The 62,699-nt window shown below is 44.5% G+C and overlaps 1 protein-coding gene across 3 annotated transcripts; it reads right to left on the bottom strand.

Annotated features, from left to right (window-relative positions):
- Positions 1-3,128: 3,128 nt before the first annotated feature.
- adcy8 (adenylate cyclase 8 (brain)) lies at positions 3,129-51,518 on the bottom strand. 3 transcript variants are annotated; one of them, XM_062481192.1, is made up of 18 exons: positions 49,488-51,518; positions 35,931-36,080; positions 31,138-31,268; positions 30,556-30,667; positions 29,567-29,694; positions 28,050-28,208; positions 26,700-26,970; positions 20,728-20,925; positions 19,164-19,264; positions 18,731-18,932; positions 17,649-17,738; positions 15,594-15,766; positions 14,694-14,772; positions 11,124-11,282; positions 7,916-8,062; positions 6,468-6,560; positions 5,079-5,193; positions 3,129-4,019 (listed from the first exon to the last, which is right to left on the bottom strand). In XM_062481192.1, exons 1-18 carry the CDS (start codon positions 50,355-50,357, stop codon positions 3,517-3,519), a joined length of 3,681 nt encoding a protein of 1,226 aa, XP_062337176.1. In that variant the 5' UTR covers positions 50,358-51,518; the 3' UTR covers positions 3,129-3,516. The 3 variants fall into 3 exon arrangements, with proteins under 3 accessions (XP_062337176.1, XP_062337177.1, XP_062337178.1); XM_062481194.1 differs by lacking the exon at positions 49,488-51,518 and adding an exon at positions 39,397-39,514 and having other exon boundaries at positions 3,132-4,019; XM_062481193.1 differs by lacking the exon at positions 20,728-20,925 and having other exon boundaries at positions 3,131-4,019; positions 49,488-51,513.
- Positions 51,519-62,699: the final 11,181 nt, after the last annotated feature.

Here is a 62,699-nt window from a genome sequence, read left to right as displayed (position 1 = left end):
TTTTTGCAGGGGGTAAGGAGGATGGGGGGGGGGGGGAGGGGGGGGGGAGAAAGAGCGATAGAGGGAGGGAGACAGAGAGAGAAAATAAGAGAAGAAAATAGATAGTGATGGAGAGAGAGAAAAATAGTTGGAAGAGGGAGAGCGAAAGAGAGAAGGCGAGAGAGATGGAGGAGAGAGCGATGGGAAGACAGAACGCGGTGAACGGAGTTGCCTTGGAAACCACTTGCATGCTCGTGAAAAGGGGGAAATGGGCCGAGGGAGGGATGAAGGGAGAGCTTTTTCTGTGAGAGAGGGAATGAGGAAAAAAGAGAGAGAGCAAGAGAGCGAGAGAGAAAGAGCAAGAGAGTGAGAGAGAGAGTCACTCAACACACCATTAGTTTCTGACCTTTTGAGAGCCTTCTTAGGGTCGAACTCAGCCTCAGTGTGACTAGACAGTCTGAAAACCTGGATACACTCAAAAACGAATGGCCAAAAGCATCTTTAGTGCTGTCAGTATGACTGTCCCATCATAACAGCTTTCATGTCTATTCATTCTATTTCATGTTTATTCAGTAGGCCTATTGCACATCTTTCATTCAACATATTAATTCCACACTGATTGAAGCTACAAAACAACAGCCACTGTGTTGACAATTCCAATACCTGTCAGTGTGTCTTTGTCACAACGACGACATGAATAGGAATCGGACAAACACATCAGCATTTAACGGGTTTGTGTTTTACGGCTTCCTTGGGGTTTTGTAGTGTTTGTCGAGGTGTATGGGTCAGAGAGCGTAGGGGTCAAAGGGCGTAGGGGTCAGAGGGCGTGGATGAAGCCAGCTCCCTCACCTGCCTCCACCTCCCTGTTTGCTCTCTGACCCCCAGCAATCACCAACCCATCGCTTCCAACAACGCCGCTTTACGACTTGAATTCAGCTGGGGGCATTTAACATTTACATTTACATTTAGTCATTTAGCAGACGCTCTTATCCAGAGCGACTTACAGTAAGTACAGGGACATTCTCCCCGAGGCAAGTAGGGTGAAGTGCCTTGCCCAAGGACACAACGTCATTTTGCACAGCCAGGAATCGAACCGGCAACCTTCTGATTACTAGCCCAATTCCCTAACCGCTCAGCCACCTGACTCCGACATCATTTAACGACATCCTCGCCCAGCCACGCGTGGTGCGGATGGTCAGGATACGGACAGTGTTTTTCATTTCCAACAAGGATGTCTAGACGAGGTAAAGTATATTGTTTGTTTGCTGGGGTGTAGCGAGCAAATGACAGTTAGGTTCAAAACAAGAGTTATTTTTTTCTGTCATTCATGGTTTGAAGAATACACTGAGGTTCTCCTTAGCAGACGGTGATTCACTAAACTGTTATGACTCAAAGTGTTTTTGTAGTGTGGGTCATTGTAAATTTTATAATTGTTATTTGAAAGTTATCCAAATCAGTTTGGTACAGATGTTTCATTGTGATTCACTTCATTGTAAATGATGGAAGACCAATCACTCTTTGATACCAAGGTAATACTGATAACTGGGCATTTCCTGTGCTTATCTGATGGACTACATAGCCTACAGTGCACTTTCTTTAAGTCACTGTAGATAAAAGTATCTGATAAATGACTAAACATAATGTAGCATTTAAAGCCAACAGCGTTAAAGAATAGTCTGTAGAGGCAATACTCTCGTTGAACACAAACATAATCCCCCTGTTTGTGTTTACATGAACAGAATAAGCAACAGGATTATTTCAAATTGACAGCTCTGTGGTCAAATGGGATTATAATTCATACATCTAGAGACTGAGTGCCATTCACTCATTGTCTTAAACAACAACAGACAACCATTAGAAGACTATGGACGTCATAATCATTATCTCTGGGGTCTATTGCTTCTGTTGATGTAGCATGTGTGCCTACCTCTGTGTTTGAGTGTGTGAATGACTAAATACTGCACCAAATGGAACAAGTGGGGAAACACTGTAATACGTTTAACGTTATTTTTAGGTCCCATATATCAGTTTGGCTGCCAGTTATGTAGTAAACTGTCAAAAGTGTAAAGAAGAGTTTTTACTCTAGGAATGGAGTGTTTAATGGTCATGAATGGGTTTGAGTTCAAAATGGTGGTCTCTGGGAAGTTAATTTCCACTTTCGACAGCTCATTACAGACCGCCGTACAGAGCTGGAACCCAGACACTCAAACAGGAGTTTGCTGCGTTTTTTTTCCTGTCCCATTTGTTATGAGAAACCCTCACATTTTTTTATAAGCAAAAAGACTCTTCTTCTCTTACCTTGAAACAGTTTCCTGTATCCGAGCCTTGGAATGGGTGTGTGGACTTGAATCCAATGTGTGTTATGGACTCATGAGATACAACTGAATCAAATGATTTGGAGATAGACTTAGCCTGTCTAAGGTTCAGGAGAATACCACACAACCTTGGTCTGACATATCATGAGCACACCTGAGGCCCCTCAGCCAATCACAGTTACACACCTGATTCAGTCTAGTTCCCTTCTCAGTGCTGCTGGACTGGATGTGCAACAAAATAGATCATTTGGTTTGGAATCTGACGATACTGTACTGCCATCTAGTGGACGGTAAAAGGCCAGGCTTCGAAAGAAAACAAATGCTCATCAATGATGATTTGACATCACAATTTGCACGCAGAGTTGCATAAAATCCTGCCATTTCATCCTTTTTCACATTCAAGTTCTTTGGACATTGAACAGTCTGTTTTGGACATTGAATGTATTTTTATAATCTGAATTAGGGCAGATTGATGTAGTAAAATAGTCAAAGGAATTAAGATGTTTTGCCCATGCCATAACTTAAAGGTTCACTCATGTTTTGGTCTAGTGACCATTCTCAGAGAACCATGCAAAAAAATACCTGTGCCTTCATAGTTTGAGATATTTTTTTGATCATTTAAGATAAAATCTAGTATTAACTGAACAAGCTTGAATCAAGGCCTCACAGTGAACTCTGCAGGCAGGTGTGTGAGACAAACCAGGCTGTAGGGCCAGAATACATATTTAATTTTGTTTAATTATAATAATGTATAATTATATTCTGTATGGTTAAGTAATTGTGTATGAATAATTTACTGATTAAGTCAACCAGACTGTGATACAGATTTGAAATACTGCTTGATTTAATCTCCCTCAATCAGTCATTCTTAACAAACGAATCATATAACGACATAAAAAAACAAAAGCAACTGTACACGCAACCATCTATAAAAAATTAAACCCCTTTTATTGTGTTCTCTTATACAAAAAGAAATACAAAAAAGAAACATTGACACCAGGCGAATGTACGGGGGACGGGGTGGGGCGGAGGACGGGAGGCAGGACGAGGGGCACACACGACAGGCAGGACGGTGGAGAGCCGGACGGATGGATCTGACCAACCAATGGACGTCGCGATGGATGAGGGTGGAGGAAAACCGAACGCAGAACGCCCCTCCCTCCTTGCCCTGTTGGAGGGAGAGAGGCAGGGAGGAAGAGAGGGAGGGAGGGGGGGAGGGAGGCTACTTCAGGGCTTCAGTCTTGTCCGCCACTTCGGCGAGGTGGCCCCCCACCGCCTCGGACCCCCCGGGGGCCAGCAACGTCCTCCTGTTGTAGGGGTGGTGCCCCTTCATGATGCCCGAGTTGTTGTTGTCGTTCAGGATCTGCTTCTGCTTCTGCCGGTTGAGCGACTGGACCAGGCCCAGCACCACAGCGGCCAGCGAGTACTGGCCCGTGAGCTTGCGCGGCTGCATGATGAGCGGGTTGGGCTGCACGCGTCCCAGCAGGTAGTGGGTGCGGATCTTGCCCTCCTGCTCGCTGATGCCTTTGACGTAGATCTCGCCGCGGTACTCGAAGGCGAAGCCGCGCTCCTTCAGGATCAGGTAGGTGTCCTCGGGCACCTGGATCTTGCCGCTCACGCCCGTGCTGTCCATGCGGCTCGACAAGTTCACCGTCTTCCCCCAGATGTCGTACTGCGGCTTCTTGGCGCCGATCACCCCGGCAACCACCGAGCCGTGGGCCATGCCTGTGGACAGGGAGGCAGGAGAGGGGTCAAAGGGTGAGCCGTGGGCCATGCCTGTGGACAGGGAGGCAGGAGAGGGGTCAAAGGGTGAGCCGTGGGCCATGCCTGTGGACAGGGAGGCAGGAGAGGGGTCAAAGGGTGAGCCGTGGGCCATGCCTGTGGACAGGGAGGCAGGAGAGGGGTCAAAGGGTGAGCCGTGGGCCATGCCTGTGGACAGGGAGGCAGGAGAGGGGTCAAAGGGTGAGCCGTGGGCCATGCCTGTGGACAGGGAGGCAGGAGAGGGGTCAAAGGGTGAGCCGTGGGCCATGCCTGTGGACAGGGAGGCAGGAGAGGGGTCAAAGGGTGAGCCGTGGGCCATGCCTGTGGACAGGGAGGCAGGAGAGGGGTCAAGGGTGAGCCGTGGGCCATGCCTGTGGACAGGGAGGCAGGAGAGGGGTCAAAGGGTGTGTTGTGATGACGGGAGTCTGATGGCTGAGCGGTTAGGGAATCAGGCTATTAATGAGAAGGAAATCAACCCCTGGTTGAATCAACATGACGTTGTGTCCTTGGGCAAGGCACTTCACCCTACTTGCCTCGGGGGGAATGTCCCTGTACTTACTGTAAGTCACTCTGGATAAGAGCGTCTGCTAAATGTAAATGTACATTTTTGTTCTGTTATCAGACTTAAGTCAGGAAGTAGTTGTGATGTTTTTGTTGCGCTGTCTGGTGCAGACTGCTACTTGGCTCTAACCATGGAAAAACTCTTAAAACTCTTAAAACTGTGCCCTTCTGATCCTTGATGTTATTTCTGTATTATCTGCGTGCATGTTGCTTTGGATGAAGGCACCTGCTAAATGAATCGAATGTAAATGTGAAGTGTTTCACGGAGGGAAAGGGTATGACCGGCACGGAGGGATTTCTGTGGCTCCACCTAGTGGTGAACTAGGTTCCCTGTACTTACTGTAAGTCGCTCTGGATAAGAGCGTCTGCGAAATGACTAAATGTAAATGTAAAAGCAGCTGGAATGCATGTGGTTTTGAAGTATCAGTTTCTCGATGAGGCCTGAGGGTGGAGAGGTCTTACCGATCCGTAGTTCAAAGTTGTTGAAGGAGTGCTTGTTGATCTCCTGGATGCTCTCGTTGAGGGCGATGGCGAAGTCAGCCAGGGCACACAGGTGTCCCCATTTGTCCTCACACTGCTGTGGGACGAGAGGACGAGAGGATGACAGTTATAAGCCACCACCACAGAGGACTAAACCAGGTTGACGTCAACGAGCAACATGGAATCAAGTCCCCCAGAACGACAACAGGATGCGAGGGCCGTTGTCATGGCAACCCCTAGCTACTACACCATCTGAGGGTACGGAGATGATGGACGCCTGCGAAATAATACAGTCAAACAGTGATTGCTTGCCAGACTGCATGCAGGACTTTACTTTCAATATCGATGTATTCAGATGAGTCGGAAATCTGTTACGGGTTGTATTATGTTATATGGTTGTGATGGCATTTTTTTATATAGTTAATAAGAATGTATTTTTAATAGACTGAGGTTGTGTTTAAACAAATGGATGTTGCAGTTGGTCTTAAGGTATTTATGGTGTTGGGTTATGATGCCTGATTGAGAAGCTAGGGGCACGGAGGTTGGGGGATGTTTGAGTTCTGTGGCCTAAAGGGAGATGGGTCAGTTGATCTAGCAGCCCTGACCTTTTGGCCGAGGAGATTGTGTCCTGTGTCCTGTTTGTGTTTCATTAAGGGTATCTTTACTGTCCTCATTTAGAGAAAGAGCCGTGACATCAAAAGACTTTGGTCACTTGACCTGGGGGGTTATATTGTCTTAACTGTCACTGAGCAGTGCTGACCAATCACAGAGTTCAGAAAAACCATTTGATCTAAAGTTTATATAAGGCAGGGTTTTGGGGTTGTTCTGTATCACTCTGGCGAACGACCTGTGGCTAGCACCTCCTTCGTTATGACTGATCACAAAGTACTTTGTTAAATCATGATCTGTATAAGCAAAATAAATTTATTGTAACCGCCATCTCTTGACTATTCAAATCTACACAGTGCCGCTTGAATTTCTGCCATTACAATGGTCACGCTTGGCTTTTTATTAAACAAATGTAAATTGCATCAATTATTAAGATATTGACTAATAAAAAATAAAAAAAGCTTTTTAAATATATATTTTCTGACGTTTGGTGCTTCACTGGACAGGGATAATTAAGCGTGACAGGAAAGGCAGGAGAGAGAGAGGGGAAGACATGGCCCAGGGTGGATTCAAACCCAGGCAGCAGAGGTAAGGTCTCAGCCTGTGCAGTATGAGTGGTTATCCAGTGAGCTACCGGGGTGGCGTGCCGCCTGCCTACCTGTTTCTCTGGTGACAGGCCAGACACTGCCATGTACCTGCCGCCTGCCTACCTGTTTCTCTGGTGACAGGCCGGACACTGCCATGTACCTGCTGCCTGCCTACCTGTTTCTCCGGGGACAGGCCGGACACTGCCATATAGGTGCTGCCGATGGTCTTGATCTTCTCAATGTCCTGGAAGCGTTCCTCTCCAAGCAGCTTCAGAGAGAGAAGGAAACACAAAACACAGCTTTGTTACCTCAACATACCAGGAAATACTTTATTATTAATAATTAATATTACATTAATTATTTAATTTAATTAAATAATTAATATTCAATAATAGTGTGGGGTTCCACATAATTAATTGTATATAGCCTGTGCTAATCAAAAGCAGTTGTAACAAAGTAATAGAAGTAAATATTTAAACAGGCACATTTTTGGGTGAACAGAAAATCCAGTCTCAACCACATTTACTGTCCTATCAAAGTGTAGCCCTTCATACAAAGCACAAGGTCATGGTGTGCTTTGCTACAGTATCAGTCTAGACGACCACAAATATAGCCATACGTGTCGACAAGCCTTTTCCAGGACAGGAAAAGGCATGTCTATTCCTATCCAGAAGAAGCGTTTGAGGAAAGTGAGCCGTTCTGCCCACAGCCACTATCTCAAAGCCCATCTGCAGTGTGTCTGGGTCTGGCCTGCTTTGGTGACATTGACAATGTCTCTGAATAACACTATTCCAGGAACATAGACCACAGATTACTCTCTCTACCCACACAAAGGTAATGTGGTTACTATCTTGAGAACATAATTGTTTGCCGTCTGGTTCTTTGTGAGAAGGTCAAATTCAAATTTGAATATTTTAATCAAATATTTATCACTCTCGTGGGGCCATTTTTCTTTCTTTTTTTATGTTAAAGAAGAGATAAATTGGCAAAAACGGATCCATGGCCATGTTGTATGGGAGTACGAACACGTAATATAAGAGGGATATCAGACTGTGTCCTGCTAAGCACCGTCATCAATCACAGATGATTTGATATCCATTCCAGTGCAAAAGATAAAGTGTTTGTTGGAGAAGATGTGACAATGCACATCTGTCATGATTCACAGGAACTCCTAAAGCATTCACTGAGCTACGACAAACAGCTACACAAGCACTGATATTAATACTTCAATAATAATAATAGCATCTAAATGACCAGAATTTGTTTTGTGGTTGAAAACAATGTCCCTTCAGACGCTTTCTACATTTGACATTTCACAACACTTTACAACATCTGCACTTTGTATTTGCTGCACAGTTTGTAAATATGCAGAATGTGTGTCAAATAAGTGTTTTAGGTGTGTCAGAATTTGCAAAAGCAGGAAGCCAATGGTCGCCATTGGTACGGATGTCATCATTGTCATGTAATCATTGAGCAGGAACTTCTATCGGAAGCAACACAAAGGCGGGGGGAAGGGGATTGGAACCTGGCACCTCTAGATGAAATGCATGAAAATGCTTAACCGCCGAGCTACTCCCATCACACCGGTAACAGTGATCGGCAGTAGAATACGGTGCTTCTCACCTCGTCAAAGTCTGCGATGATCTCGTTCAGGAGCCTGAGACACTCCACCCCCTGGTTGTTCATCTCCGTCTGAGAGTAGAAGTCAGCGAACCCCGGGATGGATGCGAACATCACGCCCACGGCGTCGTACGACTGAGAGTACAGCTCCTGGAGGAACAAGGAACACGGCGCTGAGCTCGGAGATACACACTCAAACATCTGAACGACATCAAACATCTGAACGACATCAAACATCTGAACGACATCAAACATCTGAACGACATCAAACATCTGAACGACATCAAACATCTGAACGACATCAAACATCTGAACGACATCAAACATCTGAACGACATCAAACATCTGAACGACATCAAACATCTGAACGACATCAAACATCTGAACGACATCAATCATCTGAACGACATCAAACATCTGAACGACATCAATCATCTGAACGACATCAATCATCTGAACGACATCAAACATCTGAACGACATCAATCATCTGAACGACATCAATCATCTGAACGACATCAATCATCTGAACGACATCAATCATCTGAACGACATCAAACATCTGAACGACATCAAACATCTGAACGACATCAATCATCTGAACGACATCAAACATCTGAACGACATCAAACATCTGAACGACATCAATCATCTGAACGACATCAAACATCTGAACGACATCAATCATCTGAACGACATCAAACATCTGAACGACATCAATCATCTGAACGACATCAAACATCTGAACGACATCAATCATCTGAACGACATCAAACATCTGAACGACATCAATCATCTGAACGACATCAATCATCTGAACGACATCAAACATCTGAACGACATCAATCATCTGAACGACATCAATCATCTGAACGACATCAATCATCTGAACGACATCAATCATCTGAACGACATCAATCATCTGAACGACATCAATCATCTGAACGACATCAATCATCTGAACGACATCAGAAGACGGTTTTCTTTGGGGGGGGGGGGGGTTGTGCAGCATTAAGCAGACGATGTATCCTAGCGCCGTTTTGGTTGATTTATGTTGCGTAGGGGTTTATGCAGTGTGTGTAGGGTGCATTCCACTGACGTGAGTTGTGTTAAGTTAGTGACTGTAGAGGGGGGGGACATCCAGTTAAGGGTGCTAAGGGCTTGTTGATCACAGCTTCACACCTCCCCGTCCTAACTGTCCCCATGGCAGAACAGCGACTAGCAGAGAGAGAGAGTGCTGCAGTTTCATTAGAAACATCTTTACCACTAGGGGGCAGTGTTGTCTTGTGCTCGTGGGCAGAAGCAGCCTCTCAGGTCTGGAGAGAGCTGATTAAAACAGCAGCTTGGAATTCACAGTGGCTTAAGTAACGCTACCTTCATTGGTTATTCATGTGTTAGGCGATGGTTCAAACTTCCAAACTTGTTTAATAATTCAACAGAAGTAACGGATGTATATCTGGGAAAAGGCTTGTTGGCAGCCTGGCAACAATCATTCAGTTGCTGCCCTTTGCTCTTGTGAACAGATTTTCCAAACTTCTGATTAATTGATCTACATGCAAACCGTTCAACCACTTTCTTTGTGGTTTCTCTGTAGCAATCTTCCTATTGAGCTCTTCATCACTACTCAATCAATACTAACAAATTAACTCATTATGCCAAATGGCTGAAATAGATATATAACCCAGATGTATTATCATGCTGTAGGTACTTAATCATCAGCTAAGTACAGTAAAAACACAAAGCTACAGTACAAGAGCCCTTTTGAACGATCACTCGAGTGAAAAGCGAAAAGGTCCGTACCAGAGTCAGTTACGTACTGGCCTTATCTCAGGCACCTTTCACCAAAATCCCTGTCTCTAAACCCCGTTGGTTCACTCTGAATCGACGTCTTCCTGGGACCCAGTGAATGAGACATGGCCTGAGCTGGCAGTGGACAGTCACTGCGGAGGGTCAACGACAAGCCTTTTGTCCACGACTGTCCTCGTGCGACTCCTCATTATCGACTCCTTGAGTCTTCCAGCGCCCCTCGAACAATGGTGACTAACCTATGAATTATGGATGTTATGAGCCCGGCATAGATATCAGTCTGCTCCCATGCCTTTTCCTAATTAAAATGGCGCGATTAAAAATGCATCCATTAGGATTGCCTAAGCCCTAATCACTGTCTCCATTATTAATCAGTGGGTTTATTTTCCCACACTTTGGATGTCAAACATGCCCAGAGGCTAGGGGAGTCAAGAGTTTGGCATTAACACTTTCAACAGCACAGAAGCATCGGGAAATTAATGAATGGCTGGATGGATGAATAAAGGGTGGCTGAAATGGATGGGTGAAATGCGAGTCCAATGGATACATCATTGGGTTCAACACTGGGTTGTATAAAAGCAAGTACTTGGGAAAAGATTGCGAGGGATGAAGAAAAAAAAGATAAAAAGTTCCTAGCAAAGTTTCATTTCGTTCACAACATTTAAAGTGACTAATAGACAGTGACAGAAAGTCGACTGACGTGTTCAGTTCTTCTGTCTGACAACATGTTATTATAATCAAATTAAACCGCATGCATGCAAAGTAAATACAAAAAGATTACTAAAACTCATCCTGTTTTACAAAGTTTTCCATATGACTGGTTTTCCTCTCTCTGCACACCATGAATGCAGATGGTTATGTTCTACCCTCTCTTCCTGGTTTCTCTTTGAAATTGTTGGAAAAGCAATTACAGATCCCTTTGTGGCTGGAACACAGAGCTTTATGAAACAGGGGGGTAATTGTGGTTCTTTTCCAGTCAAAAGGGCATCTAACACATCGTTTTGAGTGGATGAAGCGCATGTATGAAGAACAGTGTGTCTTTGACAAAACAAACAACGAATCCAGCAAAATAGTACGTTGAATGCGTTTGTGTCCCCCCCCCCCTCCCCAACAACAACAGTTCGATGTCAATAAGTAAATAAATACTACAGCTTTATCTGAGGGGCTTCAAGAAATCAACAGACACACACGTCTCTTAAGAGCTCACTGTCAAGGTCACGGTCTTCTTATGAGCACAGACGGCAAGTTTCTGTATACTCCTCGACCACCACATGGCTTGAGCGCTTGACTTATACGGTCGCTGTTTACATTTCAAAACAGAGCAGCTCTCAGGAGGCATGGAAAGTACAGCACATGTAGTAGGAAACATTTTCAGACTCTGCCAAAGGAAAAAAGGCATCTCAAACCTCGTTATCCCGATCCTTTTCCAGGAAGTGTCGGGCAACGTGACTGGGCAGAATGTTCCGGAGCATGTTCTCGTTGTGTTCCCTCAGCTCCTTCATCTCGTTGATCTCCTCCTTGGCCTGGACGCGCCACAGGAAGTCCAGTCGAGCCGTGTACTCCAGCTGGGGGGACACGGAGACAGCACACTGTGATTGGCTGAGGGATGCACAGAGACAGCAGACACGCTGTGATTGGCTGAGGGACGCACCTCAAAGAGTTACAGCAGTTAATACGGCTTAGCTTAAAACATTACAGCTTAGCGCTTTGAGTGCTAGAAAGGCGCATTTACAAATAAAACACATTATTATTTTTGTCTCCGCCCCTTTTGAAATGGCATTAGGTCAACCAGGAATTCCATCGTTAACCAGGTGCTTATATGTCTAATGAACTGAAAACTTTGAGAATCATTTGATTTGTTGAGGGGGAATAAACAACAGTATGAAAAAACAGAGTTCTGACGAGGAACACTAATTGCTTTTCTGGATGAACAATTAACACAGTGTAATTTGCATACATGTGTGACAAACATAAATCTAAGCTATTAAATTGGATGGAAAAACTTTTTATTATTCAGAACGCGGATATTGAAAATTAATTTCCAAGCACTCAATTTGGCTTCCAAACCATCAGAGGCCATAACCGCTGAGCAATAGTTTCACCATTAATCTTGGTATCAATTAGGCCCAAATAATGCTAGTGAATATGGCACTTCAATCTAATTTGCTAGTTTCCTAATTAAGAATGCAAATCCCAGAGGCTGAATCAGCATTAAGATGATGAGATGCTGGCCACTGGAATACAAGGCCCCAAAGTAATGTAGAAACCCCCATTAGGAATAAACAATCATCTCAGGAGGCTTTCACTAATGGCTGCTAATTCGTTTCTTTCTTTCTTTCTTTTTTTAACTACTTTTAATCCTTTGAGCTGGAAATTACGGCAGAGACAATGATTACATATAAAATCTTTTTACACCTACATCACTGCAGAGCAAACTTGACATCTTTGTTCGATTACTTTCTATAGCCGCGAAGAAACAAGTTGGTTTTTTGAAAACATGCGTGAATCCAGATGTGAAAAATGTTCTCTCTGTGTCCAACTGTCATTGCATCTAAATGCTACCTCAGGCAGATAAACCGGAATTCTCTCAGTTCATTGTGCACCCATGTTACTAAGAATCAATAGAGTGTCTTAGACAAACAGTTGAACCACCCAAGTCCAGAAAAGCTGTACTTCAAACCAGTGCTAGTATCAACAGCACTCTAATTTGGCGTTCAACGTCTATGGAATTGACTTACCAGTAACTGGCACATTAACAACACAATGATAGTCAAGCAAAGGGGAATCTGGCATGAATGCCAATTAATCTTGCAGAAACAGTACAGCCTATTAATAATGTTGTTTTTTTCTCGCTCCAAAATACAAGTTTAAGTTGCAAGACAACACACAACAAAATACACAAACACCCGCACATTCAACCACACACACAGACAAGATTTACTCCCTTCCATGGCGCGCACACGCACACACACAACCTGACAGCAGGCAAAATGTCAAGGTTGTTGGTTGACGCACTCAAAGCAAGAACACTCTCACGAGCATGGTCAGTCACGATCATACACATCAAATGCATTATTGTCATAAATAAGAGGCCTTGTTGCTATGGTGATGAGAAAAAGAAAACCTGTGGCTCTGAAAGGCGGCAAATCCAGAGAAATCGTGCACAGAATCTCCTTCACTACACTACAGTACACTACAGTACACTACACTACAGTACACTACAGTACACTACACTACACTACACCACACTACAGTACAGTACAGTACAGTACACTACACTACACTACACCACAGTACAGTACACTACAATACAATACAGTACAGTACAGTACAGTACAGTACACTACACTACACTTCACTACAGTACACTACACTACAGTACACTACAGTACACTACAGTACGGCTATGATGGGCACATGGATTCTTTTTGCGTGAGAGATTTACGACAAAAACACAACAATTGTTTTGTCTACTGACTAGATGTTTAATGAATCAAAACCAGACTCCAGAACCGAGACATTATAAAGAGTGTCTTGCCTTTGCCGAACCGCCAAAATTGTATTCCTTATAGACAATTTGATAAAAAAAGAACGCCTAAATAAAAAAATATTTAATTTTAAAAGTCATTTTTGTAAAGGCGTGATTGGAATACAGAAGAGAGCGGATTTTTTGCGTGGAAAAATGGAGCGTTGATGAACCACACAGATGTGAAATAGTTAATCAGCTCTGGCATTGTGGACATGCTTATTATGCTTTGGTCTGAGGTCTTTGTGCATACGATATCAAGCTAGCTAATTACAGTGGCTTAACGAAGCCGGTCCATTTAAAAACACTTCTCTCACATGCACCAATGATTTTGTGGCATTTCCTATTCAACTGTGAAACCCTTTTCGGTATTGAAAGATATTTAATTAGCATGTGTCCTGTGATAAAACTGTACTGCTCTGAAAACCGAAAAGAAACTGATTCTTAGTCACAGAAATGAAATCTGTAGAAACTTTTCAATGCAGACTTTTGAAAGGTAACTGCAATCACACAGTATAAATTGTCCATTACATATTTTTTCTATCCTTTTGACAATGGTTTCCCTGTACAGAGAACAGCGTGTCTCCACATCCTCTAAACGGCAAGAGTCCCTGAAGCTTTGACATAAAGACAAAAAAAACGACAAAAAAACCCCACTAAGAAACCCCTACTACACAACCATTCAGTCTCGGATGCAACTGAATGACTTCAAATGAGATATTTTTATATCGGCTACAAAGGACGTTCAATTACACCTTTCTCCCCTCTGTCTCCGGCCAGGGGCGGACCTTGTGAACCCCATGATCAAAGGTAGCCATTCAGGAGAGAAACAGCTTGAAATCCCATTTTGTCCTCGATCACAGCCAACCACTCTAGATACCCCGGGAGAGACCAGCCTCTGAGTCACAAGGGACTACCCCTTTACCTCAGGATGTACTTATACCTACAGTTTTCATATTAAATTATTAAATTGCTACCCGCAATAAAACCACGGTAGCTACTATATATAACAGCCTCTTTCAAAAGCTCTTCTGAGCTTGACAATAACCCATTTATCCATCGTCCACATCTAGAACATGCAGGGCAGGGGGTTCTGAGGATCAGGATCGAGAGAGATTGATATTTATAGCAGGTTCTGTAGATACGCACTACTGTGGGATCGTGTGAAGCGAACAGATGATGAGGCAGAGGGACAGAAGGGATGGAGAGAGCAGCTAGCAGACTGTCGGCCCGTCTGCCTCTAAAACCACGAGCCAGATGTTTGAGGCGGGCACTCTGATGGCAGTAGGTCATTCCAGGAAGTGGTCGTTAGCGGAGGAAGAAGGGTCGAGACAGAGGGGGTCGTCCTTGGGGCGAGTGGATGTCTTCACCCGTAGGTAGGGATGTAACCCTGGTAGGCAAAGCAAGGTTTTGTGTCCCTGAGATGACTAAAAGCACTAAAAGTTCTCACCTGCTGTCCATGGTAGAACACAGCCAGAAGAAACATAGCCATCAGCAGCAACGACGTCTCTTTAGTCCCCAGGAAGTTTCTGTAGAAATAAAATAAAAAGTCTGTTAGAGACATACTACTGCTAGTCTTCTTTATTTATGGAATCAAATACGCAGCACACATGACTTAATCTGTTCTCCAGCGGTGTGTAATATTTTACTGTTATTCAGAGGTGTATAGTAGCTCAGGCCAGGGGAGGTTTTTCTTCCGTATAGCTGCCTGTTTTTTCCATATGGCCTTTATCTAACTCCTGTGTGGGTATACTGTGTGTATTACACATGAATTAGATATGATCACTCTCTGGCACATGATTGCTCAAAAGGTATATATATACTTATTTTCCCAAGGCCCTTGGATTTTCTGTAGGTTCCTCCATACACTAAAAGGCTAAAGGTCAAAGTGTTCCCCACCATCGCTCTCATGACCTCCATTACAAGAAAATGGAGTCTCCAACATTTCTAGAACAAATAGAAAAGGTCATCTTGGCTTCCGGACGTTTCTAAAGCCCCTTAAGATGAGAGCAACAAGCTTGTGAGGACTGAAAACATTCAGCTGTTACTCTGACCTTGCCACAGAATAAACAGAGACCATGCCAACAGTATGCATATTTGGGTGTGTCTACTGTGTGTGTGTGTGTACTACACACACATTAGACATATATATATTGTATATATACAGACGTGTGTGTGCTGTAGTTTTATGTGTATCCGTACAGTATCCACATGTGAGTCTGTGTGTGAGCATGTGTTTTGGTACTGTATATGTGTACGTGTGTGTGTGTGTGTACGTGTGTGTACGCGTGTGTGTGTGTACGTGTGTGTGTGTGTGTGTGTGTAAGGGTCACCGTTGTGTCCCACTCACTCTGTGTTGTGACGGAAGGTGTCGTAGCGAACAAACAGCGAGGTGTAGAAGGCCTCCGTGAGCAGGGAGTAGATGGCGATCATGACCAACAACACGGCCAGCTTCAAAACAGAGTTGAGCCGCAGGAACACGGCACATGTCACCATGGCCAGCACTCCCGTGAAGACGAAATACTGCAAGACAGGAAGAGGCAGAGCTGGTCAGAGGCCACGGAAGAGGCAGTCTGGGTCAGAGGCCACGGAAGAGGCAGTCTGGGTCAGAGGCCACGGAAGAGGCAGTCTGGGTCAGAGGCCACGGAAGAGTTGGTAACCAACTGAGACACATTTTGACGGAAATCTTTCCTTTTCTATTTTGCGAAGTAATTTGTGTAGTTTAAATGGAGCTTGTCCCCCATCCTGGTGCTCAGCTGGTTAGTGGTTCATCAGAAAACCCGAAGCACATAACTGCTTTGGGGGCATAAGAGGATGTCACAATGACAAACCTCATTACGTAGAAACTTCATCAAATATTCCTCAGTCGATGTCTCTCCACACTCCCAGTAATCTCTCTGGTTGCGTTGAAATGACTCTGGTAAATCTCAACCACTACGCCGCAACGGTGCTTTCAAACAGGCACTGTACAACATTTTCATTTGATGTCGAAGTCGCCAGAGAGGGAAACCTGCACCCTCCTTCTCCGTAGTCCTGCTCACAGTCGTGTGCGTGCGATGTCACTCTGATCTCCTCTGGATTGTAAGGATAAACTGAATGCACAGTGGCCTGATTACAGTCCATTGAAGACAGTGGAGAAATAGGAGAGATGTAACTGGAGTGTGCTGTTGTAGGGGAGGGAGAAATTTGACTCTTGACCTATTAGATACTAATGTCATAAACGGGTATGGGTAATCCACCTGACTCGTGTTTCCAGGTGGGTGATATGACTTGAGGATCAGAGAGCAGCAGAATGAGTTGACACTATTAAAACAAGCATAGAAATACACCTTGTTGGCTTGGCTTTTACCTAAGGCATCTCTTTCTCTCTCTTTTCTTTTGAAAATGTTACTTTAATTTCAATCTCAATTCAATTTGGAACTTTACTTAATTATATCTTGTTTTAAAAGTGTTTTTTTGCGACCGTATCTTTAGTTTTTATTTCACTCCATGTATGGTAAAACCCCATGAACTGTGTGAACTTAACATGAATACAATTAAATTAGATTTGGATTATGAAAGAAGGTCTCCAATTTGAAAGGTGACTGACAAGCATGGGTCTAGTCTATCTACCGCAAACAACAAAGCATGCCTTTGATTCTGAATCCTGTTCACTTTTCTAAGGGGTCCGTTTTACTCTCTGTAATACTCATTTTGAAAGATGTCAGGTACACATTATATTACATGCCAAACACATACAGCAGTAATGGTGACAGGGTGAAAGAGAGAGATAGAGAAAAAGAGAGAGAACGAAAAAGAGAGAGAGAGAGAAAGAGACAGAGTATAAAAAATAAAACATTTAAGGCCAGCTAAAAAGTATGGCCAATCCCTGTGGTCCCCGGAGAGAGAGAAGGGGGAGAGAGAAGGGGGGGGATAGAGAGTGAAGGAGAGAAAATGGGAGAGAGAGAGAGAGAGAGAGAGAGAGAGAGAATGGGGAAAAGAAAGACAAGGATGGAAAAAGAAAAAAGCAGAGAGAGAAAGAGAAAAAAGGGATGTATTCTGTAGACAAAAATGAGAAGGATGGAGTTCAAGAGAAAATCGGTGTGGGCTAATGAACATGTTGGGTTCCATGGGTCACCATCTGTGTGTGTGTGTGAGCGTGTGTGAGTGTGTGCGTGTAGTGTGTGTTTTTCCTTCCGGTTTTAAGTCGTTACGATGTGACATGATAAAAAACACAGAATTGTATATAGCAACACTGCGGATAAACATTTAATTATAAATATAGTTAAAGTGAACTGTGCCTCATTCAGCATCACTGGAAGGTATTGAAAATAAAACATTTAAGGCCAGCTATAAAGTATGTCCAACTCTGGGGTAAAACTGTTTCATTAAAAGGACTTATCAATCCAGGAAGTAACTCCGATACCTCTGGGTAAAAACAGATGTCAGGGATGGAGGTGGAAGCGTTGAACGTCTGGTTCCTCAGGGTACTGGGTTTGTCAAAATCGCACCAAAGCTGGGGAGGAGAAACAAGGAGATTCTCATTTATTTTATTATCACATAAAATCATAGGATCAGGACATGAATAACCATGTACTCTCTATATTTCATAGGATGTCAACTATATTTTTCACAAGTTGGTTGAAGTCAGACACCAAAATGTAAGGGCTATGTACTGAATGCTTAAAGAGATCCACATTTCTTCATTTAATTCACAGACCATAAAAGACTAATCTTATCAGACAGACCATATCTGACATTAAATCAAAAAGTCTCACTTTTCTAACTAAAATTGCACTTTTGCTCACAAAGCAAAAGAACAAAAAGCGCAGCACAGTACTAATGTACTAGTTATGTCATTAGTGAGGTCATTCGTTATGATGACCTCAATCTTTCCACCACCACCTTCATGTTCTTATCTGTAAGTAAATGAGCAAATTTCATATACAGATAATGTTTTTTCTCATTGTAAAAGCATCTCTCGGTTATAAAAGGCTCAATGCAATCAATTATCTTTGCAAGACAACAAGCGTGTAATGAACATTTTTCCTGTGCTTTGATGGAAATAATGACTCGCTGTACAAGCAGTGTACTCAGATAAAAAGGGCACTGGTTCGGAAAAGCAAATTGGGTGTGTGAAATCAGGAGTTTCTTATGTGCTTCTGTTAATCACAATCAGTAGATCTGCTGCTGCCTTATAATATGTTCATGTATTTTGTCTTATTATTCATTCACATATATATGTGCATCTACTGTTATCCTTCATTGTTCTGATGACTTTCACGGGTGTAGGATGTCGTTTACGCCTGAGTGTGTAACAAACATCTGTTGGCCGTTTGGTTTCTGCGTTTTCCCCCATTCATTATATATTCCGTCCTCTGACCTTCACGCGTCAGGGAGAGACTTTGCTACCAATCCCCGAGGCCCAGTTTCCCTAGACATGGACTAAGCCTAGTCCTTAAGTAAGAGGAGCATTTCATCCAAAAGCCCTCCGAGCTGCACACTCACGATGTTGATCATGGCTGCCAAGAAGTTGATGAGGATGGATACGAAGATGATGGCGTTGCGTGCCATGTAGGTCTCGTTGATCCAGCAGCAGGTCTTACGCAGGACTAAAGGCAGACACTTGTAGTCCTCCGCTGTAGTGACCAGGACAAGGCAGCTGTGCAGCACGATGAGCACAGAGAACTGGATCACCATGGTCACCATCCTACAGACCAGAGCAATGGACGACAGAGAAAGTGGATGTACTGAAAAGACTGAATTGTTCAATACAGTTTTTTACATTTATATTTTTCAAAATGTTTGATCTGTTTTTACTTTGTGATGGTCTGATTTAATGTCATTAGGGCGATGACCTTTTTAAACAAAACGTTTAGTCATGGCGCATTTGAACCCTTCGTAAATAATGTAGTGTTTACACCAGGTGGTCTTTCGTTACCTGGCGGAGGGAAGAAGCCCCTGGATGATCGTGATGAAGATGAGGACGATGAAGGCGCACACCAGGTTTGACTTGAACACCTCGTCCCTCATCTGCGAGTACTGCAAGGTTAGGGGGAAGGGAGGATGAGGAGGAGGAAGAGGAGAAGAGAGAGAGCGGTTTAAAGACACACGTGAGGCGGGAAGGGACAGGTGCAGCAGTCCACGTCACACAGAGTCACAACCACCACAGTCACATGCTACAGTTCCACCACAAGCGTTAGAGAGAGAGAGGAGAGCCGGTGAGCGAGCTAGGGGTTTTGGGGATGAGAAAAGCTGAAGAGTGGGCGAAAGAATAGATGCAGACTTTAACACAAAGTGTCAGCTAGTCAACCAAAGTTGTGGTTGTGATAGAAAAGCGTTTTTAACGTCATTGGTTGTTAGCCATCTCAATCTCAATCTGCTTGAAAATGACAAAGCAACGAATACGTGTGTGGTTAGCACAATTAGTGATTTGGTTAGCATTTACAAAGTTAGCATTAGCTTAGCACTGCTCTAGCCCTGTGACTCTAGTTGATGAGTTACTAATGTCAACAAACATTTGACGAATCTTAAGTCGTCAACAAATCAATAAAGCTCTTTGACCTTTCACCCTGTGACCCCTGCTGCCCTCTCGCTCTGTCTCTTTCTCAAAGGGTGCTGGGAAATTAGCAAGAGGATGCTTCATGTTTGTCATGACTATGACAAAAAATAAGAGAGGTCAACAGCAACTGCACTGGACATTGGGCTTTAAAAGTGAACTGAAACGGGTCTTGTTTGAGATGGGCGCACAATCAAAGGGAAACAAAGGAAAGGGGGGGAGGGCAAAGGTCAACTCAAAGGTCAACTCAAAAGGTCAACTCAAAAGGTATAGAAAAGTGGCTTTACTTATGGAACAAAAGGAACGGAGTGGGGAAAGAACAAAAACAGCAAAAAAGCTGAACATGTCAACTTTTTCCACAAGACTTTAAAGGATAACGTCCATAACATGGACATGTGGTCATGAGTAAACTGAAGGGGCTTCTGCATTCTTGGCAAAGCCAATCAGCATTGCCAAAGACCAACTTATCAACTAACTAGCCTAGAAACACTACTCATACAGTTACATCAGAGGGTTATTTAGTTATCAATCTCGAATGCTGTTGCCACCCTCACGTGGTCTACAGTCCCTGAAACTATCGGTGCTCTTACTAACTGAAAATTTTATTTTCTTACTGAATAATTATTCAGTGTTTATACTTCATGAGATACTTTCAAAGGTCCATCTTTATATCTGTTCAAGTCTGCAAAATAAATCGGATTATTGGTCTTTTTAAAACGTTTACTCAAACATCACAGTGATGAGACTCATGCAGGGGTTGAGAATATCATTCATTTGGGGGGGGGGGGGGGGGATAACATGCTTCTATTTTAGTGTGGGAGTTGGTATGTGAAGTACCTTCAGCTTACTCATGATAAAAAATATATATTTGTAATGAATTCTTCGGAAGTTGATATCTCAGAGAGAAGATACGGGAAACAAAAGAATCTGTCTAATCTCCAGCTACCTTTTCGTCCAGGCTGGAGTCTTTAAACGTCAGAGAGAAAGGCTTGATATGCTCTCTTCTCAATTTATCGCCACTCCGTAAGTCGATGTCACTCTCTATTCGCTTGTTAATTTCCTCAGGACCAGAGTAGACATGCAAAGCTTGTGCGAGATGGTTTGGAAGCAGATTTATTGAATTTCTCGTTAGGACAGCCAGAGTCTAAGGGAAAGCACATGCAGAGTATAAACCTGCTTGTCCCCTCTTCATTCAGAAACTAAAACTATTACATACAGTACACACACAAATTAAAAGACAGTAAATCAAATAAAAAAAAATGCAATTTTCGACCCAACAGACAGCTGAGCCCTCCATGTGTTTACTCCTCACTCTCTCCCAACACTCAGTGCAGACATTAAGGGTGACCAAGACTACTTGCGCACATCTAAAAAAACAAAAACAAACATGTAATGAGTCTCAAGAGACATGATAACCAATTACATACAGAAGCGAATAGAAATAAACATTAAAAACCGAAACATTGGCAATGACAAAACGAACAGACACAAAACAGAAATTGGAATGAGACAAGAGAGGCAACCAGTCGGCAGCAGAAGCCACAATCAAAACACCCATAAACACCTTTTGATAATCCTCCGAAACATAAACCATGGGGGAATTTCCAATGCTACTTGACACCGTGGTGGAACAGTAAACAAGTTGTTTTAATCTAGTCACAGGACAATGTAGTACATCATCTAAGCCTATTCATTAGCCATGTTGCTGTGATGTTATGTGGGGGTGTGCATAATGACTGCTGTCTGTGACAGCTTGCGGCATGCTGATGGGACTTGGTGCTGTCAGGCCAAATAGTGTCCAAGGGCCAAATACTGTCCTACCTGACGTCACAATGCCGTTCCGATGCAAGGACGCGTCCGTCGCTATGCAGACCTTAAATTCCTGAGATACTTACGCGTGCTAGCAGGAAACTGTCATGGTTGCTATACTGGTTACTACGTAGGACGTTTTGTATTTAGGCTTATTTAAACCAGTTTATTCTACTCTACGATTTAAAGTTTTCACTCGTTCGACATTCCCGAGACAGCAACGCGCGCAAGTAGAATCCTATACGTGTTGCCTTCCCGGTCTGTTAAAATTGATGCTTAATAGCTAGTTGTTTTCTCTTCGAAAACAACTAGCTATTAAGCATCAATTTTAACATGTGCGCAAGTAGTCTTGGTCACCCCTTAATGTCTGCACTGATAGCTAGCTATCGAAGGAGTAAAAACTTTAAATCTTAAGAGTAAAATAAACTGGTTGGCATAGCGACGGACGCGTCCTTGCATCGGAACGGCATTGTGACGTCAGGTAGGACAGTATTTGGCCCTTGGACACTATTTGGCCTGACAGTGCCTCTAGCACATGACGTGTCTCGCTCTCCTTCTAAACTGATTTAGGAAGTAAGACACGTCAAGTGAAAAGGTCACTGAGACATAATAGTATCATTTCACCAAACGGTTTACGCTAGCCATTCGTGATTAGCTGTTAGATTTCTTGTAAACCTGAAAAATGAAGAAATTACAATACCTGCAGTGTGTGAAGCCGTAATTTTGACTGACATGTGCAGTCATCTCTAAGAGTGTGTGTGTGTGTGTGTGTGTGTGAGAGTGTGTGTATGCATGTACAAATGTCTCCCTTACTGCCAATCACCGTTGTTCTTAATCTCTGCACTTGGACTGAGCTCCTAATGTACCTAAACACATCCCATTTTCCTGCGAGCCTGTTACTGTAAAAGTTCATCCTCAGAGTTGTAGTCTTTAAGCTATGTAAAGGACCACATTTGTTTCAGGTTACTTACAGTCTTTTACCTGGCAATCTCTATCCAATCAGTGGCGATCATTACAAAAAGATTTAAAACTCATTTGTGGTCGCTTACGATTAAAACAGCTCAGATTGCATTTCCGTGCACTTAAGTTGCTCCCAGATGAGATGAATTGAAGAAGTTCTTTACAACTTTATCCCAGGAGATATCATTAGACTCCTGGTAACTTTCAGACATAGTTTCCAAAGGTCAAAACCTTCGTTAAATGCTTTCGAATGTAATGATTCATTCAAAGTCGTAAATCCGAAAGGCCAAAATTCTAGTTAAACTAGTGTCTCTTTCTTTTGACGCAATCCTCCTTTTCACTTTGCCAGGTTTAGAAGAAAAATGTGACATGTTCTGCCCTGGATGGTTCACCGATGGGAAAGAAGCCAGGTTTCTGTCGTGTGTGTAAAACTTGGTCAATGAGTTACAAAGCATTTCCTAGCGGCCCTTTATTACATTACATTTAGTCATTTAGCAGACGCTCTTATCCAGAGCGACTTACATGAGTACAGGGACATTCCCCCCCGAGGCAAGTAGGGTGAAGTGCCTTGCCCAAGAACACAATGTCATTTGGCACGGGCGGGAATCAAACCGGCAACCTTCTGATTAATAGCCGATTCCCTAACCGCTCAGCCATCTGACTTCCACTCCCACCTTATCATCTACAGCAATGCCGTAGTCTCACCACTGGACAACTGCAGCACCCGTATTACATAAGGAAACATTCCGTGTCCTCTGACTGCATTTGACAGTTGTCTGACTAAAAGGATAAGCGTTTTGTTCTGTGCTGGGAAAAAGGAAACAAGTAATTAGATAGAAAAGAAAGTGCGGGGAGAAGATGTTGAGTCATTCGCTCTAAGAGGCGAGCATGTGTGAGAGATCGCCTTCTTCTGAGGCTCGTCTCTGAAGCCTAGGGAGAAGTCGATGTTTGCATCAGAACATCCTCCCGCAGTGTTCCTCTGTGGATCGTGCGAGAGCATAGGGGAGTGAGTGTTACAAAGGCTAGTATCATTCTCCCAACTGTTTCTAGTGGAGAGCAATGCGCCAGTCAGAACATAATGCAAATGTTAGCTGAGGCGGTTACTACCAGAGGCAACACAATCATCTGACACTGGGACTACTGTTTTTGGACGTAAAACGTCACGTTCTGTGGTCGTGGAAGAGCTTGCCAAAGGGTGATTTTGTGTGGGGATTTTTATGACCATTAAATGTTCCTACAAAGAGGTTTGATCAAGATCTGTCTCTCCCTGCTGTAGATCAACTCAAACTCCTCAACAAGATCAAGAAACACAACAGATTATGTGCTATAACCAAAAAAAAAGAAATAACTAAAAGAGAAAGGGAGTCAGGTGGCTGAGCGGTTAGGGAATCGGGCTAGTAATCTGAAGGTTCCCAGTTCGATTCAGATCCAGAGCGACTTACAGCAAGTACAGGAACATTCCCCCGAGGCAAGTAGGGTGAAGTGCCTTACCCAAGGACACAACATCATTTTGCACGGCGGGGAATCGAACCGGCAACCTTCTGATTAATAGCCCGACTCCCTAACCGCTCAGCCATCTGACCCCCCCGTAAACGCAGGCTGTTTCCCACAAACAGTGGAAAAACAAGGGGTGCGCCTCTGTTTGAGGGCACGGAACACGCGGCATCACAGGGAGCCAGACTTTGAGGCAAAAGCGTTTTGACAGTGGCATGCGTCACGTCATGTCGACGGGGAGGAAGTGATGCGTGAGAGAGTCGGGGTTGGAGACGGAGCCAGACGGAGGACATCAGGAGACCAGGAAGAGGAATCGACTTTCACGACTCCAGGACATCCTGGAAGCAGTGGTGTTTTGGTGACATTTCTGCTTATGAACATGGCCGTTTTAAAGATAGCTGTTTATGCCGTCTCTCGTGTTGTGATGATGATCCAAGTTAGATACAAACAAGCTTTTCTGTTTTGGGAATCCTTCGATAGGATGTGAAAGTGTTCTCTTCAAGAAACGAAAGAGAAGTAACTTCACACTCCCTGACCCTTACACACACACTCACTTTCTCACAAACACACACTCACTTTCTCACACACACGCACACCCACACACCCTTCACACACACTCCCCTCCTAGATAGCCAGCTCTGACTCAGCCCATCATGCTGCTGAACAGTGAATCAGAGAAACAGACAGGATAGCGGGGTGAAGCTGGAGAACTGACAACAAAAAAGACACGTCAAAACGTTGCGGAGCGTCCTTTGATATGCAAAAACGGAGCCTTTTCATACGATTGTCACATGACAGGCGTCCATTGTGCCAAAAACAAAGGCAACAGCACTTATCTAGAACATTCCGCTGAATTAGAACGCATCCATGGTTACATCACACACTGTGCCTTGACTACGCCTTGACTACGCCTTCAAGGAGCAGTGGCATTATAGCTCTACAGCCTCTACGCTAGGCGACCTTAAGTTCAGACTCAGTTTTTTTGGTGATACATAGATATATTTTGATTTTGAAATACCATATACTGCAGAAATGTATTGTATACTTTAGACATATACTAAATTCTGCAGAAATATACTGTATATTGCAGAAATAAATTCTGCAGAAATACTACATGTTAAATCTGAGAATGAAATCCCAAAACGTAAAGCCTGTGATGTTAATAAAAGTGTAAAGCTGATATATGACTGACAGTATGAGATGAGGAGGCGGGCTATGCTCTCTGTAGACCAGAGTCAGTAGAGATCTGGCAGAGGAACAGAGAAACCAGCCATATAAATCTGAGTTCCAGAACTGGACTGCCAGCAGCACACAACTTCAAAGCACGTCGCCTGAATCTAATCCATGGATGCCGACGTTGTCTGAATGTTAATGGCCCGTCGTATTTTGCATAGCAACACGTCATCTTTCTGTGAGGGTGTGTGTGTGCGCGCGCACGCGTTTCCGAGTGTGTGGGATGGCAGGAGTGTGTGTACAGTATTGATGCGGCTACCGAAAAACACTATTTTTCTCAGTTTTCTCAAACTGATAAAAACAATAAGGGAACTCACATCAGACCCTATGGAATGCTGCCACACAATACTTTCTAATGTAAATATTCGGATGCAAATATAATAAAAAAGTAGATGTCTGCATGTAAAATAAACATTAAAAAAAAACATTTATGTAAAGATTGAGTGCCTAAGACTTTCGCACAGAAAGAATAAGAGGAAAATTCTGACCACATAAATCTTTCAGAGTGTGGATGGTTTACAGTATGTCTGCCTCATGACTGAAGGCCTAACAGCAAGCTCAAAATAAAATCCTAAAGAGACCACACCTACAGTATATCATCACATGACCGGCAAAACATTCCCTTAAGGATCCTACGCTCCATACTAAGTCATACAACAGAACTTACAAAATTAACCTTCGACCCGTGTGAAAGAAACCTTTGTTTGGATCTTCTAATAGTGACATGGGAAGAACATAATGGCTTTCCATCGAATAGAACATTCTTTTTAAAGACAGCGTGTGTGAACTTAAGGACAGAAGCAAAAACAACGTGTCATTAGCACACCCGTGAAATTATGGCTTCAAAATACTTGTTTACTCACTGTTGCCTTAACTCACCCTGCTTAGTAACGATAAAGACACAAAGTAAATGTTGTTGTCCTTAAGTCTTAAGTCTCACGACGACACAAAGCCTCTCACACACTCTGATGAGGCACACAGACAAACGACAACCGCCAAAGATGCCTCCAACAATGCCAGAAGGTCCAGGGCTCTCTGACGGGGTAGTGTAGCTCATTCTCTCCAACAGGACAGGACAGAACATTACATTTAGTCATTTAGCAGACGCTCTTATCCAGAGCGACTTACAGTAAGTACAGGGACATTCCCCCCCGAGGCAAGTAGGGTGAAGTGCCTTGCCCAGGGACACAACGTCCTTTGACACGGCCGGGAATCGAACCAGCGACCTTCTGATTACTAGCCCGATTCTCTAACCGCTCAGCCACCTGACAACACCAGAGAGGATCTTCACAGCGTGAAACCCAGAGGCCGCAATCCCCGGGCTAGCGAACAGAAATCCACTCACGCGCCGACAGAGAACCACGGGCACAGCCCCGGGACGCGAGACAACGTTCCGACTTAGGGGGGGCGGGGCGCACTTACGTTCTGTTTGCCCACAATGTTGTCGAAGGGGAGCTCGGGGCTCCAGGAGCCTTCGTTGAAGGTGGCGCTGCTGGCATGGCGATCGCCCGAGCTGACCGCCTCCTTCATGATGTCCTCGGGCAGCGAGAGAAGAGACTCCTCCGGCTGTTTGATCAGGTACGTCTCGATGTTGTGCCGGCGCAGGAAGTCGTTGCGGTCCTTCCCGTGGCCCTCCTCCACTTCGTAGGCACCGTTCAGACAGTCCAGGGAGGCCTTGGAGATGTGGATCCGCCTGGGGAACGGGCACAGGGTTCAGGAGAGGAGGCCGACTCACCTCAGCACGGCAGATTTTTTATTTTTTTTTAAGTTCATTGCAAAGTTTTCGGTTTGTCAGGATTGTAATTATGTATTGACTATCAGGAAGAGAGACTGTTGCCATTTTCGGGATCTGGGTGCCTGGTTTCTGTAATGAACTTTACTGTTCAAACAAATATAGCGTTTTAATTACAATTGTTTGAAGGAAATCTCCTCTTATAACCTGCACAATTCAATTAAGGGAATTGGACAGGGAAATAACTGTCCCACTTAGTCAACTCTGCGGCAGACATTGCTTCAAGGACTTGAGTCAACATTTGAGTGAAACCCAAATAATTCCCACATGCTTTGTAAAAAAAGCAAAGGATTTAAAAAATATATATATATGATTTAATATACCCCCCCTTTAAAAGACCATTTTCTCACATCTTCGGTTACAAAGGGACAACCATTGTCGCTTTATTTGAGAACCAATCTGGCTAAAAGTGTTTTTAAAGGGATGATTTACCCATTCTATTCTCAGAAGGGCTCATTTAGTGATGGGTTTTCGAGGTTGGGATAATCAGACACAGTGGGCTATTCCCAGGTTGCCAGCAGGGACGTAAACACAATTTCTCACAAATTGTCCACTGGGGTTTCTTGCGGTATTGTATTGTTTATTCACTGCTGTGATATCTATTTTGTAAATCTAAATGGGTATTCTGTAGGAGTTTTGACTCAGTGGCAGGTCTTTGAAAGCAGTAGTTTCAAGCTGGGCCCTGTAGCAAGGGCAACTGCAATCACCCATCCACAATCTATCTATATTTGAAATAACACACGTCAAAATACGAACACTAACATTGTTGATTGAACGTTCTAAGAGTTAGCTCAGGCCACCTTCACTTTCATAACAAGGATGTTCAGTGTTCGAACTTAGGACCTGCTGGAACGTAGAACCTGCTGGAACGAAGAACCTGCTGGAACTTACAACCTGCTGGAACTTACAACCTGCTGGAACTTACAACCTGCTGGAACTTGGAACCTTCTAGAACCTAGAACCTGCTGTTGGCCCCTCACCCAGGGATGCCTCCTGACTCCAGCTTGTTGGCGATGTCCACGTCCCAGGACCACACGTCGAACTGCCACTTCCTCAGCCCCAGCACCCCACACAGCACGGAGCCCGAGTGGATCCCGATACGCATGTCGATGTCGTGCTTCGTACGAGACCGCACGTATCTAGGGAGGGGGAAAAAATAAGCAATTGTTTTCGTTTACATACTTTAATGTTTGTTCTGGTGGCTCTGATATTTAGACCTTGTCTCTGTCTGTCGTGAAGACAATAATTTGATCAACCCTGCGATATGAGATATAATTTATCGATTAACTTGTAGTGTATCAACATTACACACCAGATGATTAATTATCCTTAAATCCAGGAGAAGCCCAATTGCACATGTTGGCGTGTCAAATAAAAACAATCAATTTACATTTCTAAACAGCATAGTCCTAAACAAAACCTTTCCTTAATTCATACATTTTACTTGCATATCGCGGTCCAGTGGTCTGAATCATATATCCATAAAGCTAGTGCGGTAGAGGTCAACTGCAGCATTATCATGCCGATTCCTGTCTGCCAGTCTCATTTCATGCCCCCAGACAACAATGACGAATGTGAGTAGACAGGCGTTCAAGGAGCTACAGCAGTGGCAGCGTGCTTAATCTCAATGGGCTTTCGCAAGTCACCTGCCATAGATATCGCCTGAGACCAGGCACCGGGGAGCTGGATGGATGGGGAAGGATTGCGATATGTGACAAGAGGCTTTGGCTAACAGTAGGGGCACTTTCCCTCTTCAGACTGTCACCGCAATGGCACTGAAGCAGCGTGAAGCGGCCATCAACCAAGAGGCTCTTAGCAAACCACTGGCCTCTTATTGCCCTAAAGGACGGCTGGCTGATTCATTCTAATGGTCCTGCAAGCTAGCTCTCTCCCCATCTCTCTCTCTCCCCATCTCTCTCTCTCTGTCTTTCTGTGTGTCTCTCTCCCCATCTTTCTCTCTCTCTGTCTGTCTTTCTGTGTCTCTCTCTCCCCATCTCTCTCTCTGTCTCTCTCTCCCCATCTCTCTCTCTCTCTGTGTTTCTGTGTCTCTCTCTCCCCATCTCTCTCCCCATCTCTCTCTGTCTTTCTGTGTCTCTCTCTCTCGGCCTTCTGTGTGTCTCTCTCTCCCCATCTATCTCTCTCTCTCTCTGTCTGTCTTTCTGTATGTCTCTCTCTCTCTTTATGCGTCTCTGTCTTTCTCTCTCTCAACCACTCTATCACCGTTCTTTGCTATCTTTAGCCTCTTCAGTGTGGCAGCGCGCAGGCAGTAGGCAAACACACAGTGCGAGCGGATGGGCCGCAGATCGCAGAACGTTAGGGGGTTGGAGGGGGGGGGGGGGGGGAAGTGTTTTACAGCTAGCGAAAAAGGACCCATCGCTATGGTTACGTAAGAGCCTCGGGGGGGGGGGGGGGGGTTTGGACTGCGCTTCACGCAGAGGGTTCAGACAGACGGCCCCTGTGGAAGGCGAAGAGTGAAGCCTGGTGCGAGGCGTTTTACCTGATGGTCTTGATCATGCTGAGGCCCATCTCCACACAGCAGTGAGCGTGGTCCTGTCTGGGCTCAGGAAGACCCGAGACGCAATAGTAGCAGTCCCCCAAGATCTTTATCCTGAGACAGTGGTTCTCCTACGGAAGACACATGGGTAATGAGACTGGAACAAGCCTGATAGGTGTGAGAATGATACGCCGCCCCTTGCCCCCCCCCCCCCTCCCCGACACACAAAAGAATTGAGGAAGTTGAACATGAGCAAGGAGTATGACAAACCAGTCTCTTTTTTTCTGACATGAACCAGTTCAACAGTTCTTTTTCTTTCCCTCTATCTCTCTCCCTCTCCCTCCCTCTCTCTCCCTCTCTCTTTCTCTATCTTTCTCTCTCTCTCTCTCTCCCCCTCTCTCTCTCCCTCTCTCCCTCCCTCTCTCCCTCTCTCTCTCCCTCTCCCCCTCTCTCTCACACACACAATAAGCTGTACATTTAGAAATGTCTTCGGAAATATTGCCTTGAGGCATGAAAATGGACTGTAGTTGAGTCTATAGCATATTTCAACAGCATTTGTCTGGAACAGATGCAAGGTTGTCACTGACACAACACAGAAGAGAGGCATGTGTGCATTCTACTGTGACCTCAGAAAAACAGACAACCTAGGAACACAAGAACGCGTCCTTCTGCATGGCTTCTCTCAGGCGCATCCCACGTTATACCTGCACGATTCATTCAAGCTTGACCAAACTTAAAGCCATTCAAGGCCACAGTTTAACCTTCTGAAATCTTCATGGCTTGTTTTGAGATATTTACATTTAGTCATTTAGCAGACGCTCTTATCCAGAGCGACTTACAGTAAGTACAGGGACATTCCCCCCGAGGCAAGTAGGGTGAAGTGCCTTAGTGTCATGCCTTTGACTGAGACAGAAGTGAACCAAATGAAAACATGATAACAACGTAAACGGAAGGCTACGCTGTTTCTCTCTGCTCGCGAGCAGGAAACTCACATGAGCCAGGCGGTCAAAACGTGCAAAGAGCTCGTTCAACATCCGCACCAGTTCCTGTGCCGACAACGTGGTGGAAAGGTTTGTGAAGCCTTTAACGTCTGCGAAAAGAATGCTGAATAAAATATGGAGATGTCACATTAATGCCTCATCACACTTCAACAGCTACAGGTCATTTCTGAATACAGACATCACCACATCAAGCGCTACGTTTCAGACATGGTCATGCAAGAAAAGTGGGCGACATTATTAGCTATGTTTTTTGCTTTGCATCGTGCATAATTTGCCATATTGTAACATGACAACTTGCTTTTTATGGTGGTTAGTTGTTACATTTTGTAGAAGAAATACACTAACATTGTGACCTTCCACGCTAATATAAATATTTAGAATCTGCCCGGAAAATATGAAATATATATAATATTTTTTTTTTACAAAACATGCAAATATTGCACAGATGAACTATGGTCACAAACACTATTAGCTGTCCTAAACCTGACATTTTCTGGTCAATTAGTCGGTATTTTAGTTCCCATGACAAACACTATTTGTAAGTAACTACTAGAGCCAAAATGGCCACCTTACCTGACATTCTCATATCGGTGGATATAGATTCTGTGAAACTGATGTTGGAGGTGTTCGTCCTCCACATTGGTCATGTCATTGATCATCTCCAGTACCACAAACCGGGGTAGAACAGATAAGACCAGTCTTTCCTGTCAGGGGAAAAAAAGTACATCCTGGTTTCATTATGCTCCTGTATTCTGTGTTTCAAAATAAAATGTTAAGGGGATAAGTTTTACTGTAAGAGATCTGAGGTTCAAATCCCCCCTCTAGACGTTGCTTTTGATTAAATGAGTATTTTATTATTATATTATAAAAGGCCAAATGGTTGTGAGAAATATTTCAATGGAAGACTCTATTGTTGAAGGTGGCAAAAGATGTGCTTACCCAAAAGTTTAAACTCAAGTGTTGTGAAAAAAGCTATTCACATTATTCCAGGGCACAGTTCAAGCCCATTTTAATAGACAATGCAAAATAAGTATAAGGCTACAATTTTTGACCAAAAATAGATTTGCGTGATCCACTTTAATTGTTTATAAATTGTGGTCTGCATAGCAGTCTGAGTGTTTCCTAAGAGCCTCTTGATACAACAAGTGCAAGTACCTACACGAGAGGAGAGAGAGAGGGAAACAGAACAAAATAGAGAAAATGTGCCAGAAAAATAGAAAATTAGAACAGAAAATAAAGAAAAATCTGTGAGAGAGAAAACAAGAGGCAGTGAAAAAAACGGAGAGAGAGAAAGCGAGAAACGGAGAGAGTAGACAACAAGGATACTGTAAGAGGGATCAGAGAGAGGCAGCATGCACTGATTTGCAGTGGGTGAGAAGGAGACAAAGAAAGGACCAAACGGGAGGAAGGAGATGGAACCTGCAGAGGAAAATCCATATCAGAGGAGGGGAGGAAGAAGCACTCAACGTGACAGCCCGGACTCACAAAATTCTTCCAATTTGTCCGTTGCAGCTGGGTCCGTTTTTATTTTATTTCATGATCACATCCAAATAAGGCTGTAGCCATGGAGTGAACATTGGGGGGGACGAATGAATTTTCTTATGATAATTTCCGACAGCGTGCCTGGTTGCCTGTCGTAGTGTAGCACATTTAAATGTTTATATCAATATATTGGAGGGGACATTTTGACCAGATTTGAATATTTGGGGGGGGGGGGGGGGGGGGGTCCCCTCCAATATGTATTATGATTACGGCCTTGCATCCAAACCTTTTGTTTAAACTAATATCAAACCATTGACAGACAATGGCCGGGTTTCCCAGATTCGTTAAGAAGCTCTTAACGCTAAGAGCTTCTTAGGAGCGTTCTAAGAGCGTTCTAGAGCGTTCTTAGAACGCTCTTAAGAAGCTCTTAGCGTTAAGAGCTTCTTAACGAATCTGGGAAACCCGGCCAATATTTGTTATGGGTGGTAGACTACATTGAAAGCAAATGTTACGACCAAATCCATTGATTCACTATATTATGCAGTATAGCCTAAGTCTAAATTTCCAAAAGAATTACACTTGGCTCTCATTTTTACAATAGGCTACTTGGACCGTGTGCTAACAATAAATTAAGAACATTGCATGTTTTGCCAGGATAACTGGATGTAATTAGACCGTTGAATGTTTATGATGTCCCTGTTGGTTTATACTTTTGACTGGGACAACGCGATCAGTCAGCTGACTATAGAATGTTGATGTCAGGCTAATTTTTTATTAGCCTGGCTCTGCCCTCCTACGTAGCCTACTTCCGCTCAATTTTGATTTTTCCTCTGTACTGCGTCTGGGCTTGACGTACGTAAGTCAGATGTCTCCGGTTAACTTTCTACCTGTCCAATCAGCGAACAGAGGGAGTGGCTGAAAACGATGACGTTGATGTTGTGCGCTAGTTTGTGTTGTAGTTCCGTAATGACGGCGGAGAAAGATGCGAGCAAAGCCATTCGGTCCGTTGTGGCAACGCTGCCGAATATCCAGAAGTTAAAGCCGGAGCGAGAACAATCCTTGATCCCCGCGGGGTTCGTTTGATTTTCCAGCTAATCGTGAAGGAGTTGGCTAAGACGAACGCTAGCGATTGGTTATGGCAGATCCAGAAGTTTTAAACTTCAACAGAGTACCCGCCTTCAAGGAAGGTAACGCTTGTCAATGGAGCGAGCCCAGACTCTCTGTACAAAAGACATGTACGAGAGTCTGGTTAGGACCAGGCTAGGTACACAGAGCAGCGCGCAGCAAATTTTGCGGCGTGACAAAGGTACAGAACAGAGCCAAAAAAGGTGGGTTCGGTGGCTTTTTCAAAACCTACCGTTTTACAGCTACATTTTTTTATTGTGAGATTTGCATAGGAAAAAGGTGTCAACCGATTTTGGGGTTCACTGTATGTCCATTTTACCCACTGTTATTCAACTGTGACATGGTAAAATTTGGTTCTGCAATCAATGACCCCTTTAACAGTTTTAGCTAGCTAGCTATCTCCCAGAAGCTAGCTAACGAGCTACTGAACTGATGTTCTTCTAGGTAAACGCGCGCAGGTTTGTGACATCGTGACAGTGACGTTTGTGACTGCCGTTAGCTTCACTTTTCGCCACAAACGTAAATTAGTCCTATGTTTTTCTTTACATATATGTTCTATTGCATTTCTGACTGTACATTGACTTTGTTTGTTAAAAAAAACAACAACAAAAGCATTAAGCCTAAACCGGGCAACGGAATAAACAATAATCACCGCTAGGAAAATGAGTCCCTCAGATTGTGGGCTGGTATGATCTCACTCATGGAAAGTGGAGCAGTTCCGCAAGCGAATCCCTGAATGTGTCTAGACAGGCAAATGTTTTAGCATCGTACCATGCTAACGCTTGGTCCACTTGGTTGCAACTGTTACTCTGGGCACTTTTTGGGTGCGTGTGGGAGGAGGGGTGGTCAGTTTAACGTGTGTGCTTCAGCAGACACTGCATCTCATTTCACAGCTGAATGCAAAAGAACTAGATGTCAATTTTGCTTTTAAAGTCATTAGTGTAATGTAACATGCACAATGCTGGGAATGACCACAAGATTAGGATGAAAATATCATCTGCAGATTCACTTATACTGTATCATCTTGTGTCTGAGTCCGAATGTGATATGGAGCCAGGTGACTGAGTGCTTATGTCTTCTTCTTCTCTGAAAAAGACACCTGTTGTTCCGGAGGGTTTCATACTTGGGGGCATTGTGTTATTTTTGTGGCTGGACATTAACACAGGAAGGAAGTCAGGTGGCTGAGCGGTTAGGGAATCGGGCTAGTAATCTAAAGGTTGCCAGTTTGATTCCCGGCCGTGCAAAATGACGTTGTGTCCTTGGGCAAGGCACTTCACCCTACTTGCTTCGGGGGACTGTCCCTGTACTTACTGTAAGTCGCTCTGGATAAGAGCGTCTGCTAAATGACTAAATGTAAATGTAAACACAGAGATCATTTGTTCACATTAGCTTTGGTTGCTTCCGGGGGGGACAGAGCCCATCTCCATTAAAAAAGATCCTAAGGTTTATCTTGGGGAGTGCAGTTCCAGGAAATACTATGCCTTAAAAGCTTTCTGGGCCTCTCTCTGACCACACAATGATGGATCCACTCTGCGCAGGGTAAACAATGAGCTGAATATACAGTTAGGTCCATAAGTATTTGGACATTGACACAATTTTCATCATTTTGGCTCTGTATACCACCACAATGGATTTGAAATGAAACAATCAAAATGTGCTTTAAGTGCAGACTTTCAGCTTTAATTTCAGGGTATTTACATCCAAATCAGGTGAACGGTGTAGGAATTACAACACATTTTATATGTGGCCCCCCCCTTTTTAAGTTTATGTATGGGTGTGTGTGCGTGCATGTGCCGGGGTGTGGGTGTGTCTGTGTGCGTTTGTGTGGGTTGTGTGTGCATGTGTAGAGGTAAGGTGTCTGTATCTGTATGTATGGGTGTGTGTGCATGTGCTGGTATGTGTTTGTGTGGGGGTGGGGTGTGGGTGTGTTGGTTCGATATCTTCTTACAAAGTGTGTTTGAATCATACGGATCGATAGAGAGCCTCTTAGTAGTCCTCTCCTTGTTTTCTGCTCTGTCTCTCCCATTATGACTGTTCAAAACACTCATTAGTCCTCTCATCTATTCCCCTTCATGTCTTATCTGTCCCTGGTTTCATGGTCATGGTTTGGTGTTCAGCATAGCCTTTTTCATTAAAGATGGTTTTTAGGGCATGTCTTGGGACGGACGGTGAAGAATGACCAGAAATGTAGGGGAGGACAAGCAGGAAATGATGTGAGTCATATTCGAACCCTGGCCCCTGTGGTGAGGCCTGAGCCTACGTGGTAAGCATGGTGATGCCTTTTTTTTTACAGGTTTTGCAAACACAATACCGTTTCGTTTAAAGTTTCAGCCTAGTTCTCTTATCCAGCTGCATGTCTCAGCCTCGGTCTGCTAAAGGGGACTCTGTGATTTCTCTGCAAAAAAGCGTCTTGAACACAGTTTTGCATGCTCCAGACCCCCATACCCCATACCCCCCTTCCCCTGCTGGTCTCACCTGTCCCCCCCCCCTTCCCCTGCTGGTCTCACCTGTCCCCCTTCCCCTGCTGGTCTCACCTGTCCCCCCCCCTTCCCCTGCTGGTTTCACCTGTCCCCCCCCCCTTCCCCTGCTGGTCTCACCTGTCCCCCCCCCCCTTCCCCTGCTGGTCTCACCTGTCGTCCCCCCCTTCCCTTGCTGGTCTCACCTGTCGTCCCCCCCTTCCCCTGCTGGTCTCACCTGTCCCCCCCCCCTTCCCCTGCTGGTTTCACCTGTCCCCCCCCCCCTTCCCTTGCTGGTCTCACCTGTCTCTGGTTCTCCGTCTCCAGCCGGAGTCTGGCTTCTATGCACCTCCTGGTCTCCAGGAAGGCCTGGCGCTGGGCACGGTCAGACAGGTAGCTTATGAATATTCCGGCGGTGTTCATACACATAAACAACACCGCCTGCGCCACCACCTGCAGGGTGAAACGGCAGAGGATGGTTTGAAACGGTTATTCAACGTTAGGGGGGTTCACCGACCGGCCGACGAACCAGCTGACGAACGGAACTATTCATGAGCACATCAAAGGACAACCTGTAGGGTGAAGAGGGGCTATAAACAGAGACTTGTGTGAACATTTGATTTGAAAAGAAAGGGTTTTGGAGTGTTTCACCAGGGCTGAGGGGGGAGAGAGGGGGGGGGGGGGCAGCATAGAAGCTCTGATTCAACAGATCACGTAACCCATGGTTTTTGGTCCTGGACAAACATAATGGTGTGTTTGTAAACAGTCTGCCCCCTAATCTCTCCTAATGACTTTGGATGCTCCCTGCAGGCCAAATTAGGACGGTATTCATACTTTTAAGAACCAGCTATTTGAAATTCCAAATGGAAGCAACAGAAGATAAACAGAGGAACGTAACTGAATATATTTATTAAGGGTACATAGACATGTAGGATAGAGAAAGAATGACAAGACTTGCAACTGTTTGTATTGTATGAAAAGATAAGTGATTTTAGAATTATGGTTGTTAAAGTTCAGTGTTACTGTACATTGCCAACAAAGTCTTTCCAGGTTTCTATCAATCGCAATATGAGATTGTTATTCAATATAAGAGATTAGGTCTTGGTTGTAGAGGTCAAGGTTATCTTTTAAACATAAACTGATTATATCAGCACCATCCATTGCAATTGACAAAACTGACAGGTTAACATCGATTGGACAAGCATCTTGAAAGGAAATGAAGAATGGTTTCACCTTGAGAAAAAGCACCCCCCCCCCCCCCCGTTCAGCACACTGTTCTATTATGAGGCTGAACAATACTTATTAGCACAGCTTGTGATTTCACGCTTGGCTGAAACAAAAAATTAAACTGAAAACTACCTTTCCCCCTCAACGTTTTACACCTAAAAACACCACACGCTCAACAGAACTTATTCCAGGATCACATCCCGACATGCGAAGTGACATAAGCAGTCTAACGTCTACCTAGTCCCAGAGTCATCTCTCAGACACAGAGCCACAGGGACACTGCATTCTCAGCATCCTTTATTAGATTGGGCATCAAAACCAATGTGATCTCTGTTGTGTGTACTGACGGATAGTCTCTTTTGTTGTTGTAGTTACATCCTTTGATTGGAAAGATTAGCTGACTTACCACGAGAGACAAGACGACTTAGACTTAGAAAACATCAGTGTTTTCCGAGAGGCAATTTGTTGTGAAAGCACAGAAGAGATAGACACACATTAAAAACACATCTAAGTAACAAAACGACAACAACACAATAATCTATGGCAGCCATCGTAAGTATCGTGAAGAGAGGAGACAACAGGGGACCTAATCCTACAAGATATGACTCAACCCTTCACAGCATGTGAACACAGGTGGTGTTGGTCGCATCTCAGGCAGAGAGGATTTACTTGTCAGCCTTGCACGTGAGGGGAAGGTAAAAAAATTCATCAGCAAGGTTACTTCGACGTCACTGGCAGGCCATTCATTTCCTAAGTCAATGGCCGACAAAAATCAATTGGCGAGAGAATTATTACGGTGGTGCTTTAGTTACAGTTGGGGGGAGAAAACAGTATGTGAGCTGTATTGCTGGAGACTATGACCAACGCAGAGTTAAATACATTCCAGCTTATCACATTGATTTAACCCAGTGATATTCTATTGTTCCACAACATCTGCTGTTTATTTAGCTTTAAGTGTTAGCAAGATAGATTATTTGTACATTTCACGAACACAAGTATAATATGTGGGGATGTATGAGGGTTAGTTGGCAATAAACAACTTATGCCTGAGCACCCTGTATCAACACCTGAACCAAAGCTGATGAAACCGCCTGTAATCGCTGGCATATTGTTACAATGGCTGGTATGATATCTTACAAACGGAGGAACTCCCAAGCAGAGCTGGGTTTATGTCCTCAGGGGCAGAGAGGGACATGCCGGGACAAGCCTCTCCCAGGCCCTGGCCCTGGGCCCAACACCTGCTACCACTGCTTCTCTCTCTGGTCCTGGAGAGAACCAGAACAACATTTCCCGAGAGCAGCGTCTAAAGAAAGCGCACAACATGTTGTGCAAAGTATGTTTGTGTTTCAGTTTGAGTGTGTGGTCAGGAACGGATTGTCAAGAACGTGTGTGTGTGTGTAAGCTCACTTGTGTGTGCATAGTGTGTTTATAGGCCTATGTGTTCTGCGTGTTGTGCGGTGAGTCATCTTATAGCAGCCAATATCAAAGGGTAAGTTCAAAGGTAATAGAGACTCGAGCGTAAACTCACTGCAATATTTAACCGCGGACCAAGCAGCAATCTTGTCCTATCTGATTTCGAATGCTTAAAAACAACACAGAAAAAAAACGGCGTACCTCTACCTGTGTTTAAACAAGCTGATGTAACCGTTTCCATGAACAGTTGAGAAGGTCAGCAAACCTGAGCAGAATAACCAAGGAGCGGCCCTCAAGAGGATGCTTAAAAAGTGCTGGGAGACATCCTTTATTACATGTATTCATTTAGCAGACGCTTTTATCCAAAGCGACTTCCAAGAGAGAGCTTATTAGTTCGTCCATTAGCAAACTGAAGCAAACGCCTCCCTTTTTAAATTTTTGGATTCAAGGTCATTGATCAATTACTGCTGCAGACCATCAAGCACGTGGAAAGTGTGACAGAGTTGTGTTGGATTGTCCCTGGTATTTCCCGGGGATCCTCTGACCTTGTCTAAGACGCGTTCTCTCCGTCCTTCACAGTAATCCCTGTCGAGAAACCGCCCCATTAACACACAGAATCCCTTTCTTTGGAGCTGAAGGCTGCGCATAAATTCATCATACTATACTCAATAGAGACAGATGCATTTGGTGCGCTCACGTTCCTCTCTCGGAGGACGGCATCATCATACATTTAATTTGGTCTTAAATCCCCTCGTGATCGCTGTCCCCCCGAGAGGGGGAAATTAAAACATCCAAGTCACGGTAATTACATAGCCAGCCATGTTGTTTTGGAAAGAGCAGCGTGGCTCTCTGCAAAGGGCAACAGCACTGAGACCTCATCTATGCTCATTAACGAGAATGCCAGAGATCTGGAGGTTTTTAACGAGGCCTTGTTAGCTTGCCAACCAGAGAGCATAACAGTATACATTAGAACAGACTGTGGGCAATGCGTGCTGGAACAACGCGCATTATGAAAGTGTTATAGCCGCTAACAACAGGATGATATAGAAATACGAGGTTGGCATTATTTTGTGCTGTGTAACTATTGTCTAGACATGTCGGGTAGTTTTCAAAGACTAGTGTCACCTACGGTATACAGAAGCGGTGTGGAACTCGCAGGATTTAGATTGTTGGTGTGCCAAGCAGTCGGGCTAATTGGCAAGTTAAGATAACAAAACGATGCTGGACTGGCAAACTGCCAGTTAGAACAGGAAATCTAGACACTCCAGGCATCAATATTTAAGTGGTGTCAATGAACATTGCAGCTAGTATGATATACTGAGACGGTTGGGTTCATGCCATTAAATTGGTCGGACAAAGTTCTACATACATAGTCCTCTTCGCGCAGTTAGGTTTGCATTGAATTCACTTAGCCTGCATAGCCTAGCCTAGAGTTGTCTTCATGTATAATTATTTACAAATACAAGCTAGAGCTATTAAATACCCGAATATAAACATGCAATGTGCCATAACCACATCCCTCGTTGCACATTGCGCAGGCAACACACAACCAATTGGAGCTTCAACGCAAGCGCTATGGATATGCTGTTTACACAATGTGTGCTAATGTAGGCTATGTAGATAACCGTCTTGTACCGGAGCCAAAATGACACAGGCCATTCTGTTAAAATCAGCGTTAGAGTTCGCTGCCAAACTGCTTCCTGCCACTTCCTGAATCACACTTGGGCTGCTCTCTGCCTGCCTGAAAATTGGATTAACAGCTAAGATGACACGCAAAAGAATCCATAAGGATGCAAATGCCACTTAATTTCATATGAGCAGCGACGAAAACTGCGACGCCACCACAATATGTTCAGGACGCATTACCATCACACGCCGTTTGACAAGGCATTATGACAAATCTAGCGTTTTATTTGGGGAATGATGTGCGGCCAGGCTCCGTGGCAGCCAAAAGTTCTGAATTCTGCTTTCTGGTCTGTTTTGAACAGACTGGATCTGTGAAGAAAAGGCCTATTGTAATTGATAGTGGCTGGATAGTGTTTTTTTGTACATTATCAGGAACCCCCTGCTTTGGGTTCTTGATAATGTACAAAAAAAATTCCATGCCTGTTGCCTGTCAACTTCGAGACCTTTTGTAGACTTTTTAAGAATAGCTTAACAGCACTGTGCTGTATTGTAATCCATTATACTGGGTTGTAGGCCACTTCACACCTTTACATTTAGTCAGTTAGCAGACGCTCTTATCCAGAGCGACTTACAGTAAGTACAGGGACATTCCCCCGAGGCAAGTAGGGTGAAGTGCCTTGCCCAAGGACACAATGTCATTTTGGCACAGCCAGGAATCAAACCAGCGACCTTCTGATTACTAGCCCGATTCCCTAACCGCTCAGCCACCTGACTCCCTATCCGTATCTGATGCATGGTCCATTCAAGATGCTTGACTTTCCTCCCTGAGGCCATTCTAACTACGCGTAGATCTCAGATGCACACTTTCCCAGGCTGGGAAATACGAGTGGTGATTTCAGCATAGGGGAAATGAACTGTTCATTTCCCTGTGGCAGAGAGGTTTCCTATACCAGTGATCCTGCTGTTCCCCCCAGGACCTGCTGGGGCGTTAACATTTACTGTTGCGAGATGAGGTTGCTTTCATTCTTTGCCCAGAGGGGTAATACCCCCCTAAGGGGAAGCTAGTGTCTCTAATGGGGTGCCACAAGGGATTGCCCGTATAGAAATGCACTTTGACTCGGCAGACATCATTGCTTTGCTCTCCCGAGAGAGAGAAAGCTACAGTTATGACACAGACTCATGCTAGGCAGTTATAGTGGATATTTTTTTTTGTGATGTGCTGTGACCGGTTGATTCTAGGGGAAATATGCCTGGAATATGTAGGGTGATGTTGGTGTTGTCGTGGTGAGAAGCTCAGAAATGACAGTCAAAAGGCAACGCAGGCAAAACATTTAGTATGCAAGGCCTTACACCTGCTAGCAGACAGTTAAAATAGACTTCTAATGGAGCATACTAAATGATGTTAAATCACCAAGGACCCCCAAAATCTGTACAAAATTAGCAATGCCAAACAGCCTGAAACTATTAATGAACCGATCATTAAGTCTATAGACAGAACCATCATTCAAACAAAACACGACAAATGGTTCATGAAACATGATATGGTATATGAGAAATTGACATACACTGTATGGAATTTTAAATGTCGAGAGAGAGACTGCTGTGTCTAAACAGAATGATTATCTAGTGATAGTCGTTCGCATCCCTTTCGTGAAAAAAATGTATTTCTGAAATCCAGTGGCGGTTCTAGCACATTTGGCGCCCCGGGCAAGGTTTACACCCTCCCAAAACCGCTACTGCTGAAATCTGCCCAAGAATCTTGTAGGCGAGCATACAGTCAATGACAGCCTACACGGAAAACACAATTTTTGCGCGGCGAGATTACATGTAGGGTCAATACAAACACGAACATGTGTGCGAGTGACACAAATGTGTGTGATGCTGTGTCGCAAAAGTTTATCAATGTTGAGATGTCATTGACGTTTTAGAAGAAATGGAGGGCAAGAGTATTGGACCCGTCTGTGGGCGTCCTCTGCTACGCGACACTACTTCGTATTCGTTTATAGCAGTAATTTCGGATATGGTTGATGACGAAAAAAAAACGATTGATCCTAGCGATTCACGCAAATAAACAAATGTAATGTACAATTTGCTTCATTCGTGCGAATAATTCGCTTCGCTTTTGGTGTTAACACAGCATATAAGTGTTGTTCAAGTGCATCTCATTTGTGCAGCTTGTGGTCCGTTGAATGTGTTTTATTGATTGTTTTGGATTGGATGAGATGTCATGAACTCAATGTTTCTCTCACACAACCACGCTCTAATAAAACATAAAGAAATATAACCAGAGAGAGAAGCCTTCATCCCCCTACCCTAACACAACAAATATTTGGCCAAAAAATCTAGCACGATCACCTGCTGTATGATACATCCTTTATATCCCACCTTAAATAAATCATGGATCTCCAGGTGAAGAGGCTGTCTAAGAGGCTATGCAGTGTTTCTGCTATGCAGTGTTTCTGATCAGATCGTAGGGTGGATAATATCAGGGGAGGGGTGTTTTCCCAACTCACTTGTGTTGTATCCCCCCTCCCCCCCCCTCCCCAAACACACACACACACACACACACACACCCTCACAAGCTGTGTGTCTCATAGACTTGACAGTGAAACTCTAGATCATTCTGTCTCCGTAGGACCCCGTTTTTTCACCATCTCATTCTCGAGGGAGGAATGCACAGGGAAACTCTCCCTTCACAACATCAACATCAATTTGATCCTCTTTGACCAAACTAAAAAGGGAGAAGTAGAGCTATCCAATGAGGCCTTTTCTACTCTGCCAAAACACAACAGGCGACGGGCCCTAGCTGACCTGGGGGCAGCCTGTTTTCATCCCCCCTCAAGGCTGGATCTCAAGAGCAGCTGACCCCAGAGCAGTGCTCGGAGGTGAGGGATGCTCCGGGCTTAATCATGTGAGCCAGTGAGTTGTGGGAACGGTCCCTTTAACCCAAAAGTAATCTCATTAAACGCTGACCCCGAGGAGCACGTTGACTTACGTGGGCGCCGGGCTGTGAATAGATTGCTCCCGGGTAATCCTGCTGGAAATCACCCTCAACATAAAATAACTCTAAAATCACCCATATAAGCCTAAAACTGCTCTCAGTTTGAGACGGCTAAAATATTAGTGTCTACAGCACAGTAATCAACTGTAGAGGTTGGAGGGGAAAATACCCCAAAATCCCCAGCTCTAAGCTTTAAATGGTATTTAAAATGATAAAAGTCTGACAGCGAACAAGTGTACGCATATGCCTAGTATAACCGTATATTTATTACAACATGTATTTACAACTGTAAAATATCTCCTGAATTCATATAAGGTGATACAATGCCTGACTGTATATGACCTTCCCCTGGTTGAGAGTCTAATGCTGGAGGATTCTGTGTTCATCTGACCGTATGGGTGGGGATGCGGGTCACTCTGGGTAATCCATATTTGTAAGCACAGCCTAGTTAAAGGTTGTCGCCCTTTCCCAAGACGGAACGTGTTCATAATAAAGACATAGAGACTGACCCATGGTACGCCATGTCCTTGTCGTGGTGAAGGAATCGATGAAGGGTAAAGAAAACATCTGCCGTTGTCCAAAGCTGTCGTTAGATTTACATTTAGTCATTTAGCAGTACAAGTACAGGGACATTCCCCTGAGGCAAGTACGGTGAAGTGCCTAGTCCAAGGACACAACATCATTTGGCACGGCCGCGAATCGAACCGGCAACCTTCTGATTAATAGACCGATACCTTAACCGCTCAGCCATCTACCTACCGTCGTTACGCTAGAACTGCCTACAAGGTGCCTCTGAATCACGCCATTAAAGAAATGCATCAAACATTCAATATATTCAGTATTTGACCTCACCTTACTCTCTCCGACTAGTTAACATGCTACGTTTAATGTACGTGGTCTAAAAATCACCTTTCGTCATCCAACTGAACCATCCAGTAGAGAACAATCCCAAATGTGGTTTGGCTCAGCCGAGCAGAGAGGACATCTATAGATAAGATGACTGCATGGTTTGGCCACAATCAAACAGTAACAGGTGCTGCTGAGTCAGCATAAGAACGACATGACTCTTAGGCAATTTTGAAGGTCAGTAAACACACACACACACCCACACACACTGTCAATATTAGCAAGGTGTGATATCTTTCTGGCATCGATTTGGCACACGTAAAACCATTAATACTGCCAAGAACAGTACGGAAATGACTGTAAGTCTGTTTTCTTTATTGACCAAGTCCAGCCAAGACCTTTTCTAATACTATCTGACAAGTTGTTTTATTAGAACGATGGCGCCAAAGGTAGCAATATAAACCTTCTGACAAACTACAGCCAGAAGAAAACTCAACCTTGAGTTCTCTGCTCTGACCACCACCCCCATAGAGGGAACCCCAAAGCCCAGAAAACTCCATTTTAATAGAGTAATTTCACCATTAAATCCATTAACTGAATGTCCCTTTTAGATTTCCTATAAAACCCTGTAGGAAGCCAACACTGAAGGAGGACCACGAGATAAGCATGTAAAGTGTCAGTCAAAACACAAACTTAGCCTTTTAAATTGGGGCTAAGCAGAATTTTCCTTTTTACCCTTTGAAATGGTGGGAATAACGGTCAAAATGACTCGAGGAAGTACTCCATCTAAAGGGAACGGTGAATCCTTCTCCCAGGGTCACGGGTATTCTGATTTGTTTCGCACCAAAACGCTCCCGGAAAAACTCAACCTGCGTCGACCGTGGAAAGGCTCAAGCCTCTTTGTATCTAATATTTAGCGACACTAAGAGCAAGGGTCTAGTCACAACACTACATTGGAAAAACCATTCCAGTGTTCCCGCCCACGGTCCGAAGGCAGGGAAGGAGAGAGCGGCAGACAAAGAGGTGAGGAGGATGAGGAGGAGGAAGAGGAGGAGGAGGAAGAGGAGGAGGTGGAAGAGGAGGAGAGGTAAGCTGAGAGGGCAGAAGAAAAGATAGAATAAACGAAAAGAAGAAGAGGACAGACAACGACATTGAGGGGGAAAGAAGAAAGTGCCCTCAGAGGAGTGACTCAGAACACATTCTTTTGGCTCGTACATCCATCCCCTCCCGTCTCGTCTTGCGTTCGCAAGACCTCCCACGCCATGGGCTTGCTGGTCGCAGAACTGAGCCGTTCTGATGTTTTGGGCACGCGCAGCTTGCTAACTCGGCTTGGCTGCATCTACTCTACATAGTTATGCTTTGACAAAGAGAGAGGGAGAGAGAGAGGGAGAGAGAGAGGGAGAGAGAGAGGGAGAGAGAGAGGGAGAGAGAGAGGGAGAGAGAGAGGGAGAGAGAGAGGGAGAGAGAGAGGGAGAGAGAGAGGGAGAGAGAGAGGGAGAGAGAGAGGGAGAGGTGCAAGGAAGACAAAGGAAAAAGAGAGAGAGAAAAAGAGAGAGGGGGGAGGGGAAAGGATACAGTGGGTGTACTATGGACACGCACTCTGGAAAAACCCAGGCCTAATTATCCTGTTATCTTGCAGCATCATTCGATTTGATTGGCTAAGTTGACAACAAGCATCACGACTGGCTGATGTAACCCTATTCCCCCCAAGCCACTGTCTCAATGGGCACTGAGCACTAAAGGTTATGATGACTCGAGACAGCCGAATTACCCGCCGTGACGTTCCAACATTGCCGAGTCGCAAAGCTTGAGATGGGTCAGTGGTTTTGATATTCTGATTCCAGATTCCATCCAGCAACCATCGTCTTAACCCTTTGTTGTGTTCTACCGCGCTCTTTGAAGCCTTCGTGATGTACTGGAAGGTTCCTTCTCGTTGGGTGACAGCCTGTCAGGCCAGATTATGAAGTGGTGCAGTGAAATTGTACCGTCAACCCATTAATTGACTGGGTTGGAATACCACCACTCCTTTCTCTCCCTTCCTGTTCTCATTTCAGTTTGACTGCCCGGAATTCTTGGAATATGTCAATTATTATAATTTTAATTGAAATTAGAATTCTCTAAACAAACCACCAACGTAACGTGTTTTAGTCTCTACTCCAGGTAAGCTCTGCTGACCTTTTATACAGGGGGAAAAACACACTGAGAAAGAAATAATAAGTTAATTGCAGGTTAAATGCGTGAGGCGATCCAGCTGAGCTGGAAACCACAGCGTGGAGCACAGTATTGATGTGGTTTACAGAAAGGCAGGGAGGGTGGGAGATGATGGGGAGGGGTGGAGCGGAGGTGAGGGAGTTAAGGATGCAACATTATTGACTATCTCTAATGCTGTAAAAGCCTGCAGCCTGCCCCCACCCCCCCGCCCCCTTATCCATCCCACACAGAAAACATACTTTAGTAATTAACCATTTACTTAGCGGCAAATAAGTGAGTCTAATACAGTCTAAACAAAAGGATGTAGTCAATACAATGGAGGTTTGTAAATTAGAGCCTGGTATTTGACGGTCTCAAGGCTCTCAAGGGGTTTAGGAGGGCTGGGGGTAAGGCGGTGTCAATTAAGGGGGTTCTTAGTGGTCAAAGAGGCTTGTAGATGGTGAGGGAGATACATTAAAGACCTAGGCTCACAGGTGTGAAAGGACGAGGGAGGGTCAAAACACGGGCCGTCCAACACAAAGGACGGTCTGAAACCAAAGACGAATCAATGTACAGCTGCAAGTCTGATAGAGACAGGAGGGCACTAAAGAGTTGCACAGGATATGGGCACAACAGAGGTGTGAAGATACGTATCTTTAAATTGCCTCGCAGACGAAATGGCTGAGCAAACAGCAGCAAGGGAAAAAAAAACTGTTTTTGGAAACATATGCCAAACCCGCACTCTGCGACTGCTCGGGAGAGGCAGACGCGGGGTCAAACCACACGACAGTAAACACAAAAACAGTGGATTTGTTTTCTCTCCCAAAGTAGATTTCCCACAATGTTTCCGCAACTGTTCTGTCAGCACACGCCTTACCGTATCCCTGGGAGAAGACATGCAGAATCATGTGTAAAGACGTGACTTTCTCCACGTTGCAAGCCCCAGGCTCGACCAACGCAGCAACCAAGGACCAGACGTACCATAAGATCACACAGTTAGAGGAACACAGCAGAGTGCATCTGTCGGACTTAGCAACACTAAGCCAAGCCTTGGGGGCTTTCGGCCCAGAACCAGACACTCCCACGAGCATGCGTCCGGCTGACAACAAGAAAGGCACTGTATTGTGTACACAACTAGCAAGTATTTCAGGGCAGGATGCTCTGGGTTGACCGACATCATCTGACTCTTCAGAGTATCTCATGGCCTGATGGGATGTGCTGCAACATTTGCAGCTGGGCTTTGCTCAATACTTCACAAGCTCTTCTTACAAGGCCCAGAACAACCTTCTAGTCAACGCATTAGAGAAAAAAAAAAAATCTGTAACCACAGAAGAAGAAAAAAATCTTCAGCGTGTGCCTTCAGTGTCCTCTAGGTTTACAGCTTTGGGGGGGGGGGGGGGTTGGGGGGGGGGTTGGTAGGGCGGCGGCGGGGGCGACGACCATGTAGAGACAGAAATGACATGCCGTCCTGTAAATAAGATAAATAACATAAGGCCATTTAGTTTGTTTAATAAAAGAGCAAGCTATAGACCTGTTTTATAGGAAAGGTAACCTTAAATGACTTATTTTGTGATCGGGCACTAGATTAAAAAACCTGACCTTCCAGGTGGGGCGGGGGGTGCCGTTGGGGGGGTGGGGCGCCCCCCTAATATAATGGTAGGGGAAACATTGGCCTTAAAAGTCTCATTTGTACAGTGCTGCGGACCACGTCTCATGATTATGATGCAGAGTTTTTCAGGACAGGCTGAGGGGAATTACATGGCAACAGAAATGAATTAGATCATTTTTCCGATATTCCATCACCCAGTTTTCTGAACCTTATGTAGATTTAAGCCTTACCCTGGAAAACCTTCAAAGAGAATTTACCAACAGTCAATGACAAAACAGGACTACTGAGGCAAGGATAATCCAGCACAGTCCTGCCTAAAAAAAAGAGTACAATTATGTATTGTACATCTCTCAAAAGCAATTATTTCGGCGTAGTTTACAGAATAAATAAGATATCCCTGGAAAAGCTCAAACAAATGCCCAGAAAACACGCTGTCATGTGATGCAGACACATCAGATAGACTAACCCAACACCAGATTTCCAGTGCACCACTCACGTTGTAGGGCAGACACATTATAGCATTACTTCCAACAGAGCACTCCTTGCATCTGCACAGTGTTTGCGTTAGGATCTTGGTGCAGCATAGCTGCTGTGTATAACACACACCAAAGGCTTTACAGTAGCTGGTCTGGGCAAGGTGCGTTTATTCAATGTAATATGCTATTTAAATGCAAATCCTTAATGCAATTTGCTTCTGTTTTTTACCAGTTTGTTCAACCAATTCATATAAAACGGCTCCTGCAGACTATTAATGGATCTTGGCCGCCTTCCCTCCTCCTCCTCTTCCATCTTTCCTTCTGTCTCTGATTGTTTACACAGTCCTGACAGGCCCCATTTAACATGATGAGATCATATAATGTGCTTTGAGTTCAAATCAAAAGAGCTGATAGCCACTCTTGACGTACTGAGTGAAACGCCGGATTGCTAGAACATTATTTTCTGAGGGGAATAGATTACGGCTTTGTTGTTCTCGAAAAGCCTCAAAATTACTTAGCCTATTTGAAATCCCCAAACAATTCTCACAAACAGCCAACCGCCAAACAACGGCAAGTTTAATCATCACGTTTATATTCAAATAAGTGCCAGGAAATCTAGTCTTGGGTAAAATAAAACAATTGCAAGCTCTTTATAACTGGTTACCATCGCGGTCGCATAGTCTTGAAACTGTTGAATAAACATGACCTTTATTGACCTCTAAAGCGCTGATATTGACGCAATCAGCCTAGGGAGATTGTGTTAGGGGTGTATTTTTAACCCAATATACCAGTAGGGGGAGCACAATCTTACTATTACAGGAAACCACCTCTGAATACGCCTGAAACAATTTCAGCACCTAAGGTGTGGATAGCGACCGGTGCTGAAACCAGAGACAGCCTCCTACCAGATTTTGGCAATTGCAAAATCAGGCTACAAAATAATCGGATATAAAATAACTAATAATAATAAACTAACGTGGCCTATTTAACAACACGGGACACGGGAGTCAGATGGCTTAGTGGTGAGGGAATCGGGCTAGTAATCAGAAGGTTGCTAGTTCGATTCCCGGCTATGCCAACCAAATGATGTTGTGTCCTTGGGCAAGGCATTTCACCCTACTTGCCTCGGGGGGAATGTCCCTGTACTTACTGTAAGTCGCTCTGGATAAGAGCGTCTGCTAAATGACTAAATGTAAATGTAACAAATCGGTGCGGGTTGTATGTGGAAATTACGATGATCCATAAACAATCATTAATGAAAATCGAATAAAATCCTCATCAATGCATTTGGCCAACTTTGCCCAGGACAGTTTATGTTGTTGACAATGTACAGTATGGACGGCTAAGCATAGACTGCATCAAATTAGTCAAATAAACTTCTAAGTGTTCTAACCATAGAACCGTTGCTCTGCCTTTGTTAGGGAAATCGAAAGAATGTGTGAGGGTGTAGACTGCAGGGGCATTACACATACCTGATTTGTGGAGATCTGTGCGTTTGGGGAGATGACTAGTTGCACTACAATATGGAGAGCCGAGGTGGCCAACCCAGCCAGAATAGCCCAAGTTAGAGGCAAGGGAAGCATACTGTAAGTGGCGAAGAGAGTGAAAAGCACGTATCCGACTCCGTCGCCCAGTAGTCCATAGCCCAATCCAGCTGCCAAAATCTGCGTGGCCATGGCCACCCACGTCACCACGCCGCTATATTGCAGATAGCTGTGGGAAGTCGTGTCTTTCCGAACCACTACTAAGGCACAAATGACCACTTCGATGCCGGTGAAAAAGCCCAAAAGCATCCCTTTGATGGGGTCCATTGGCAAAGAGGCTAAAGTTAAGTGTAAAACCAGCAAAGTCAGTTTGGTCACCACGTCCAAAATGTTCATCACAACCACAGACTTGCGCCTTTGCCCCAAAAAGTAACGTTGGTATAAACGCTCAAGATCTCTAGATTTGAACGAATTCCGAAGAGTGGGAAATATAACGCCTCTGTATGTGTAGCCCCAATTAAGGAAAAAGTCCGAGTTGCTCGGGGCGCAATCGATTTGGAGAAAACCCAGGTCGCTGCTCGCGCGCTCGGGGAAGACTTTGGTTCCCCCGTTGTTGTGTCTGTCTCCAACCGATGTCTTACCCGCTGATTGCTTCCTAATGCTCTGGTCATAGGATTCGTCTTGGGTGATGCCTTTTGCTTCGCTTTGCTCGTGGATAAACCGCTGCTCGGTGATGTGTCGAACCGCGTTCTGCCACAGCAACCGTTTGGGTCTCGTGCTGCTGTTACTGGTTGGGGTTTTGTTTATGGTGTACAATTCTTCGCTTGCACTGGAGCATCGAACTTCCGACAATTCCATTGTTTGTTTGTTTTTAGCTCTGTTGGTGATTTACCTGTGTTTGATAGTTAGCCAAACGTGCTCAGCGATTCTGTGAATACGTTATGTGCACATCGAATCGAGCTGCCATGGCTCTCTCGGGGTGTGTCGAGCTGAGTTGAAAAAGTGCAGCTGTCGGTCATTATAACGCACACAAACGCGCATAAATTCACGAATACCAACCGTCTAAAGATCATTGCAGATTTGTGATGTTCACTCCCACTGCCGTGACAGTTCAATTGCATCCCCGTAAATCATGAGGCTTGATGTCTTAAAAAACTACAGCCACTGCCACCATGTGCCCACCGTCCGCCTACAACGGTGCAGTTGTCAGTGCATACTGGAAATGTGTTCCTGTAAGACACACAGGTTCAAAGATATACGAATTTTAACACATCCAAGTATTCATTTTTGCATTCAACAAGACAATGAATGTGAATGATGGTGAATTTCAGCTATGTTTGTGTCATGCGTTGCTAACGCAGCAGGTCCTCCTTGTCTTGCCATTCATTTAACGACGTTCCATCGATCGAGAAAAACAAACATTTCAAAGGTTGGTCATATCGTAGCCTATAAGTAATGTTCCTTCGTTACCCCTCAAATGTGAATTTCGACCCCAATAGATTAGTCTTTCTGGTTGAGTCTTCCCCCTGGTTGAGAGGAAGAATTTGACCGGATGAGTTCCATTCGTTGCGTTTTGACATCCCATTGAACGGCTGTGAGGAGAATGGATCAATGTCGAGAGCTCGAAGCCATCAGCGCGACGCGCCCCCTCCTCATCCTCGGGTTGGTGGATTGATGCAACACCTGGTGGAGGCGTCGGTTGGCGGGAGAACTAGAGACACTACACCCAAACAGGACATGGACACCCACAGCGATAACGGTCACCTTCGGTCCACCTGAGTGTAGTTCTTTGGTGTGTCCAATTTAAAATCAACAGTTATTAATTCATCTCACAACGAACACTGACTATTGGCTATGGTAGCCGTTACGTTTTCCAAATTGGGCTTTAGCCACTGTAAAGTCTAAAGTCCCGTTTTGTCGTCTCGTCTATCTTCCTCCTGTTCTTGATTTAGTGTTGAGCCTGCTCGCGCTGAGTATGGAATAGATTTGCCGAACGCAGTGCTGGTCAGTGGAGGTAGGGCGAGCAAGTCAGATGGGTCTAAGTGACGTCAGACCTCTCTCTTTCTCTCTCTCCCTCCTGTTCTCTCTCTCCCTCCTGTTCTGTCTTTCTCTGGCGTGTCTTTCTTCCTTTTGTCTCTCTTCTGGAGGCAGCAGACCTCGTAAGGCAAGGAGAGGCGAGGCGAGTGGAGTGGAGCGGAAAGGATTCTGGAAGTAGCAAAACAGAGGGGGGAAAAAACAATAACATCAGTGGTTTGCACGAGTAGGGATTATAATCCACTCTGGTTTTTCCCGTTGGCATTGATTTGTCCCAGGGTAATGACAACATTGAATCATAAAATGTCAAACAGGGTACCCTACAGCGTGAAAGGGCCTGCTGTCACTCATAATTCTCAGCAATTACCCTCTATTAAGATCTATTAATTTTCCAATAAAGATTCTGTAGACAACGCATGAACAATAGCAACTTGGCACATAATTTAATGAGCCCCTGTCATGTGAAGGCAGATTGTTTGCGTACATGTCCTCGGTGCGTTTGAATAGGTTAATAGGCTTATTAAGTCAAAACTACAGCCATTAAGCCTATGGGTAGTATGCGTTAATAACCTAATTTCTTTGATATCCTACTCTTCCCATTCTTTTGTCAATAGCGAACAGGAACGTTAGATGACCTAACTGTAACAGCCTAACATTTGTTATGATGTCAGCTAAATGATACATCAACTGAGCGTGAAGTAGGCGCAGCCGCAGTTACCTGTAGTAGCCTATTGTCATTATAGCCTCGTACGAGGCTATAATTGTCCCAACTTCCTCCGTGCTACAGAGCAAGCGCATACATGCGTTAAATTAATCAAAGAAAACAAATTCACTGTTAAGCGTTATGGCAAATAAAGGCAACCCGTTCACTGGTATTTGACACGTATCACTTGTAACATTGAAACATCACAAAGAAACGTGTAACGTGCGCCATATTGGGCTAAAATGAGAAAGGTTAGCCCATTTTAGCCTGCAGTGTAGAAGAAAATTATGACTATGTCCATGACAGAAATACCATCCTGGCGTGCTTCCGAGATGGGGATTATGATTGTAATAACAGACATACTTACAGGCACAAATTTCCATTTATAAAAACCTCTACATAGTATGCTTACATTTGATTTAATACAAAGACACACATCTTAAGTTTAAATTACCCATTTGATTAGTAATGTTAGAAAAAATATATATATCAAAAACAAAGTTTCTGCATTTTATGTTCCACTTCGAGCAAAGTGACAGAGACAGAGACAGCATCAGCCTCGAAGATGGATGTTGAACCTTCCGGTAACATCCTCTGCGATCACGACACACCACATACAGTAGCTATATCACAAAGAACAAGAAGGTTATGGACGGACAGACCTGGGACTGTCCATGTCTTTCTCCATTATGCAAGGTAACTGCTATTTCTGTCCAGAGATAGCTGCGGGGCACAGCCCATCAGAGGATTGTGGTCCTGACCCCTCAGTTACATCGAGCGCCCGAAAGAAGACACGTTCGTTACTGCCACGTTCTCCCCACAAGCACCTTGGCTTTCAGAGGGGAAGAGAGCTCCACATTTGCTGTCATCTCCTCATGGAAACCTCAAATTATCAGGCCGAGGAATTGATGAGCTGTCGTGCAGGACCCAATGAAGCTGTCAGCTTGATGTTCGGAAATGAGTGGGCCTTCAGGAAATGCTGAATTGTGTAATTTCGGAGACTGTTAAAGTTTTGACAGACAAGACTTAACCTTCGAGCTACAGTATCATACTTGAAATATACCAGCAGTTTTGACCAAATGTTGAAATGCAGAAAATCCTACAGAGAGAAAGCAAGTTGTTGAACTTGAAAGATTGAAAAGGTTAAGTTGGCAAAAGATGTAGAGAAAGCCCTTCGGTATGATTCCTGATTCATTGATTACCCTTTTGTTGAGTGTTCTGTATGCAAGCAGTCTTGGGACTGAAAGCTCACTTGCCCGTCCACACATCAAACTCGTTGACATTGTGATGTCAAATTTAGGACACTGACGAGAGGACAGATACTGTAGATTTCAATCATTTTTTCAGCTCAAGTACGGCAAAACAAACAAAAACCAGAATAATAAAACCACAAGTACGAAAATAAGGGTTTATTTAATATACTGTAAGCAATATATGGGTGTTTGACTGTTTCTACACAATGTTCCTCCCTCCCACTAGGCTTCAGCTTCTCAAACACCTTTTTCCAGAGTGATATTGGCAAGGCCAGTTTCACAGGCATCAGCAGAAATCCACTTCAGCCTGCGAAAGCAGCAGGGAGAAGAAGAGCGAAAAAATATACTGAATAGCAATGAGACAACTTCCTTCATGCCTGGAGCGTTGTGTGAGTCAAAAACTGACTAAACTTGTAGAGGCCTTTCTGGCTCTGTTGAATCCTACGTATCATTTCTCGGGATTCGGCAGTCATGCTTTGAAAGAAGGAAATAAATTAAACAGCTGTTTCTCAGACTGAGGGATCAGAGTCACTCCCTTGTATGATGTATATGCGTGTGTATTTGACTGGTCCACGTGTTTGTCATAGTTCCTGGAAGCCAGATATGCTGACTGCTCATTCCGTCATATTTGCTCTTCCACAGACTGGAGTTTGGTTCAACTCCTTCACAGGGGGAAGTGTTTGTGTGCAAACTTGTCGATCTGATTCAACACCTCTGAAAAGCAGAAAAACGAAGCTGTGGATTGTGCTGTGTGTCAGAAAGGAACTGAAAAACATTACTTGGGGTTCCTACTTGTTGTTTCAGATCAATGGGGCAGACCTATTGGGTTGTAGTAATAAAATAAAACACGTTAAAGCTTGTATAGTTTCACATTCATAAGAATACAGTGACCCCCAGAGATAGTGGTCTGAAGATGTCGACAGTCAGACACTAAGCCTCTCCTGGAAAGGAGAGTGAGATGAGGAGATGGACTGGCTCTTTATTTAGACCTGATTTAGCATGACCGGGCCGGGGGGCCCGGGGGGCAGGCATACCTCCAGCTATCTGACAAATCAGCCCCTGGAAGCTGGGAAGGAAATTAGAGGTTGTGGAGGCCTTATCAACTCACTTTCCCTGCCTCCCCGACACACTCACCTGCACATCATATGCCATCACTGCCTAGCAAGATTGTCATCACAATGTCAGTGCAGTGCTGCTCTGTTTGGTTTGTGTGTGTGCTTGTGTGTTTGTTTGTGTGGGAGAAAGAATGTGTGTGTGTGTGTGTTTCTCCATGCATTTCCATGAGACAAAGGTGGGATAGTTAATATGCATTGAAATAACAACAGTGGCTTTGTGGAAATGTATTGGCTGTCACACATGCAATAACGCTGATAAGAAAGCACGCCTTGCTTTCATCGATAAAGAAATTAAACATGACGTTCTCGTGTCTCAAGATAGCCAGCGTCTGTGAGTCCAATAGTGCACATATTTCACATCATAACACATTATAGATTTCATTCATCAGACGTATTAGCAAAACAATTGGCAATTCCTGGGGGTAGCACCATGATTTCATCAATGTCCTCTGTGGGCATTTGTCAGGTGAATCCAATAAAGAATAAAAAATCATCGCTAAAACTAAAATGTATGCCCTATCACAGACTGTGTGATCAAATACCTTTTTTGGAACTGTGATCAAGTACACCACCTGACATTGAAATTCGGGCAGAACTGAGTGTAATGAAATGCTAACGTTGGTACGTTATGGTACGTTTCCAGAGAGGGAGCATAGATTTGCCAGCGATGATGATCCCGGGGTGAAATCGTGGTGGTTTAGCACTGGCTGCAAGTATATATATATATTTTTGGCAGCCAGCACATCTGAGAAACAGCCTAAGGGGATGAGTCATCCTGGGGAGTTTTCTCCAATCCCTTAGCCTGTACCCAGCACATTCCTGTAGCTACAACTGGCTGTTCAGTCCTATTTTTCAACGTTGTAGCGTGTGCGTGTGTGATGCAGCTTAAAGACGTGCTGGGAATTTGTGATTACAGGATGCGTGCGGGATGCAGTTGGTGATGGCGTGTCGAGGTGTTTGAAACTCAGTCTAGCGTACTCTGTGAGTCAGTTGCTCTTGGAAAGCATCTCAATTCTCCACACAACCTCTGTATTATTAATAGTCATTGGTCCCATTATTGAGACTAGACCAGAACGCACCAGGCTAGGCCAGACAACCTTGCATTGAATATTCCTCATATCTGTATTTATTGCATATAGGCACGACACATATCCTGTGGGGACGGATGAGCGATGCAGATTGAATTGGTATTCAGCTATGTCACCTCAGGGACAATGCATGATATAACCTTATAATCTGCTCCTGTTAAACAGCATTACAATATCTGTTGTCACATATGGTATATCCGGGGTCACAGCTTCTGTCCTAGGAGCAAAGAAGGTCCTCAGCCTAATTTCGCCCTGTAAATGTTCTGATTCTGGAATGAGGTTTTTGAAAGGGTTGTCAAATTTAAATTCCGCAGGGTTCCTTGAAAAAAAAAAGACTAGATCAATGATAAACCCCCCAGAAAGTAGCATTTCAACACAATGGGCCCGATCTTGCACCCAGCGCAATTGACTTTGTCAACGACGCAAGTATCATTCCTAGTTTGCACTCGACGCAAAGCTGACTTTTCCCTCCACAGACGCACGTCGAAATGACTTTGCGCTCCCGTGGGCGGTTCAGCGAAAAAGGAGGCGTGTTCCGGCGCAAACGTTCCCTGGTGCTATTTTGCAGTTTCCGAAAAACAATTCCGCCACTGACCAGGAAAAACGTGGTCTAAAGTCAATGGCGCATTATTCAGATGCTATTTTAAGGGCAGGCCAGGGTCTTCTTTCTGCGAAGCTACGTTACATTGTTTTGATTTATGGCGTGTTACATTTCTTCAATGATTATAAAAAGATTTTCATGAGAAATCTCTATGTATATGTGAACATGATTTGTAACAATTGTGCCAATTTTCTCCCACGCCTGTTTAACCGAAGCAAATTTGGGTGGGTTTCTTCTCCCATCTCCATCAGAATCAGAATTCGGTTTATTCGCCATGTAGCCTATGTTACACAAACACGGAATTTACTGTGGCAGGAAGGTGCAAACAATAAACATATACGGGTCTTAAATTAAGTAAAAAAGTACAATAGTTAAACTAATTCCAAGAACCAAACAATTTTAAAAAAATAAAATAAGGTAGGCTATATAAAAATAAGAATAAGAATTTGAATGAGCAGCATAAGCGGGCAATTTAGTGCAATGAGAAAACTGCTCTGCCTTTCCCATACAATGTCACTTGTCTATCTGTTACGGCCCTGACTAGAACGTCGGTCTCCTTGGCTGTGAACCGCTCCTGGCCTGCGCCTGGCAAATCCGCCGTTATAATAGCAATCCGCCATGGAACAAGCGCTGCTCTTAAAGGGAATGTGAGATGACGCTCTGATTGGTTTATTGCACGTTACGCCCAAACCACACCCATTAGTAATGTAGCTACTTCGGACCTACCCATTTTAGATTTGCGCCAGGCGCAAAGTCATTTATCCCGCCGGCCAAATAGCAACCGAGCCGGAGTCCCGCCCACAAAGTTACTTGCGCTTTGCGGTTTGGTACTTGCGTTTCAGATCGTCAAAATAGGGGGGAATAGCTACAATTGGGATGAATCGACACCACTTATATACAATATTTTGAGGTGAACAACAACCTCTAAGCGTTTGTAATGCCAGCGTCTTGAAAATACAGTTAGCAACGAGAGTGATTAATAGATAATCTCTCAAGTATACTGTATACGTATGACTCATAAATGGAACCAGACTGCCATGCTGTGAGTAATACAAGCAGCAAGAGGCTCATTCTGTCTGAAGGTGGTAAGATGTCGGAAGATAAATTTATATGTACAGTTCTGTACATTCTTTCCCTGGTCTCTGTAGACTACAGCAGTCTGCCATATGTAGTCACCGCAGGCATGCCGTGCTGTCACCGTGATGTATGACCTGGGAGGGGACAGGGGGCCCTAGCCAGTGCTCGTGTGTCACGTCAGTTCACAGACACGGCTTCACATGGAGAGCTCAGTCTTTTCTTTTTTTTCTCCGGTGACTTCGATCTGACAAAACATGTAGTCTCCGAACAACATCAATTCCAGAGACCGACCGTACTCTTCTGAACACGCTTCCTGTGTCTATTTTATTGTGTGAGTGCTCTGCGGGTTCGGTTGCATATTGTCACGGATACAGAGGACAAGGAAAGGGCAACGTTGAATCGAAGGTAGAACGTTTGACTCCTGGAACCTCCAGCGCCTCCCTGAGCATTCCGGAATGACGATACGTTCCTAGATCACGGACGTTCTTGAACACGGTCCCAGAATGTTCCGCGACAGCCGGGCGGGTGCGCTGTGCACACATTCCCATTCCTAATGACGTGGAGTGTCCATCATGGTTTCTTTGTGTGGAAACAATTGATCTCGCCTCCTCCCAGCTTGACATTCGTGTCATTCAGAAATCTCCATGGAGCGCGCACTCTCCGAAAGAGGCAGAGGGGAGGCAGGGATGCATTTTACGCCTTTGACTGTGTGCTCGATCATGCTATTGACATGTCACAGCCTTATGACCCTCATCCGAGCGATGGTGAATCATCTGCGTGTTTGTGTGTGTGTGTGTGTGTGTGTGTGTGTGTGTGTGTGTGTGTGCGTCTGTGTGTGTTTATCGTTGTCGTCTGTGTGTGTCTGTGTGTGCGTGCGTGTGTGCGTGCGTGTGTTTTCAGGAGAATCTCCCAAGTTAATGAGAGGCTATTTTGGTGCTTCAGGACAGGATGTCACGCAGGCTGTGAATACACAGCGACGGGTGGCACGTCAATTGAACGCAACCGAAAGTGGCTAATTAATGAGCTTCCGATATTGGAAGCCACTCTTTGTTTCAGTGTGCATGTTTGGTGTGTGCGTGCGCGCGTGTGTGTGTGTGTGTGTGAATGGGTGAATGTGAGTGCAATATTTATTTTCCTGGTACTGCACATTATTTTTATATTGAGTACTAAATTCTAAGGAGGAGCACATCCACAAAGGCAGACAGTGACTTCAGATCATTCAATGAACAAAGGTCCAGGTGTCTCAGAAGCAAGACTGAGGAGTTGAATTGTGGAGCTCTTATAGGAACAGATGCAGCATTGTTTCATTCACAGAAAATAAATCCCTTCCAGACAGATCCACAGTCACGAGACACTCATCAGATTCACAAGTTAGCATATGTTTGTTTTTTTGATAAAACGATATTTTGTCGGACGTTTGATGTTCCCAACTTCAGTCTTTATTTCTCCTCTTTATTTCCCATTTGTTAATCTTGAGAAACATTTTAGATGCACTTTTACGGTAGCACTGTCTATGAAATTCAATATTGTTGAAACAAATATATACACTCTAAATAAACTTGTACAAAAGATATACTGGCACCTATTACACAAATTATAATGTGGTTATTGTATACTAATTCTTACAAATCACTTGTGAAAATATACATTGTAAGTACATAAATTAAGAAAATATGAGCAACTTAATGGTTAATTTGGATAAATAAATCATAGAAAGCTTCGTAATAAATGAATACATATTTGAACTATGTTGCTGTCGTGAAGTTGCAGTAAATTGTTTAAAAAAATTATCTTGCACACTTATAGAATTGTGACTTAACAAATCTCTCTTGGGCCCAGAATCTTCTCGGGGTTGAACAAGTGAACGAGTGCCCTGCCAATGCAAGGTCTCGGCTGGGCCTATGATTAACATGACAGTTGAAGAGTTTGAGTGCTAAAGCACTGCTATCGAAACTGTGACTTCTCCTGTAATTAATGGTTTGGTTACTGTGAGAGAGAGGGAGGGCAAGTTGGAGAGAGCGAGATTCAGGCAACAGTGCCATGCAGCTGAGAGAGAGACAATGAGAGAGAGACAGAAAGAGAGAGAGAGACAGAAAGAGAGAGAGACAGACAGAAAGAGAGAGAGTGTGGAAGAGAGACAATGAGAGAGAAAGGGAGAGAGACAATGAGAGAGACAATGAAAAAGAGAGGGAGAGAGACCCTGCCTCCACCTTAATTTTGTTGTTACCACCCTACATGAGCCAACAGGGCATACTTGTCCTGGGATAAAGAGATAGAGATGTACACCAACATCACACATTCCATAAACTTATCTCAGTGACAGTGCAACGTTATTAAGCATGTGATGCATCGACATTTACATTTAGTCATTTAGCAGACACTCTTATCCAGAGCGACTTACAGTAAGTACAGGGACATTCCCCCCCTCCCCCCGAGGGAAGTAGGGTGAAGTGCCTTGCCTGAGGACACAACGTCATTTTGCACAGCCGGGAATCGAACTGGCAACCTTCAGAATTCTAGCCCGATTCCCTAACCGCTCAGCCATCTGACTCCCCATGTACGTATTTGACAGTACAGAACATCACCCAGCTCTCTCTTTACATAAAAGCTGAAACCAATCCCCCTTCAGGTTCTGTTCTGAGGATCTATCAACTGACTCTCGGGGATGCTTGCTATTTATATCAATTCACAGCACACAGTAACGCGTGTCTAGACAGTGTGTCTGTAGCCAGGTCCTTCATAGTGAGTCATAACACCAGTTTTTCTGGCTTAATAATTCATAGCTTCTGTTGTAATGTCATGTTCACGTCTGATTCCACTTAAGTCTGTGTTTGGTTAACTGATTTTTTATGTATTGTTAGCAGGGGGTTAGCATAGCAGTGGTGGCTGGTCTGTGTGTGTCTCACGGCATACACAACAGCTAAGAGAGAGAAGGAGAGAGAGAGCAAGAGATAGAAGGAGAGAGCGAAGGTGAGAGAGACTTGTTTGATTATGTTGGATTTAACTGAATAGAAAGTGAGAGAGATGCAGAGAGAGAGAGACAGATAAAGAGAATAAAAAATCAGAGAGAGAAAGAGGGATTGATAAAGAATAAAAGGGGGCAGAGGCATAAAGGGAGTGTGTGTGTGTGTGTGTGTGTGTGTGTATGTGACCATGTGCATGTAGGTGAGTAAAAGAAGGGATTGTGTGAGAGGAGCAGAAGTGGAAGAACGAGGGAGGGAGGGGCGTGCGGCACTAAAAGGGGTGCGAGACAGAGAGAGAGAAAGAGAGCGGGAAGAAAGAACAGAACTGTGGACAGAACCGAACTCGAGGCGGAGGAAAATAGCCAGAGTCTTGCCTGCTGACTCACCCCCCTACGTCTCTGAGGGGAGGATGAAGAGCACTTGTCATATTCTATCGATCAGAATAGAAACATGAAGGCGTTCTTTCTTTCTGTGTGCTCTGGGGGGTGGTGGGGAGGGGCGGGGGGGGGGCGGGGTGTTCTGAAGTGTCCTCCACCCTCTCTGTCTTACTGCAACCTGTCTTCCTGTGTTTCAGCTCAAACAATGAGGGAGTCCCTGGCCTCCAGCGAGCTCAGGTGATCTCTCTGCAGTCTTTTCATCCTCCTCCCCTCGTCTCTTCAAGACCTTCTTTGCACGCTTCTCGTTTTTCCATCCCACAGTGTGATGCTCTCTCTCTCCCTGTCTTTGTCTCTCTCTCTCTACCCCCTCTTTCTTTGCTTTCTCTCTCTCTCTCCCCTCCCCACCTCTCTTTTTCCCTCTTTCTCTTACCACCTTTACTCCACTTCCCCCCCACCCCCCCGACCACAGACTCCTCAGAGAAGGGGGTGGGAACAGGAAGGTGGTAAAAACCCCATGGGGAGTGAGGATCAACTGTGGAGAGGAGAGGAACATTACAGGCCTGTTGACCTTTCAGACAGTGTGAGACAGCCAAGCTACATTTGAACAGGGGCCTGGGCTAATCCAAGCAAACAAGGAGGGATATTTCTCCCTGAATGTGACCCTGCCTGCTGCGGCACTCAAGAAACAGAGGCAGGCAGCGTTTTAGTCGTGTCTTGTGAGAGTGACACACACAGACACACACACACACATTCTCTCTCTCTCTCTCTCTCTCTCTCTCTCTCTCTCTCTCTCTCTCTCTCTCTCTCTCTCTCTCTCTCTCTCTCTCTCTCTCTCTCTCTCTCTCTCTCTCTCTCTCTCTGTGTCTCATTATGCATCTCTGTCTCTCTTCTCCTGACTCTGTGGTTTGTCTACTGTACACAAGCAGATTTAGAGCAAGGCCGCAGAGGTAGAAGCAGTCAGGTGTCAGTCAGATTCAGTGTCGTCACTGACCCCTGCGGAGCGTCACTAAACGCTTCAGGCCACATCAGCCTTTCTCTCAGCCTCCCAAATGAACCTCATCTCTGCTTTGTATTGTCCTTGCGTGTGCTGTGCTGTTGTACACTGTAAACACACTCCTAGTACAGGGAGAACAGCTTCTTTTTTAACAGAGTTGGAGGGCTGTGAACACGTCGGCTTTCAAACACTTGGCGGAATATCAAGTCACTGTAACACTCTGAGGGTCCCCCTGTAAATGCCTCGCAAACAAATCAATGGAGGCTTTTGTTGCCCAGTCATTCACAGAGAAGCAGTCTCTGCAAGAGGTAGAACAGACAGGTCGTTGTGTACGGCAGCTCGTACAGAATCAGCCGAATGTCTTCAGAGGTTTACTGACAACGGAGACGGTGGTTCGTGGAGGGTGGAGACGTCTCTGCGCACCTGTCAGGGGTGTCCTGTAGGGGGTGGAGGGTGGAGACGTCTCTGCACACCTGTCAGGGGTGTCCTGTAGGGGGTGGAAGGTGGAGACGTCTCTGCACACCTGTCAGGGGTGTCCTGTAGGGGGTGGAGGGTGGAGACGTCTCTGCGCACCTGTCAGGGGTGTCCTGTAGGGGGTGGAGGGTGGAGACGTCTCTGCGCACCTGTCAGGGGTGTCCTGTAGGGGGGGGGGAACGTTGAGGAAAGGACCCTTAAAAACCTCTCCATTAACGCTGAGAGAGGGCCCGCACTCTTCTGTGTTCTGATGTGATGTTCATGTAGATGGCTTCTCATTTTACAGGACATTAACTCCCTTCTCGCCTCAACGCAGGTTTCCTTCTCCGCATCGCAGATGTCTTTCTCAATGTCATCACTGTCATGCAGGAAAGACTGTTTGATCAGCTTCCTGCTTCTCCTAGTGGGTTAATTAAACTGAAGTGACACAGCGTGTGGGTGTGTCTCTGTGTATGTGTGGGTGGGCGGATATGCGTGCGTGTGGTGTGTGTGTGTGTTTGCGCAACCTTGGTTGATGCACA

The sequence above is a fragment of the Osmerus eperlanus genome, chromosome 16, assembly GCF_963692335.1.
Source record: "Osmerus eperlanus chromosome 16, fOsmEpe2.1, whole genome shotgun sequence".
Classification (NCBI taxonomy): domain Eukaryota; kingdom Metazoa; phylum Chordata; class Actinopteri; order Osmeriformes; family Osmeridae; genus Osmerus; species Osmerus eperlanus.
The sequence above is the reverse complement of the archived record's forward strand: the minus strand, read 5'-3'. Positions and strand labels throughout refer to the sequence as shown.

Bases quoted from the DNA above. Each gene is read 5' to 3' on its own strand.
- adcy8 (XM_062481192.1), bottom strand. From the start codon at position 50,357: ATGGAATTGTCGGAAGTTCGATGCTCCAGTGCAAGCGAAGAATTGTAC. The intron at 31,269-35,930 runs GTGAGACCAGCA...TTCCCCTGACAG, and splicing joins AGACGGAGAACCAGAGACAG to GAAAGACTGGTCTTATCTGT. The intron at 30,668-31,137 runs GTAAGGTGGCCA...TATTTTATTCAG, and splicing joins CACCGATATGAGAATGTCAG to CATTCTTTTCGCAGACGTTA.